Source organism: Nicotiana tabacum, chromosome 22 (assembly GCF_000715075.1).
Source record: "Nicotiana tabacum cultivar K326 chromosome 22, ASM71507v2, whole genome shotgun sequence".
Classification (NCBI taxonomy): Eukaryota; Viridiplantae; Streptophyta; class Magnoliopsida; order Solanales; family Solanaceae; genus Nicotiana; species Nicotiana tabacum.
The window spans coordinates 203,971,955-204,044,043 of record NC_134101.1 but is presented as its reverse complement, the minus strand read 5'-3'; the positions used below and the strand labels follow the sequence as shown (position 1 = coordinate 204,044,043).

The 72,089-nt window shown below is 38.4% G+C and overlaps 1 protein-coding gene across 2 annotated transcripts; it reads right to left on the bottom strand.

Moving 5' to 3' along the window:
* Positions 1 to 16,354: 16,354 nt before the first annotated feature.
* On the bottom strand, positions 16,355 to 52,072 carry LOC107791435 (aladin). 2 transcript variants are annotated; one of them, XM_075243758.1, is made up of 15 exons: positions 51,916 to 52,072; positions 51,713 to 51,768; positions 43,638 to 43,791; positions 39,150 to 39,266; positions 38,856 to 38,955; positions 38,560 to 38,733; positions 36,381 to 36,439; positions 34,725 to 34,812; positions 34,543 to 34,618; positions 33,903 to 34,002; positions 30,449 to 30,500; positions 17,335 to 17,472; positions 17,062 to 17,149; positions 16,796 to 16,863; positions 16,355 to 16,629 (listed from the first exon to the last, which is right to left on the bottom strand). In XM_075243758.1, exons 1-14 carry the CDS (start codon positions 51,971 to 51,973, stop codon positions 16,801 to 16,803), a joined length of 1,323 nt encoding a protein of 440 aa, XP_075099859.1. In that variant the 5' UTR covers positions 51,974 to 52,072; the 3' UTR covers positions 16,355 to 16,629; positions 16,796 to 16,800. The 2 variants fall into 2 exon arrangements, with proteins under 2 accessions (XP_075099859.1, XP_075099860.1); XM_075243759.1 differs by having other exon boundaries at positions 38,856 to 38,952.
* Positions 52,073 to 72,089: the final 20,017 nt, after the last annotated feature.

The following is a 72,089-nucleotide window of genomic DNA, read 5'->3' as shown; positions in this document are numbered from 1 at the left end:
TTTAGACTCAAGATTCCGTCAATTGACCACCAGGAGGAAGTCACTACCCTAGTGCCTTTTTATCATTTAAACAACTCGTAATAGTTTAACCTTAACTTATTTTAGTTTAATTGAGCATTGTAGTTTTATAAAATTAGAATCATAATCAAAACCAAAAATGTGTAGAAGTGCAATTAAGAGAAAATACACAACTCCACTTTAGATAGACACCCGACTCCAATATCTAGCTCTATGTGGAAATCGATCCCGACCTTAATCGGGTAAAAGCTGCTTCGGCCTCTCTCACTACTCAATAGTAGTGCAGGGTTGGCCTCAATCACTTTTTGGCGTCGTTGCCAGGGATGCTAATGCTTTTGGCTATCTATCTAAATAGTTTTGTGTTTTATTCTTCTTTCCTTCTTTGTTACTAATTTGTGTGTGTCAAAACTTCAGGTACAAAATGGCATTAAATGCTAATGACCCTCTTGGAATTGTGATTGCAGGGGAGGAGGTTGATGATAATGGAGAGGATGAGGTGCCTCTTGTACCTCCAGGACAACAAAGAGGCCGCCAGGCCAATGTTAATAAGAATATTCCAGACCCACCTCCGCCACCTCCAAGAGCGGTTCCTCGAGTGCTCCCAAACCAAGGCTATGCAAGTGCAATTGTCTCACCCCGGATCCAGGTGGGCAATTTCCAAATTACTAATGTGATGCTGACATTGCTGGAGCAACGTGGGTACTTCACGGGCGCTGCCACTCAAAATGCTTACAAACATCTCAAGGGGTTCGTGGATACCTGTTGGGGGAGCAAGCAAACTAATCTGTCAGAGGATGCGCTTCGGTTGAGACTATTCCCTTTCTCACTTAGAGGGAAGGCATTGAATTGGCTTGAGCGACTTCCCAACCATTCCATCACTACTTGGGATGAGTTGGTGGATAAGTTCATTGCAAAGTTTTTCTCACCGGGGCACATGGCAGCTTTGCGGGATGAGATCTTAGCTTTTAAGTAGGATCCCACCGAACCATTGCATGAGATTTGGGAGAGATATAGAACTATGGTGAAGGAATGCCCCAATAATAATATGACGGATAATATATTGCAAAAAAATTTCTATCGGGGAATCAACACAACAAATAAATGCATAGTGAATCAACTTGTTGGGGGTAATTTCATGAAATTGACGTATGATGAAGCTTGTGTCATTCTTGACAAGATAGCTGACACATCCTCTGCTGGTCAAAGTAGAGCCAATGTGCCCTAGGATGACCCTACAGTCACTCATTTGCACAAAGAATTACATGATCATGGGCAGGCGATAGTTGAGTTGACAACAACCATGAACCAGCTAGCAAAGACTCAGTTGCAACAAGTCCAAAATCCTCACCAAGTGAATGCCATGGAGGGTGTTAACATGATAGTGAACCAAAAAAGACAAAGAGGTCAACAGAACCAAGGGAATTCGGATCAATTTGACAACGATGGTAGTGGATTTCAAGATGATGGATATGATGGGCAAAATGAAGAGGTACAATATGTGAATAATTATCAAGGCCAAAGAGGCAATTCTTCCAACCAACAGCAACAATGGAGATCCCAAGGCAATTGGGGTATTCAACAACAAGGCAACAATAATTGGAACAATCACCAACAAAGGAACAACAATTGGGGAAACAATAATCAAAATTCGAATTGGGGCAATCAAAACAACAATCGAAGCAATCAAGGAAACTGGGGCAACAACAACAACCAGGGTGGATGGAACAACAACCAGGGAAATCAGGGGAAAGGTTTTCAAAGGCCCCCAATGTACCAACAACCGAGCAATCTACCACTTTTCCATCCCAGGGTCCTAGTTCTTCTAGCAATGATATGGGTAGAATTGAAATGATGTTCGAACAAATGATGAAGAAGAATGCGGATTCAGATGCTCTGTTGTCTTCTCACAATACTTCAGTTAGAAATTTTGAGTTGCAAATAGGCCAAATCTCTCAGTCCTTGAATACATGCCCTAAGGGTGCTCTACCAAGTGATACGGTAGTGAACCCGAAGGTAGGAACAATCATGTTATGGTAGTAACCACTAGGAGTGGACGAGGCGGTGATGTGAATGCCTCCAAACAAAAGCAAGTTTTGGGTGATGAAGTTGAGTTGCAAGAAGATGAATTTCCTTTGGTGGTTGAGAATGTGGTTGATGAAAATGTGAATGAAGAAGTGAGGATTGATATTCAAGATGCCGAGGTGGAAACGCAAAATGACATGAACCCGTCTAGGGAACACGTAATAGACATGCCGGAACCGGTTGTGCCAAAAGCCAAGGCACCCTTGGCTAGGCCACCTCCACCTTATTCTCAAAGACTAGCCAAGCAGAAAACTGAGAATCAATTCAAAAAGTTCATTGACATGATGAAAAGCTTATCCATCAATGTGCCCTTGGTGGAGGCTTTGGAGCAAGTGCCCGGCTATGCTAAATTCATGAAATATTTGGTGACAAAGAAAAGATCCATGGACTGTGAAACTATCAAGATGACCCACCAAGTTACTGCTATATAAATTCAATGGCTCCAAAGTTGGAGGATCCCGGTGCTTTCACTATCCCTTGCACTATTGGAAGTGCAGATTTTGCTAAATCTTTATGTGATTTAGGGGCAAGCATCAACTTGATGCCCTACTCATTTTTCAAGACTTTGGGTATTGGGCCACCGAGGCCAACTTTCATGAGATTGCAAATGCCGGATAGATCAATGAAGCAACCATTGGGTATTGTTGATGATGTACTTGTCCGGGGGGGACAAATTTATTTTACCAGCTGATTTTGTGATCTTGGATTGTGAGGTAGACTATGAAGTTCCGATCATATTGGGGATACATTTCCTTGCTACGGGGAAGGCTCTAGTTGAAATGGAAGCAGGGGAACTCACTTTTTGGGTGGCTGATGAAAAGGTAGTTTTTCATGTATGCAAGTCAATGAAGCAACCCAATTGTACCGAAGTGTGCTAATTTGTGGATCTTGTCACGGCTGTGATAATTGATAATACTAGTACAATGATCAATGTGGAAGACCTCTAAAGGCCGTATTGTTAAATCTTGATGTCAATGATGATGAGGGCCGAGTGGAGTGTGTGAATGCTTTACATGGAATGGGCTCTTATTCTTATGAGCCTAGGAAACTCTCCTTGGATCTTGAAAATAGAAAGACTCCTAAAACAAAACCTTCAATTGAGGAACCTCCGGTGTTGGAGTTGAAGCTATTGCCTCCACACCTCAGGTATGAATTCTTAGGCCCTAGTTCAACGTTACCAGTTATTCTTTCCTCTTGTCTTACTAACATATAGGTAGACACCACATTGGCTGTGCTCAAAAAGCGAAAGAAGGCAATTGGATAGACTTTAGCTGATATTCGGGGAATAAACCTCGCATTTTATATACACAAGATTATTCTTGAAGATGATGCAAAACCCTCCTTGGAACATCAAATGAGGTTGAATGAGGCCATACAAGAAGTTGTGAAAAAGGAGGTGATCAAGTGGTTAGATGTCGGGGTTGTGTACCCTATCTCTGATAGCTCATGGACTTCACCAGTGTAGTGTGTACCGAAGAAGGGCGATATGACCGTGGTGACCAATGATAACAATGAACTAATTCCTACCCAAACAGTTACCGGATGGAGGGTATGCATGGACTACCGCAAGCTGAATAAGGTGACCCGCAAGGATCACTTCCCATTGCCTTTCCTTGACCAGATGCTCGATCGTCTTGCTGGACGTGCCTTCTATTGCTTCTTGGATGGATATTTTGGGTACAATCAAATCCTGATTGCCCTGGAGGATCAGGAGAAGACCACATTTACTTGTCCATATGGCACCTTTGCTTTTTCTCGGATGCCTTTCGGGATGCGTAATGCCCCGGTGACATTCCAACGATGTATGATGGCCATTTTCACCGATATGGTGGAAGATATTTTGGAGGTGTGCATGGATGACTTTAGTGTGGTGGGTGATTCATTTGATGAATATTTGAAAATTTTGTATAGAGTGTTGGCCCGTTGTGAAGACACCAATCTTGTACTCAATTGGGAAAAATGCCACTTCATGGTTGAGGAGGGCATAGTGTTGGCTCATAAAATTTCAAAGTATGGCATAGAAGTTGATAAGGCCAAAATAGAGGTGATTTCAAGGCTTCCTCCCCCCACTTCTGTAAAGGGGGTCAGGAGTTTTCTTGGGCATGCGGGGTTCTACCGGAGGTTTATAAAAGATTTTTCGAAGGTAGTGAACCCTTTGTGCAAGATACTAGAAAAGGATGTCATGTTTGTGTTCGATGAGGGATGTATGCAAGCATTTGAACTTCTCAAGCTTAAGCTGACCACCACCCCGATCATTACCGCACCAAATTGGAGTTTGCCTTTCGAGCTCATGTGTGACGTGAGTGACGTTGCCGTTGGGGCAGTTTTGGGTCAAAAAGTTAGCAAAATGTTTCATCTGGTGTACTACGCGAGCAAGACCATGAATGAGGCTCAAAGAAACTACACGGTAACTGAGAAAGAGTTGTTGGCCATAGTGTTTGCAATGGAAAAGTTTTGACCGTATCTTATGGGAGCCAAGGTCATAGTGCACACCGATCATACAGCCCTTAGGTACTTGATGACAAAGAAAGACTCCAAAACTAGGCTGATGCTATGGGTTTTGTTTCTTCAAGAGTTTGATTTAGAAATTGTGGATAGGAAGGGTAGTGAAAACCAAGTGGTGGACCACTTATCCCGCTTGGAGGAGGAAGGAAGGCCATGTGATGGCCTAGAGATCAATGATGCATTTCCCGATGAGTAGCTACTTTTTGTGTCAATGAGTGATATTTTGTGGTTTGCGGATGTTGCTAATTACCATGTGATTGGCATCATCCCGTGTGAGCTCTCTTCTAACCAAAGGAAGAAGCTCAAACGGGATAGTTTGGATTTCTATTGGGATGAGCCGTATTTCTTCAAGATTTGCACGGATGGTATGATCCGATGATGTGTCCCGGAGGAAGAGCAATTGAGTATCTTGGAAGCTTGTCATTCCTCTCCCTATAGTGGCCATCATGGTGGGGCGAGGACTGCTTCCAAAGTTGTTAGTTGTGGGTTTTATTGGCTAAATTTGTACAAAGATGCAAGTGATCTTGTGAAAAAGTGTGACGAATGTCAAAGAGCGGGTGGAATTTAGAAGAAAGATGATATGACTCTCAATACCATTCTTGAGGTTGATATCTTTGATGTATGGGGCATTGACTTTATGGGCCCATTCGTTAGCTCGTGTGGGAACACCTACATCCTAGTGGCGACTGACTATGTTTCAAAATGGGTCGAGGCTGTGGCTTTGCCAATAATGAATCTAGGAGCATGGTTTCGTTTCTCAAAAAGGGCATTTTTACAAGGTTTAGCACTCCTCATGCAATCATAAGTGATGGGGGTCGCATTTTTGTAATAGAGCTTTTGACACCTTGCTTGCAAAGTATGATGTCAACCACAAAGTGTCTACTCCTTATCATCCTCAGGCGAGTGGCCAAGTTAAAGTCTCAAACAGGGAAATCAAGAATATTCTATCTAAAACGGTTGATGCAAATAGGACCGACTGGTCTAAGAAGTTGGATGATGCTCTATGGGCGTATAGAACTGCTTACAAAACTCCGATTGGTATGTCTCTGTATCGGTTGGTGTTCGGGAAAGCTTGCCATTTACCGGTTGAGTTAGAGCATAAGTCCATGTGGTCCTTGAGGAAGTTGAACCTTGATTGGGATGTAGCTGCTAATCTTCGGGTGGAGAAACTCAATGAACTTGACGAATTTAGATTACATGCCTACTCTAGTTCGTCCCTGTATAAGGATAAAATGAAATACCTTCACGACAAATATACTCGGGGCAAGGAGTTCAAGGTGGGGGATTTGGTGCTCTTATTCAACTCTCGGCTACGGTTGTTCTCGAGAAAGCTCAAGTCAAAATGGAGCGGACCGTTTGAAGTAGTGTGTGTGACTCCGTTTGGTGCTCTTGATTTAAAGAACAAAAGTGGGGAAGTTTTTAGAGTGAATGGGAATAGGGTCAAGCACTACTTGGGAAAAATTGATGACAACCATGTGGTGGCACTTCTTCATCTCAAATGATTTGATGGTAACCTGCATCGTGCCGCGACGTTAAATCAGGGGCTTCTTGGGAGGCAACCCGTGTGTTTTTCTTCTTGTTTTTCTTTGTTTTTCATTGTAGGATAGGATTTTTTTAATTGACTGGTTGTGAGGTGTTACAGGCTTGTGTTGATGCAGTGCAGGACATAGTGGAAAAAGTATTCATGTCTCTGAAGTTTTTAATGCGGCCACACTACATTTAGTATGGACCGCACTGAAGAAGGATGAAAATATCAACTCTCTGAAGTTTGCCACCGCGGCCGCATTCCATTTTGTGCGGACCGCAATGGTTGCCTTCTCAAACTTTGAAAATTACTGTGTGGTGCGGACCGCAGTCCATTTTGTGCGGTCTGCATTGGGTCGGTAAGCTGGGCCCCAGGTCCTTTTCTATAAATAGGGCCTGAGGTCCCCCTTTTACACTTTTCAACCCTTTGCTCTCAGAACTCATAAAAGCACTGTTCATCTTTCCTTTTGCTCGTAATTAACTACTTGAACTCGTTAACCTTCAGTTTATCTCACATCTGGTGCCATTAACTTCTTATTAATTGTTTTAATTTTGTTAATTTCTTTTAATTTTTGTTTTTCTTGTTTTCCTTCTGCTATTCCCGTACTTCTTTTGATTTGGTAAAATTAGTTAGTTAATTTCCCGATTAAAGTAGAATTAGGTAGTTAGAAACACTGGGCAAACACATAGGAACCTTTCTTAGGTGTAAAATAGGACTTAAAATCAAAATACATTGAACCCTAAGTTAGTGTTGCTTCTGGGCACTCAGTACAGGCTGCGGTCGATTCTGTGTGGTCCGCTGTGCTTTAGTGTGATCCGCAATGGCATTTTGTGGGGACCGCATTGCTGAGTCTCTATTATCTGAAGTATAGGGACTGCGGCCGCACTACATTTTGTGCGGTCCGCATTGACTGGATACAGAGATTGGATAGTCTGAACCCCATCTCTGTGCAGACCGTATTGCCATTTTGTGTGGTCCGCATTGGCCTCTGTGTGGCCGCACGCTATTTTGTGCGGTCCGCATTGGCCTCTGTGCGGCCGCACTCTATTTTGTGTGGTCCGCAACTGTCTGCAAACTTTTCTGCAACTCTGATCTTACTTACCTGTACTGATACTAACAAGCCTAATGGATGTTGTTTGCAAACAATGGTGAAACAAAGAGGCAAGGGCTCTAAACAACCGGGCAGAGGAGAATCCTTCCGGGGAGGGAAACAAAAAATGATAAGACTGACTCCTCAAGCCCGGCAAAATATTTAAAACACAAGGAAGCTGATTAGAGCTGCTGATAGAGCCATTGACATGTCTGGGAGTGAGTACGAGCCCTCCCGGGAGATACCTTCAGACTCCGTGCCAGAGTACATCCCTGACTGGCCAGAGAGAAACAGGATAAGAGACACTCATCCACCTTCCCCCACTACCCAATCTTCAGTGAATGTCTCTTCTGGGTCATATAAAGGCTCAGCTGAAGGTAGTGGGGATGAATACTCCACCTCTCCCACAACTTCATTATCCGGAGAGGGTGCAGTAGGAGATGAGGAGGCAGCAAAAGAAGAAGAAGAGGTAGTAGAAGAAGGGGGTGAACCTCAGGTGGGAGGTGTTGCTAGAACTAGAAAGCCGGAGGTGTGAAAAGACCGATTTGTGAATATGGAGCTTATCACAAATTTAGGGAATGGTGGTCGGTGAGGAAGTTGATCCCGGAGAGGAGTTTTGTGGATAGAGACATATTGCCTCACAACCCCAATGTGAGGAGGCAGTTTAGGGAGAGAGTTGTCTAGGAGTATTTCTTGGGGGACTATGCGGATGCGAATGAGCACTTGGTCAAGGAATTCTATACCAATGCTGCCCACATCAAAAAGGGCACCAAAGTGACCAAGGTGCGAAATTTAAAGGTGTTGTTTGATGGAAAGTCAATTAATGACTACTTGGGCTTTGTTGAGGAGGATGAGTCGCTATACTTGGCGAAGATGGAATTAGGTGAAGAAGTTCGTCCTTAGTTGACACAGTATCTGGCAATCCCAGGTACCACCCCCGATTGGCTGAATGCGGGAGTAAAGATTTTGAGAAGAAGTTTGAACTTTGAGGCCAAGGGGTGGGAAACATTTGTGTACAGCAGGTTGGACCCCACTACTCATGACAACTCCCTCCCTCTTCACCGGGCAGTTTTGTTGGCATCGATCATGGCAGGGTACCCGATTAACCGTCGAGAATGTGATGTCGCGAGTGATTACACAAGTGGTAACTAAGGGTGACAAAAACTACCCCTTCCCCAGCTTCTTGACCATGTACCTCCGGGACCTCAAGGTTGAGAAGAGGCCATTTGATATCAAGGTAAATGCAAAGGCCCCGTTCTCCTGGTATAACATGCAGGGTGATGACAACCCGAAGAGCAAGAACTACAAGAGAACAACCACTGCTCTATCAGGCCAGTCTGAAGGCTCCTACTCGAACTGCCTCCACCTCTGTAGACATTCCACCTGGTCCATCCACTTTAGCAGAGCCAGAGATACCCTCTTCCCGAGCCTACCCAGTGACTGCTCACCGACTGAGCCAGGCTCTTCTCAGCATCAAGAACTAGATGCAGACAGCTTCATCCAAGTTGTCTATCCTCACTACTACAGTGGAAGCTCAGTCGGCACCTTCGCCTCCGCTGGTCCCACAATCTATTGAGGATGCCCTCAAGGAGATTCTGGTCAACCAGAAGAAAATCCTTGACAACCAGAAAATGCTCACGAATGTTATTGATTCACACAGCAAGGCTCTTAAGGAGCTTTCTAAGGAGCACAAGAAGTTGAGGAAGATGCAGGATTCTAAGGAGTCCATAAAGAAGCTAAGGGTTGAGGTTGACAGGATGAGGGAAGATCATTTGCCTTTGGACTTATTGTTACAGGACCCGATACCAGCAGCTCATCCCTAGCCTGAGCAGTCCCAGAGGCCTCCCAAGAGGAAGAGGATGACTCCCCGAGCAGACGATGCAGTCATCCAGTTGGCAGACCCACCGGAGACCTCCTCTAGTCAGCCACAGGATGCACCTCAGAAGCTTGTCCAGTCCCGGGTCCCAGCAGCAGAGCAGCAGGCCATAGGGAGCCAGTTTGAGGTTCCCGAGCATATTGAGGACCCAGGGGCCACTCAGGAGCCCATGCAGATAGATGAGCCATAGGGAGTCTCTCTATCCTTTTCCATTTTTTTTTGGTGCTTATTTAGTTTAACTGGCATTGGGGACAATGCCAGCTTTCATTTGAGGGGGTAGGCCCTACTTTTATGGATTTGGATGATTCTATATATTTGACAATTTCTATGCTTTCTTTATTTTTCATCTTTGGTTTGTATATAATTTTAACATTTCGTTACATTTCTCGTACTTTTATTTTACTTTGGGTTTATATATAAAGTTTTGTTACATTGTACATATTCATCCCATCTATTGTATATTCGATTAAATCTCCTCTTGTATATATTCATTTTACTTTCCGCAATTTTTCGTTCTTAGCTTCTTATTTATGTTCGTAGCTTCTTGTTTTGAACATTTGCAATAAGCCTTTGGTATTCTTAATTCCACGGTTCTTTCCAAAGGTGGAGTTTGTGTGAACTGGGTGGCTCCTTCTTAAGGGTTTGAGTCCGTTTTTTTTTTCTTTTTGCTTTTTAGTAGTTAGTGGTTAAGGGTGCCTCAAGCAATGCTTTACTTGGGCCTAGCACATTTGCCTTTGATCTTATGGTCAAAAACAAAGTGTTATGTTTAGGATGGTGAAAGTAGTGACCTTGAGACTCTTGTGTTGATCGATAATCATCAAGTGGTTTTTCGGGACTATTGTGTGCTCAAATCTTATCTAAGGTCTTTGTGGCCACCGACTCTATGTCTTTAGTGACCCCATAGCATGTGTGGTGAGAAATTGCATTGCAAGTCCAAGTCTCGAGCCATTGGTCTAGAACTTGCCCTGAATGTTTGTTGAGGCGAAATCCTAAGTGAATTTTGACTTGAGACATGAGTATAGGCTCTCCTTGATCCAAATGATAGCTTGAACAGTTCCATAGCCTACCAAAGATAAAATCCCCAGTCAACCCTTTTGAGCCTTAAACCTTTTTCCTTCAAGAACCACGATACAAGTCTTTACCCATTCTAAAAGATATCCTCTCTTGGCACCCGATCTTTCCTTAGCACATGGCAAAAGTATAAGTTTGGGGGGGGGGAGACGAGGATTGCAACAAAGTGGTAAAAGGGTACAAAATGAAGAAAAAGGAAATGCAATGAAAAAGAAAGAAAAGCAAAAGGACAAAAAGAATACTCAATGTGGAAATAAATAAAAGGGAGTCAAGAAAAGCAAAGAATGAAAGGTGTGGAAAAGTGAGAAAGGAGAAAAGAGTTGAAATATCTAAGAAAGAGTGACAATGTGTCTCTCTAACCCCTTGAAAGAAGTGAAAAGACTCAAAAAGTCAAGTGAATTTGTGCCAAAATGAAACAAAAGAAGTGCTTAAGGGAAGATGGAACCTACTTAGACCAAACATTGTCTTCCCGGAACCAAAAGCCTTCACTATGTCTCCACAAAAGCCTTATATGATCTCTAGTTGAATGAAGTTTACATTAGTGGTGACTCACATAATGGGCAAGCATATGGTACTTAGAGCCGGACTTGTGACTTTTCTTTTTGAGAGATAAGTGAATTCCCATTAACCTCGTTATGAGTGCAATTATTCTAAAAGTGAGGTTTGCTTAAGGGAAGCTGAGGATGTGTGAGTTTGGGTTCCACAATGACTAAAGTAATAGAAAGAGTTCTTTGATGTGTTGAGTCAATGCGGACCGCACTCCATTTCATGCGGACCACACTAGAAGCCACCACATCCGCATTCGATTCTGTGCGGTCCGCATTGCGCAAGTTCAGAGAGCCATTTAATCAAGTTCATAGCCCTAGTGTGGGCGCACGTGATTTTGTGCGGTCCGCACTAACCCCGTAGGGGTATTTTAGTCCAGATTTTTTAGCTTAGTATAAATAGCTTCTTTTCCATTTTTAGGTGAAGCAGATAGTTAGTACTGAAGGTTGCGCTCGTGGGTTCGAATATTTTAGCTGTTTTGAGTAATTTTAGTTGTATTTCAACATTGAATCTTCAAGTTTAATTTAGCAATTAATTAATATGAGTTTTTCTTCATCTATTTCTTTGTCTTCTTCTCTAATTATGAGTAATTAGACCCATAAGCTAGGGTTGTGGCTCAACCCTAGTGTGGGTAATTGATGGGTCCTGTGTTGTAGGGCTTGATTGACTATGGGTGTTTTATATTTGGACTAATTTCATGTTTAATTGTTGAATTAGTGGTTGCAAACACTAGTTTGTGTTTAGTTGATTTTGGCTCTTCTTAAGAAAGAGAGCCTAAGTCTCTAAAATTGGTGCAACAAGGAATTGGGGCATACTCAAGAGATTGATAGTCCCAATTAAAGGGTTAAACCTAGATATAGTAATACCCGACTTGAACCTTGATTGCTTGTGCAAATTTGCATACTCAATTGGTCTCGAGAAAGTCAATTTGGGCAAAAATCGCTTAAACTACCGAGAGGTATAGAGTGAGTAGAATCGAGCAACGGTTATATCATACTCCCCAAATGTGACAATCTAGCTTTAGACTCAAGATTCCGTCAATTGATCACCTAGGCGGAAGCCACTACCCTAGTGCTTTTTTATCATTTGAATAACTCACAATAGTTTAACCTTAGCTTATTTTAGTATAATTAAGCATTGTAGTTTTATAAAATTAGAATCATAATCAAAACCAAAAATGTGTAGAAGTGCAATTAAGAGCAAATACACAACTCCGATTTAGATAGACATCCGACTCCAATTTCTAGCTCCCTGTGGAAATCGATCCCGACCTTAATCGGGTAAAAGCTGCTTTGACCTCTCTCACTACTCAATAGTAGTGCAGGGTTGGCCTCGATCAGTCATGAGAGGTTACAATGGTTCAAATAGATGGTTAATTCAAATATATGGATAAGGCTTGTAATGTAGTTGCCAAAGAAACAGGATTACAGGCTCAAAGAGGTTAACTACGATACATAACAATTAGGCAGGTAAAATATATATATCTGGCTCAACAAAGAAATGCCGATATCACTTCCAAGACTGAACAAAACTACTATTTCGCTTTGCAAACACACGGGGCAAGTTCTAGGCATCAAATGTGATGCACAGAATAACACCCAAACCTCACACACACATGGCACATAACTCACTCGGGATTGGTTTCATCAAGACACTCTAGTCAAAGCAGTTAAGAAAAGTTACGATCATATAAAATAAAGTACTTATACAAGAGTCAAAAACTGAGCCTAAGCGTCACAACCAGAGTACTTACTATTCTCAAAGCATAACAAAGTTAAGAGATATCGCTGCAATTCAATTCATCTCACACTAGCTCATACTCCTACAAAAATAAAACTAACTACACCGGTTCAAAACAAAACCCTTGGAAAAGAATCGCGGCACAATGAATAACCACTAGGTAATTGCTACACTACCTAACAACAGAAAATCTTTTTGTCTTTTTCTTTAGACGTAAATCCTTCAAGAAAATTGTCTAATAGATCCATCATCGGGAAAAGTCCAATCTTTTTTTTTTGTTTTTCTAAAAAAATAAAAAAAATATTCAATTAAACTAATACAACTAAAATAGCATAGAAAGACACCCAGACAATCTCCTCGCCCCACACTTAAAATTGTGCATTGTCCCAAATGCACACCATAACTAATAAAAGGGTAAAAAAGACTCTCTGGTAGGCCAAATGCCGAAGCACTAACAGCTCATGGGGTAGTCAGACTTCTCCCAAGCTTGGTCCTTCGTGCGGGTACCTCACACGTAGTTCTAACCATTTGTTTTGTTGTTGCATCCTTCCAATAGTTTTGCTTTCCATGTTCCTAGAATATCAAAAATTGACACTACAAAAATAATACAATTAAAAAATAAAATAAAAAAATAGTAAAGTTGGGTTGCCTCCCAATAAGAGCTTGATTTAACGTCGCGGCACGACATGAATTACTTTTTGTCGCCACCTCGAGCTTATGAATTGAACTCCAAGTTTTGCTTCAATCTTATGATTATGCTCTTGGGGCGGTGGAACGAATCTAACTGGCTCGAGGAAATAATGTAGTATTCTGCACTCTTTGGCCTTTGTATGAGGTATGTAATCCTGACTTTCTGGCAAGAAGAATTCCAAAATATATGCATCTTGTTCCTCATTCCTTGACTCTTCAATGGGTTCGGATGACTCTATTTCCATATTATCATCCAAACATAATGTGAAAAAATGCATGGAGTGTGGACCAATACACTCAAACACATGAACTTCAAGATTTTCAACATCCTCAACATCAATAATACTAGAGTCAACAAAATTTATATCCTCAAAATCCATGGCTGGCTCTAGTCTCACTTCTTCAACATTGACATCTTCAAATTGTAGTTGGATAGGTTGTTGATGTTCTACTCTGACCTCCTCAATTAACACCTCAAATTCATGCTCTTCTTGGCTACTATCCTCAATATTGGCTTGTTGAATATTAAAAGCTCCAACCACTTGACTCAATTGAGCCTCCAACTTGCGAATAGTTGCCTCTTGCTTTTCTATCTGCAATTGTTTTTCATTATTTTGTTTCAAAAAGCACTTTAATATATCCTTGATCTCTTTCAGGTCTGCATCCCCAAGTTCTTTGTTCCTGTTAACTTCACAAGAAAAGGTAGAACCATCATAGTAAGGGGTTGGGGAAGATAAGAAATATAAGCACAACCATAAAAGTGACCATTTTTACCACCAAACACATCACACACATTCCACAAATAAGATTGAGTTAGTGCGCATAACTCGCTCTCAGAAACGTTTTAAAAATTTTGCCACGGGTGGTTTCCTTCACAATATGTAAGGAGATCAATAGTAGAATTATCTACACATAAATTCTCATAATTCCAAGATGTCATTTTCTCAAATTAACAGTTATAAAAATACAAAAACAACAAAACACATAAAAGTTTAAACTTGAACCTTAGAAATATATACAACTACAACTACACCGTTAGTTCCCCGGTAACGGCGCTAAAATTTGATCACACCCAACTCTAGTCGTAAAAAGGATAAGCGATCGCTGCAAATATAATCCGGACTATAAGTCCGAAGTCGAATCTCACAGGCTTAGCTGCAGTTGTTCAATATTGCTAAGAACCACAAGTCCAACAATTTCCTAATTATAGAGATTATAATATTTATTTCTAACTAATTAACTAACACTATTGTAAAGTAGTAAAATTATCAACTAACAATGATGAAATTTGAGACAAAACTAAGGAGGTCTAGAGTTATGATTTTCCCAAATGTTGGAATCCTTCCCACTATGTTCCCAACAATTTCGCATATGTATTCTCTACTGATCGTGAGCATTTTAGGTGTCATAATTCTCTCTTGAGCAACTACAATAATTTGCTAGACATATTCTTTCGAACAACGCTAGTTGGCTATATCTAACCGCTCATTATGACCAGTCAAGGCTTTGTTATTTCTAAACCTACCTTTAAACCCGCTATATTGATTTCTCACATACGTTAGGAGTGATGTTGTTCAACAACCACCTAAATATGTATCATTTATCAAGCAACACATAATAAATATGCATAGTCAATCGATGGTCATTCAATCAACAACAATAAACACGTAGTTGAAAAAGTAGAGAAATCCAACAACTTAATTATATAAAAACATAACAAGAATTTTTCCTACAAAAGGTTCCATCAAAATCCTAGATAACAAATTAGATATTCATAATAGTATATAAGACTACAATACTAAGAGTCATAACCAACAATAGGAAAAGGAAGGAAAAACTTGTAGAAAAATTCTCAGCCTTGCTCCTATTGTGTCTCTACCTCCTTAGGTCGAATCTGTGTCAAAACTATGTCCTACCTCTTAAAATATCGTTTTTCCATGTATATATACCAAGTAGGGTCGGGCCCAAACAATTATACCTTCTTCTACGCGAAAAAGGATAATTTTTCAGGTCTGGACGCTCACGGTCGCGGTTCGGGCGCGATATTTTACCAGTGCACTGCCTCAGTCCGCGTCCAGGTCCTCGGTCGCGATTTAAACTGCATTTTTCACCCTGTTATGTTTGGAATTTGGAAAAACGTAAAACATGAAAGTAGTATTCATTTGAGTTAGCTTTCCAACCATAAATTATATATCCCAAATGGAGTTCGGAGCAAAAGGTCACGTCTATTTTACTAGACAGTGCGCAATATGCCTACTCGAGTCTTCGTTTGTTCTTAACTATCAAATTTAACCCTCGAACACGATCCCGACTTAATTACTTGGGCTTTTACTCAGACTTCAAAGCTCCAAATCACTAGAATTCATTCCATAACATCTATATAGCTCGAAATCACTCCTACAAGACATAAAACACACCATTAGTGCAAAACACTAGCGATTAAAGCTCAAACTCAATTAAAGTGCAATAAATTAGAGTGTAATAAGCGACTAAAATACATAATTATAGCCTATCATCATGTGCCAAGTCGTTCCCCTTTACTGTTGTAGTGTAGGTGGTGATGTGCTCCTGTGGATCCATAGTCCCATCGTATTTTGGTATATCTGGCATCTTAAACCTTTTTGGGATCAACTCAGGTGTCGCACATATACTTTTTTGAATCTAGACCCTTTAACACCGGCTACGCGCCCGGTATCTGACCCATTCGAGCATGAACTCCTTTGCATTTTGATCCACCCATTTGTTCATTTCTCTCATGAACCTCATGAGCTAGGTTTTCAAACGATTTTCAAGTTATTGTTACTAGATCCACTACTGGTCCCTCCGGCTTCGTCGAAACCTGCCTTATCCTGAGTTTTGTTTTCACTTCTTTGATTTGTTTGATTTGAAGGACCGCTGGGAGGAACCGGAACCCTTCCATTGGCATAATTGGAAGCACTTCATAACACTTGTTTCAATTTCTTCATCACGCGATTTTGCCTTGAGAGATGATCCCATAATCGTTTTTGCTGTTCTCTGAAGATTTTTACTATTTCAACAACATGCTCATCCTACTTTAGGTACAATTCTATAAAAGGTACGAAATCTCATGATTTGCTAATTAATCAATCTCTCACTGATATGTGCCGAAATTTCCGCCGTGATATATGATTTTGAAGGTAAACACTTCGAAAAAGGAAACTACATCTCTTAGCACATCCAATTCCACAGCTATACGAAATCCTCCAAACATAGGTATATAAAGTAGGAACTTCTCTGTGGAAACATAAAGTCATGACGCATACTTAAAACCTAAACTTCTGTTTGGTGAAGGTAAAGATTTAATTGTCAAATACTCTGCCCTGCAATCTCCTAAGGAGTTGAAGATAATACATCTTGAATTATGAAATCGGATTCTTCAATCTAGCATTTCTAGCTCTGCATTATCGAAATCCTGGATGAAACTGTTTTCCTCGCGTCACAGTTGATAGTAAAATTTTGTTGTATCTGCATAATTCATGTAAAATAATTACATGGCTGAATTAATCAGTGGTTCAAACTTACAATTCTTTCTTTTTACTACCTAGAATTTCCCATCACAGATGGCACTCCCTCTGCAAAATTATACATCCAGATGACAATTTTACATTGGAAAAATTCTGATGTTACATACCTTGACTATGGAAGAACATAAGAGCGGAATATAAGGGGATAGGTGCAGCAAAATCCACTGCTCCAACACTGCACAAAATCCTAATTTAGTTTACAAACCAAAACTTCTGTAAGCTAATGAAGCAAACTGAATCTCCTTTAGAATCATCTGGTTATGGCGTTGAGGAGATCTATAGCAATTACAGTGGTGGAAGGACCACAATGACACTATTGAATATTAAACAAAGAGCAGTATTATAACGAACTCAAGAGTGTGTGGGAACTAACCACAGAAAGCAATGGTCCCTGCTTAAACTTGTCATGAAATGAAAAAGCTATTGGCTTGGGGTCATCTCCAGGACCCCTAACGAACCCACTGGATTTTGTATAAAAATAAAAGTTGTTAGAAACATTAAGGATAAAATTAAGTACATACACAATCCAGTAAAACGTGAAGAGATTTATCTCCATCAGAACCACCACATATGTGAAACCAATAACTAATTAATAGTACAAATTTTAATAGACAAGCATGCATAAACAGAGATAATTCCAACTTACACCAAAGACGCTGAAATCAGTGGACTACTTCTAACATCAAATATTGCTATAAGACCCCTGTACAAGTCATCCCCATCTCGATAAGATAAGGCTAGACGCTCTCCTGAAGCATCCCATGCCATCTTATCAATTCCGTGACTGCATAAAGGAGAAAACTTCAGCGACAAATCATGCATTAGATATAAAAATGGGCATCCTCCTTTTCACATATACAGTCAGTTTCTCCAAGTAGTCCAAAGAGAAAATATACTCAGACTCACGTAAATTAGGTCTATTGGAACCAGCTTTTGCTTCGATAACCAAAGCATCTTACTCTCAATTCATAAGCCAGCGATAAAATTTTCATTTCCATCCTTTCTATTTATATAAAGTTTAATCATTTTTTAGCCTTACACTTCAACTGAAATGAAAACAATATGAAAAAATCGCTTGGAGAGGGAAAAGGGCAAACTGATACAATGTAGAATATCAAAGCAAAGAAGGAAAGAGAATATAAAAGTTGAGACATGCAGGATAGAGAGTCACCCATAAGGCCTAAACTCCCTTGTGATTAAGTCCTTCATGCTTTAGGAGTTGAAGCTCAAAAACAGAGTATACAACTAGCTGCAATTCTTTTCTGCCAAGTTGGACATGCAAATAATTCAATTAGAATATAGAAGAATGAATATTTTTTGATGCTTTATATTTTGGATAAGTTTTTTTTTTGAGAAAGTTTATATAAAGGTGGGAGTGGCCTCCGTGGAGGACAAGATGCAAGAAACGAGGCTGAGATGGTACGATCATGTGAAGAGGAGATGCATAAATGCCCTGATGAGAGGTGTGAGAGACTGACTATGGTGGGGCTAAAAAGTATTGGGGAGAGCATGGCGCGCTTCAGCTTACTAAGGACATGACCCTTCATAGGAGGGTGTGGAGGTCGAGAATTAGGGTAGAAGGTTAGTAGGTAGTCGTGCGTGTCTCCTTTTCACCAACATAGCTTTAGTACTATTCTTGTATTTTCGTTTATCCTTATTTGCAATTTTTCGTTCACTATATGTTGCTTTTTTCTCTTCGGGTATTATCTTCTTCTCTTGTTGCTACTACTTATTGTCTATGCTTCTTTTCATCTTTACTTGTTTTGCAAAAACTATCAAACAAACACAACTGGATCAGAAATTGGAATAGATTTTGGCCGAAAACTTTTTCATTCATTTTTTCCAATAAATGCCATTACTTGAGAAAGAATTGGGCCTCCAAATTTTAAAATATTCAAAGCGAACCAACAAAAGAAATTGCCTCACATAAGCTCTCTAACGGCTTGAACATCAAATATTAAGTAAATTCGTGCACCAAATTAAGAAGCTTCAGTTATACAACACTTATATTTCAATACTATCAGACACTATCACCCTACTATGAGGATTGAGGATCGGGGGCCACAATTGAGGACGACAACATTCCAGAGAATTAGCAACACCATAAAGGAGGCTCTTAAATGCTGTTTTGAAGAGGAAGTTGGACAAGCTGTGAGGAGTTCTTCAGAGAACATAAGAGGAAACAAACACCAATTTTACCATTCTTTTTCTTTTTCCCTTTTTGAAGAACCAATTTAATCATAATAAGCTCAAAATAATTCATTCAAAACCAAATCGACACTCACAAAAAAGAAAAAATAAACAGTACAGAAGTGTTTTCCAGTCCAAACGAGTGCTTTGTTCCATATCTCCATTTCCTTTAAGTTTCTTTTTCCTTTTTTGAAGAACAAATTTAATCATAATATGCTCAAAATAATTCATTCAAAACCAAATCCAGACACTCACAAACAAAGAAGAATTAAAACAATACAAGGGGGATTTTCAGTCCAAACAAGTGCTATATTCCATATCTCCATTTCCTTTCTTAGTTAATAAGGAACTGGAAGAACTGTGTGGGACTCTTATTGGAGATGGAAAAAAAAAAAAGAGAATTCAACTTGGTTAGATGGAAGTCTGATGGTTCCAATCAAAGATGGGGGATTAGGCATCAGAAAACAATCTATTTTTTAAGCAAGTTGTTTTGGGAAAATGGTTATCGAGATTTGCGCGCAAAGAAGATGCTCTATGGGGACAAATATTACAATGAAATATCGTTGTAATCAATATGGATAGTTTTCAAACGAGGTTAGAAACCATATGGAACTAGCTCATGAAAAGGAAGTATGAAAGAGAGAATGAGTTTCTCAAGATTCATTGGGTTTTCGACAACAAATATGAACCAAATACGATTTTTGTTTGATGTATGGAGTAACACCACCTCAAGGATGAATACCTTCAGATGAACATATGGAGACCATGTTTTCTACAACAATGGAGGCTTATCGGGCTCATGAAGGTGCCAATGGATTTGGAGAATTGGGCCACGAATTTAAAATGCTTACACTAATTAGCCTTTAGTCCGATTGAGGCCCAAGAATTTCAAGAAATTGAAGAAGTCCAAGAATCCATTAAATATTAGGATTTCTTTTCCTTAAAGATTAAGATTCTTTAATTCTTGTTTTAGTAGGATTATATTTATAGTTCTAGTCAAACTAGGATTGTTAGTTGGTAGTCCATTTCTACTAGAATTCTTTTTCCTATTTCAGTTAGGACAGGTTTTCTTAGCCTTATTCTTATTCTAGTTTAATTAGGATTAGTTTTCCTTAATCTTATCCATTGTACTCATTGTAAGGCCTATTTAAAAGGCTTAATATCCTGAAAATAAACATTGGTGATTAGTTTTTCTAAGCTTTTGCTTCAAAAAAGTGATTTACTTTTTATTTCATTGTTCTTCACTTATTCAACGCTTCTTGCAATCTTGCGGGATTGAAGAATGTGTTGGTGAGGTTTCTTTTCATCTTACATACGTCTAACGTGAGCTTGAAGAACGCTTTCGCTAGTTTTGTGAAAAACTTTAGCAAGGTGCTTTTGTTTTTCTCCTTTTGTGCTTGAGAGGTGCAAAACCTTGAAAGTACATCAATTTGGTATCAGAGCATAGACTCTAGATTCGAATTCTTGAATTGCTATCTTGTTCATCATGTCACCAGACAAGAAAATTGAAAGTCCAGTATCCTCTTCAATTGATGAACAAATTCAGATTGAAAGATTAAGAACTACAGACCTAGAATGAGACAACGAAGAAATTAAAGTGCAGCTATATGACTTAAAGAAATCAGCGCAGAATCCATCTCAATTGATTGAAGGTTTAGCGATTCAAAATCAGCCATCAAATCTGCCACAACGCCTATAACCTCCACCACCACCAAGACACAACACACCAATGCTATGCGACGTCTTCCACTTCGAGATCCACCAATTCAACCGCGTAGAGTATGACATATTGAGCAAGCGGAATAAGCTATAGCTGACCAAGGCATGAAAGTACCGAGAAGCCATGATCACTATGATAAAAACTCATATTCGAAATACTCTGATAATCAAGGTAGTGAAGAGTATGACTCTGATGAAGTTCAGTATCAACATGATAGAAGGAGATTTCAGATAAGGACGCACAATAATAATCGAGAGAGGTATCAACGTGATGGTATTAAGCTTGAAATTTCAGAGTATGATGGCAAATCTCAAGGCGATGAATTCATTGATTGGCTTATAAATATTGAGTGTGTTTTTTATTATAAAGAATATTCTGATGAGAAGAAGGTCAAACTTGTTATAAAAGCTTAGAGGTTACGCATATGGTGGAAAACCTCAAAAGAAAGCGAGAGCTTGAAGGAAAAAACACGAACTCACACTTGGGAGAGAATGAAACGAGAATTGAGCAAACAGTTCTCGCAAGAGACATATGAAGAAGGTTCTTACTTGAAGTTTCATTCTTTTAGACAAGGAACTTTATCCGTGGATGAGTACACGAGAATTTGAATATCTTAGGCTCAAGAGTAACATTAAAGAAAAACCAGTCCGCTTAATTGCTCGATATTTGGCTGGATTAAATAAGCCTATTAAGAATGTAATATGATTGCAGCCCCATTGGACCTTTAAAGATGTTGTTAAATTAGCCAAGGTCGTAGAGACACAACAGAAGGAAGCCAAAGCCACATTTTCATCAACTACCATAAAAAAGCCGAACACTTTCAACCATGGGAGTGCTAGTTTGAGCTCTACAAAGCCATACCATCTACAACAAAACCAAGTGTCCAGAAAGTTGAAGGGAAGCCCATGACTTCAGAAGCTATTTTTAAAAAAGAGATGCCATAAATGTGGAGGACTTGAGCATATACAAGCTGATTGTCCTAACAAAAACGCATTCACCACCCTTGAAGGTGCAACTGATGAAGAAGATTTTCATGAAGAGCAACACGATGACAACTTGGAAGAAGTAGCTGAATATAGAGATGATGGAGAATACATTATGTACTAACGACTTTTGCATTCAGATTCTAGCAAGGCAGAACCATGGCTGCGACATAATATTTTCCATGCATGTACATCTAATGGAAGGTTTGTACCCTCATAATTTATCCGAGAAGTTGTACCAACGTAGTTTTTGAAGAAATGGTTACTAAATTGGGTTTGAGAGAGAGCCATTGCAGAAGTCATACCGCATGAGGTGGCTAGATGAAGGAAGGAATGTACAAGTTAATAAATGATGCCTTATTCTTCTCTATTGGCAAGAATTATCAAGATCCTAAGAAAGATGGATCTTGGCACATGTGTGTTGACAATCGTGCTATTAACAAGATCACCATTAAGTATAGATTTCCTATTCCTGGGCTTGATGATCATTTTGACCAATTACATGGGGCCAAGATATTTTCTAAAATTGATTTGAAGAGTGGCTATCACCAAATTCAAATGAAGGAGGGTGATGAATGGAAGACTGCATTCAAGACCAGCAAGGGATTGTGCGAATGGCTTGTTATGCCATTTGGGCTTTCTAACGCTCCTAGAACATTTATGAGACTCGTGATCTAAATATTTCAGCCATACATGGGAAAATTTGTCGTCGTTTATTTTGATGATATACTTATTTATAGCAAGGATGACCAACAAATTTGAAGCACATGAGAAAGATTTTTGAAGTTTTAAGAGAGCAAACCCTTTATGCCAACTTGAGGAAGTGCAAGTTCTTTTCTATTATATTGTCTCTAGTGAGGAAATTCATGTCGACTCGGAAAAGACTGAAGCTATTGCTAGTTGGCCCATCCAAAAAGCTTAACATAGATTCGCAGCTTTCATGGTATGGTTTCTTTTTATCGGTGTTTTATAAAATATTTTAGCTCTCTTATTGCTCTTTTCTTTTTGATAATGGTAACAATTATATAAATGGGTAAAAGTATTTACAAGAGATTGTGAAGGCCACAATCAGACCCCAAAGGGTCAGTGAGACTACCAAAGCATATTCTATTCGATTACATTTCTTCTAGCAAATCTAGTAAAGAGTATACATCCACCCTATAGCTCTCTTTGCACCAAAAATGAAATAACAAAAAGCAATTAAGCTTAATTTTCTGGTAAGACCTAGGTCTATCTTCAAAAACTCTGGCATTCCTTTCTTTCCATATGATCCACTAGATACAAGCAGGAACAATTTTCCACCATTTCTTCCATTTAATATTCGCCCCTCCATTGTTCCAGCTACTGAGAAGAGCTGCAGTGTTATTGGGCATTGTCCAAGATATACCAGCCAAATTAAGATAGAAGTGCCAAAGTTGAGTAATGACCGGACAGTGAATAAAGAGGTGGGAAACTGATTCCCCATCTTTGCCACAAAGACTGCACCTAGCTTGTAGCTGGATTCCGCTATTAAGGAGGTTATCCTGAGTTAGGACAGCTTCCCTTGCTACTGACCATGTGAAGCATTGAACTTTTGTAAGTGTCTTGACCCTCCAAATTTGTTTCCATGGCCATCCTTGCGCAGGATTAGGAGTATTGATAATGAAATGATAAGCAGATTTCACTGGAAAGGAACTTGATTTGTGACCCTTCCAGATCAAAGCATCTTCCTCTTCTGTAACACCTTGGAAAACTTCTAAGGTCTCCCAAAAATCTGCCACACTTTGCAACTCTCGGCCATTAAAATTCCTTCTGAAGACAATGTTCCACCCATGTAAGGATTTTGCATCTGCTACTGAAATTCTTTGATTCTCAGCAATGCTATACAAATATGGAAATTGGTCTTTCATAGAAGTGTGCCCAAACCATGTGTCACACCAGAAAAGTACTCTCCTACCATTTCAGCCTTGAAACTAGAGTGGCCAGCAATGAAGCACTATTGCCCCTTGATTGTTTTCCATACCCCCACTCCATGAGGGGATAACACTGGTTTGGTGCACCAATGTCCTTCATGGCCATACTTCTCTTGAATCACCCTTCTCCATAAAGTCGTTTCCTCCAGATTATACCTCCATAACCATTTTGCAAGGAGACTGTTATTCTGAGCCTTGAGATTTCTGATACCTAGGCCCTCTGCCTGCCTAGAGCACAAAAGAGTATCCCATTTGACTAAATGAATAGTCCTTTTCTCACTCTTTCCTTGCCAAATAAAATTCCTTCTCAGGGAATCAATCTTTTTCCTCACCTTACTTGGTATTGGGAATAAGGACATCACATAGGAAGGCAGTGCATCTAAGACACTATTCACCAGAGTCACCCTGCCTCCAAGTGACAAGTATTGACTCTTCCATCTTGAAAGTCTTTTTTCACTCCTTTTGAATCACCCCTTGCCATATATCTTGCGACTTGTTTTTGGAGCCTAGAGGGAGGCCTAGATATTTGGTAGGGAGGTTCTCTAGTCCACATTCCAAGATATTAGCCAGGTCCTGAATGTTTGGGACTTCATTAACCTGAAAAAGCTTACTCTTTCCCCAGTTCACATGCAAACCTGCCACAGCTTCGAAGGTTGTTAGAATAAGTCTGAGGTGCAACATCTCTTCTGGTTGAGTTCCCATGAAAATGATAAAGTCATCTGCATATAGGAGATGTGAGATCTCTAGGATGCAATTCCGTATGTTAGATACCTTGAAACCCTTGATCCAACCATTTGCCATTGCGGTGTTTAACATCTGATTCAGCCCCTCCATTGCCATCAAGAACAAAAAGGGAGATAGAGGATCCCCTTGCCTTAGCCCTCTTTGTGGAGAAAAAGCCTTGGGGTGAGCCATTTATCAGGATAGAGAACTTTACAGTGCTAAGACGGAAACGAATCCAGTTAATCCATTTAGATCCAAAACCCCTATCAGCCATTAGTCTTAGAAGGAAATTCCAGTTGACATGATCGTATGCCTTCTCTATATCCAGCTTGCATAGGACTCCTGGCACTTTGCTTTTGAGCCTAGAATCGACCACCTCATTTGCTATTAGAGAAGCATCCATGATTTGTCTTCCTTTTATGAAGGCCATTTGATGACCACCAATGAGTTTGTTGATGACACACTTCAACCTCTCGGTTAGCACTTTGGCTATAATGTTGTAAACACTTCCAATCAAACTAATTGGCCTGAAATCTTTAAGCTCTCGCTTCATTCTTTTTTGGGATGAGAGCCACATAAGATGCATTAAAACTCTTCTCGAAGAATTCCTTGGAGTAGAAATTGTTCAAAGTTGACATGACATCTTCCTCGACTGTTGGCCAGCATTTCTAGAAAAAAAACCATGGTGAAGCCATTGGGTCATGGTGCTTCGTCTGACGCAAAGGACTTAAGTCATTCCACCACTTCCTGTTCTTCAAACTCTCTTTGTAACCAAGTGTTCTCCTCCTCTGATAAGAAATTCCCCCTAACCAGATTGAAATTTGGCCGCCGTGATTCAGTTTCCGCGTACAGTTTCTAGTAGAAATCTATGATTTCTTTCCTGATTACTTCCAAGTTTGTGGAAGTCTGCCCTTGCACCTCCAGCTTATCAATGTGATTGTATCTCCTATGTGCATTAGCCATTATGTGGAAGAACTTTGTATTCTTGTCCCCTTGTTTCAGCCATAAGGATCTGGACCTTTGTCTCCATGCAGTCTCTTCATGCTTGGCTAACTCCTGAATCTCTAACATGAGGCCAACATTTTCCAATAACTCTCCTTCAGTGAGCCTTCTGCTTTCTTGAATCTAATCAAAGTTTGAGATGCTATTGAGGATTGTCTTCTTCCTTGCCTAAGAATACCATACTCCTCCTTATGCCACTCTTTCAACTTAGATTTGAGAAGCTTTAATTTGGAAGCTAACACAAAATCAGGCCTACCAACAATCTCAAAAAAATTCCACGAAGTCTACACTTTAGCAGGAAACTCTTGAACATCTAACCACCGGTCTTCAAATTTAAAATAGGATTTGTTGAATTCCCATTCCCCGCATTTCAAAGAGATTGGTGAGTGATCAGAAATAACTTTTGGAAGGAGACTTTGTCTGATAAAACTGAATTCTTTATCCCACTCCAAAAGAAGAGAAACATGTCTATTCTAGAAGTAGACTCAGATTTGTCACCTTGGCTCTAGGTGAATTGGCCCCCCAATAGAGGAGGATCAATCAATTCCAGCTCTTCCATAGTTTCTGAAAAGTCTGCCATTGCTCTACTGTATGAGGTCCTATTTTTCCTTTCGTCAGCAAATCTGGTGGTGTTGAAATCACCACATACCACCCAGTTTCTGTTACATAACCCTTTCATCGCACCCAACTCTAGCCAAAGTTCATTTCTTTCCACTCTCTTGCATGGAGCATACGCCCCACTCAAAGCCCAAAGGAAGTTGTCTATCACAGAGCTAAAGTTGCAAGTGATGGAGTATCTTCCCTTTTCAACTAAATCCCCCTTCCATTATCTCTTATCCCACATAATTAAGATCCGTCCTCTTGTACCCTCAGCTTCTAGTTTTATGTGATCAATCCACCTACTGCTGCCCAGTTGTTTTGCAATACCATCACAATCCCCCTCTACCTTCGTTTCTAGCAGTAAATATTTGCCCTCCACTCTTTAAAAGTCGATTTTATCTCCCCCCCCCCCCCCACATTAAGACCCCTAACATTCTGTGAGATTAGGTGTATCTTCATTATCTTTTGATGAGAAGTTGCCTCCCTCTGATCCTTGGGATTCCGTCATTGTATTTCACTCCAATCTTCAAGTTTTTCCTTTCATACGCTCCTTTTAGTTTTGGCGAAGCCCTTGTGCTTTTATTCTTTGATCGCACCATTGCCTTCATCTCCTTTTTCCTATTGTCTATCTTCAAAAATAAAGCCATAGCTTCCCATTCGCACCCTTCGAAGCTCACACCATATGTTTTGCTCATCTTCCCAATGTTTCTTTTGATCCACGCAGGAATATCTAGGGCACAGTTATGAGGGTGTTTCTCTTGTTGCTCTTATTACCGAGCATTTGAAGGTAAACTCATTTAAATGGACGGATGATGCCCAAAAGAGTTTTGAACGGATTAAGACAAAGATGACTCAAGCACATGTGCTTGTTTTGTGCAACTTTGATGTAATCTTTGAAGTTAAATGTGATGCTTCCGAAGTTGGGATTGGAGTTGTTCTTTGTCAAGAAGGTAGACTAATTGCTTATTTTAGCGAAAAGCGGAACGATGCAAAAGTTCAAGTATTCTACTTATGACAAGGAGTTCTACGCCATTGTTAGAGCTCTTTCTCATTGGAGTCGTTATCTTTTACCTTGAGAATTTGTGCTTTATTCTGAATACGAGGCCTTGAAGTATGTGAATAGCCAACAGAAGCTCAACATTAGGCATGCCAAGTGGAAAGAATTTTTGCAAGTTTTTCACTTTGTTATTAAACACAACGCTGGAAAGATCAATTAAGTAGCTGATGCATTAAGTCACAAGCCTTGTTTTGTTTCCGCCATGCAAAACACTTGCGGGTTTTGAACACATTAGGAATTATATGCAACAGATCCAGACTTCGGAGCTATCTAGGGTCAATACTGGGAGGGTTCTCAATGTATGTTTGTGCTTAGGGATGGCTATCTTTATCATGGTAGGCAGCTTTGTGTTCCACAAGGAAGTTTGCATGAATTTATAATCCGTGAGTCCCAAGAGGAAGGGTTAGCTGGCCACTTTGGGCAAACAAAAACTCTACGCCTAGTTCAAGAAAACTTCTAATGGCCTAAGATGATTCGGGATGTCAATAAGGTGATTGCAAAATGTGAAACTTATATAAAGGCAAAAATGCACAAAAGCAATTCGGGTCTTTACATTCCTCTGCCAATTCCTACTCAACCTTGGGAAGACATTACCATAGACTTTGTGTTGGGCCTTCCAAGGACTCAAAAAGGTAAGGATTCCATCTTCGTGGTTGTCGATCGATTTTCGAAGATGGCTCACTTTATTCCTTGCAATAAGACTTCAGATGCAACAAATATTGTTGATCTATTCTTTAATCATATTGTGAAATTGCATCGAATTCCCAAAACTATTGTTTCAGATAGGGATTCGAGGTTCCTAGGTCATTTTTAGAGGACTTAATGGGCTAAACTTGGTACTAAGCTATCACCTAGCACTTCTCATCATACCCAAATTGATGGGCAACCGAAGTTGTCAATGGAAGTTTATGTGCTTTGCTTCGTGGGTTTAAAAGAAAAATCTCAAAGAGTGGGAATCGTTGCTTCCTACTACTGGGTTTGCCTTCAACAACTCAACCAACCGCAATACAGGAAAGAGTCCATTCGAAGTTGTCTATAGTAAGAATCCTCTTAGACCACTTGATCTTTCCCCTCTTCTAGTTACTCATTCTTTTAGTGGAGATGTTGTTGATCGAGTCAAGCAACTCAAGAAACATGAGAAAGTTCGGGCACATATCGAGAAGCAAAATGCTAAATATAATGAAAAGGCTGATACACGTCGGAAACATGTGGTGTTCAAGGAAGGCAACTCGGTTTAGGTTCAATTGAGTAAAGAGAGATTTCTGAACCGCAAGTTTTCTAAATTACAGAAGCGAGTTGATGGACCTTAAAAGGTACTGCAAAAGATTGGTGATACTGCTTATCACTTGGAGCTTCCCAATGGCTTTGAAATATCACTTATCTTCAATGTAGCTGATCTTGCTCCCTAACATTCCGATGACTCGAGGACGAGTCCTTTTAAACCAGGGGGAGAATGATGAACATATAGAGACCACGTTTTTTACAACAATGGAGGCTTATTGGGCTCATGAAGGTGCCAATGGATATGGAAAATTGGGCCACGAATTTAAAATGCTTACACTAATTAGCCTTACTCCAATTAAGGCCCAAAAATTTCAAGAAATTGAAGAATCCAAGAATCCATTCCAAATTAGGATTCTTTTCCTTACAAGATTAGGATTTCTTAATTCTTGTTTTAGTAGGATTATATTTATAGTTCTAGTCAAACTAGGATTGTTAGTTAGTAGTCCAATCCTACTAGACTTCTTTTTCTCATTTCAATTAGGATAGGTTTTCTTAGCCTTATTCTTATTAATTTAATTAACATTAGTTTTCCTTAACCTTATCAATTGTACTCATTGTAAGGCCTATTTAAAGGGCTTAATAAGCTAAAATAAACATTAGTGATTAGTTTTTCAAAGCAGTTGCTTCAAAACCGTGATTTACTTTTTATTCCATTGTTCTTCCTTATTCAACGCTTCTTGCAATCTTGCGGGATTGAAGAATATGTGGGTGAGGTTGCTTTTCATCTTACATTCTTCTAACGAGAGTTTGAAGAACGCTTTCGCCAGTTTTGTGAAAAACTTTAGCGAAGTGCTTTTGTTTTTCTCTCTTCTCTGTGCTTGAGAGGTGCAAAACCTTGAAAGTACACCAATTTCACTTATTACCGAATGCTAAAGATGCCACAATAGCAAAGCTCCTTAAAAGGAGCAAATCCCAGGTAACATCGGAATGTGTCCTTCGGAAGATGTGTGCAGCACTCAAAATGTGAATAAGTAGAAGTACTCTTAAAGATGCCATATAGCTACAAACAATTTGGGGAGGTTAATAAATTGCTCGATTGAAAGATCAATTCGATTACAATCACTTAAAATTGATGGAGAAGACTCAAGGCTATATGGAAGCCCTCGTAGAAAAAGCAAGGCACCCGAGAAAGTGGCTTTTTTGAAATAGTGTGCAACTTGGGGTGCCATATGGATCCCACGTAGTGAAAGAAGATGATGATGCATAAGCTAGAACGTACTGCTTACAAAAGACAATAGTAATTTATTCCCATCTGCCTAAGTCTCGGGGGGCAAAGTTAGTCGATACATGTACTGCTGGGAGGTATAAAGTACCTAATGGAATAGTTGAGGTGCACGCAAACTGATCTGAACATCGCTGTTATAAAAAATATGTAAAAGAGCATGTGGGCTATCTCCTACTACATTTAAGAAGTAGAAAATCTTTCTAAATAAGAAGAAGTTGATCGTAATGTTGCTATGGCCAAAAGGTCAGTTTCATTAATTTGATATATTCCATATTCAACATTCACTGGGTGGTTCCTAGAACAACCGAGAAACAATGGCAAATTCAAAGGAATTGGATGCTCAAAAGAAAAGGACATGGAAGACAACAGCCTAATGTAACTTTTGAGTGATATGGAGAGAAAGGAATAGCAGAATTTTTTAGAGTGTTGAAAATCCAATGTCAAGATTCAAAAGTTATTTCTCATTTCTTTTGTGTTGTTGGTGTGAAGAGGACATACCAATTTGTACAACTAGTCAGATTTTTATATGCCTAAACATGACACTTTTGTATAATATACACAGTTTTACTCATCATCAATGGAATATATTTGATCGATCGCAAAAAATTAAGGTTTGGTTTTAATGAGAAAACTGGTCGAGAACAGGATAACCATTATAGATTTCTTAAATGGAGAAAGAAAAACAAGATAAAAAACCAAGCACAGAATTTGACATATGAGGGCCGATTATGTATGATAGTAGTAACTTCACCTTATGTTATTTAGCGAAATGCTATGTGCATATTAGTTTTCCAAGATAGAGATAACAAGAGCACTAGCACTATATTTCTAAATAATAAAAGATGGAGACAAATTTATCTGCAGAACCATCAACATCGCTAGTTGAGGATACACATCATTCACAATTAAAACATCCAAGATGAGAGTCTAAGCTAAATGTTAACACAACAAGCTGAAACACCATTGACAAATTGAGTAATCATTAGAAGAAATATGCACCATACTGGAAGCTTAGTATCAGTACCTGCCAGTCAAGGTCTGTATCTCTGGCAAATCAACAGGTATAAGATGAGCATCTGCACAGAATAACAAAAAAGACAACAAGAGTCAAGCTTGTGAAAAGCTAATCAGCATCTAACAGATTGGGTAAATTCCTCAAATTACTATTACCCTAAATGTCAAACAAGGGAGAAACAGAAATCCCAAACATCTAACAGGCACCTTGTTTGGCTGATGCTTGCTTAATAAACTACTACTGAGAACCAAAATTCATACAACAAGAACTATCAGAAAAAATTTTAGGAGAGCAACATGGCTTATTCCCTTAGTGAGACACTATATTAGAAGCCAAAAGAGAAGTTGATCACAGCAAGATGTTAGGAATAATATGAAAGACTGAAATAGGAATAGGGCCTAAAGTCCTGAAAAGCGACAGAGACTATATAATGAATAACTTTGTAAGAAAAAAAATGATTCTGCACGCATTCTTCATACCAAGATATGTTTTTCTAATGTTATCAAGCAAACAGAGGAACCACCCGATTTAAACAAAACTGTTGATGCAATTGACACACAGAAGGAGTACTAACAGTTGAGCAATATCCAACCACATGGCAGTTCGCTAGCTTAATTATGATCCTCCAGAACGTCGCACATCTACTTATGATTAGCATGTTTATTCTAGTCTTCCTAGTTTCCAACCTCAGCCTCGATGAACAGTATATTACTAAACAAATTTTTCATACTGATTTTTCTACCCAATTCCTTTTCAGCTTAAGCTACTGACCATACGAATATGTCTTAATTGAGATATCACATCTCTTATCATCTTAAAAGTAATGTTGGACATCCCAAGTTGCTTTGACTTTGGATAAGAAATATTCCAGATTTAAGAAGAAACTTACAGCAGAGTATACATCAAATGAGAAACACAGTAGAAAATCAGCAATAAAGGGAATGAACGATATGTATGAAGAAGATGTGTAATGTCAGCAGAAGAGTCAGCCAGAAACTAACCTTTAACAGTTGAGGCCAAAGTTAATATGGTTAGTAAAATAGATACAATGAAAGGAACTGAATCAGCCAAAGTACATAAAATACAGGACATAATTTAGGCTCTACTTCACATCCTAACCACAAAACAGAGAATATCCTAATTTGGGTGGTACTTTCTAGTATAGCCAGCATGATAACTACCATGTTCCAGCAAGCTATATCCCCAGTATTATTGTTTACTCTGAGACCGTACACACTACCAGATTCTTTTGTAAAACTAAGTACAACACTAGCGAGGTATCTAGAAATATTATGTGAGATGGACAATTTCATCACCTAAAGATCTAAATAATCTCTTCTCAACTTAAAAATTACAATGTTGGTGATGCACAGTTAATTACTACAAGGACGGCAAAGCTGCTTATCAGTATGAACCAGATTCTGTCTGTGAAGTAATAACAAGTGACATTAGTAACCTTCTTTCAATTTACACACAGCATAATAACATTCTTCCGTATTTTTCTGGGATGTTTCCTGGGGGTGGGGGATTTTCCAGTCTCCTATATCCAGCATTGTCACAATGTTAACAATGTTAGTCATCTACATTTATCAGAATATAAAATGGGAAAGCATTTAAAAGGATAAATGAATTCTTATCTTTATTTTCCTCAAATCTCAATTTTCCTTCTTTTCTGTTATTTCTTCTTCGTAAAGCAGATAAATTGAAAAAGTCCCCCATTTACTCTCACTACTATAAACCAAAAGAAACATCCAGTAAGAAAAAATGGAAACAGGAAGAAAACACTAATATTGTCATTGGCCATATAATCAAGTTTCTGGTACATCTCTGAAATTTCCTTTTTGGATAGGCTTAGTTCTTACAGATAAGGAGTTTCTTCAGGGAATATCTCTCCTTAGCTCTATCATTGAGTCTCCACAACTGGCACTCTCTTACATGTTCACGGCAGTCCACTCAAGAAAACAACATCCCATGCCTCCTGATCACACAGCGCTAGTAGCGTAATAATACCCAGAAGGCCAAACACATATGGAAACTTGAACTTGTCAAGATATTTCATCTAGCCACCCAAACTAAACCTATGACCACTGGAACACTTAACCTCTACTCAAATCCTGCCACTTAGAAGTCACATAGTGTGGGCCGCGGGCATCACAAATGTTAGCATGAATGTTAAAAAAGGACTGATATGGATTAACTAATACTCTTTCCGGTCCAAAATAAGTGATTTTTTGGATGTTTTCACACAGATTAAGAAATCCACCTTTTAACATTAATTAGCAATGGAATTGACCGTATTAACCTTTACTATCTCACATAAACACTCCTAACACATATTCCAACACTATTTACTCCAAGGACAATATAGGAAAAAAATAATTAATTCATTCTTGAAATTTGGAAAAATCACTTATTTTGGACCACAAGAAAAAGGCCAAAAAATCACTTATTTTGGACCGGAGAAGTATACAATATCTATCCTTCATCTTCTCTGGTGCCACCACCATTTATCATAGTCACTGCCTCCACCACCGTAGCTCCTCCCACCTACTCATGCGCCTTCAACATATCCATCACCATGTGGTCCCCCTATAGCGGCTCCACCGCCACCACTGCCTCCACCAGATCACCACCATCTCCACCCACATTAACTTAAAACCAGCCAGCATTCGTCCATAAAAATACCACCAAGCCGTCGTCCTCTTCCTCTATACATTAAATTGCCTCTGTTATTCCAGCCATTATTCATCCATCTCTGTGGAATTCCGGAAGAAAAACACGTAACTTTCAGTTGGAAGCTCCAGTCAAAGTGAAATGGAGGTGGGGCGTAATGATGGAAACTGTGGAAATCTTGGAGTTCGATGCTGAGGTGAAATGGTCGAGCTTTTAGGGTCTGTGTCCCATGAAGTTGCTTTTCAGATGGGTTCTTGCCAGAGAGTGGAGAAGTGCTCTGTTTTGGATTTGACGTTTGTGAAGATGTAAGGATGTGGTGATGATGGAGATGAAAAAGGGGAGCTTAGAGGGGTTATCACAACAAATAGGAAGAGAAGGTGGTGTACAGGTTATTGGTGAGTGAAAGTTGGAGGATATGAATAATGATATTTTTTGGATAGGGAAGATGATGAGTTGACAGGTGAAGGAGATGAAATTTTTTTCTGATTCAAAAGATTTTTTAAAATTTATTTGGGATCAAAAGCCGAGGTGTTCTTTAATTGGTGTTTTTGCCAAGTCACCACGTGTGAACTACACTCATTTACTTGGTTAATTGTTTGAGCGAGATGTGTCTAAGTGGCTCAGTTTCAGCAGAGGTCAACTGTTCAAATGTTCAAAGGCTAAACGAAATATCCGGACAATTTAGTCTATCTATTCGGCCTATCGAAAGAATTTCTTTCAGATATAGCTTTGAAAAATTTAAAATAAAACATAGATTAACAGCAAGGAAGCTGGAAAACATGTCACACACCTAGAGATGGTGACCTGGCTGCAAAGTGAATGGAACCCAAGGTTGAAGATTCAGAGAAGGCAACAATTATTCTACTGCCATCAGGATCCCAAGCTGCTCCCTGGTAAAGAAAAACATGATTAAAGTTAAATTGTGTAAACGTATCAATGGACCAGCAATACTATGTAAAACAGTCCACAACACTGTCTAGCAAATCAACATACAATGCGCCAAACCAGGGCCTCTGTAGCCTAATAACAGGGCATAAATTGCAAAACAAGAGCATCAACCAATTAGGTTTCGCATCTTATCCAGAAAAACACCAATCATATCATCTATCCACAGACCATTACTAAGAAACAGAATGATGAGGGGGAAGAGTGCATCTCTAACTATGAAGATTAAACCGAACTTCACTATATTACCATGCCTCTATTCACTCTTTAACCATCATATTTAGCCTTCTGAATAAGCATAATTCAAATGGAGCATCCATGTATATCCATGCACAAAAACACAATGACTTTACCAAATTTCATAGTTATGTCAATGCAAGATCCTAAGACCCAAAATGAGCACAAAACAAAAAAAGCAAAGAGCTCTCTCAATTAACAATATAGTACAAAGTGGAGATAAAAAGATAATATCTGCTTCAACTAACCGTGACAAAGCCATTTGTTGAGGACCATGGTTCTGATGTCCATGTGTTAGTCTCCCAGAGATAGAATGTCCCATCACTGTGAAAAGAGAGGATACCAGGGAGAATAATCAGCAAAAAAGTAATATTTTGTAAGCTTCATTCATGTGCATACGGGATTCAGAAATTTAATAAAGTCGCATTACAATTTTGCAGAGAAGAAATAGTCTCCTGATGGGGACCATCTCAACAAAGATATGCCCCCTAAGCCACGTCGAATAGGCGTCCCCACTCCTGTAGCATACATTAATGCTTATAACAAAATTAGAACTGCAAATTTGCAACATAGTATACTCATAAACACAAACATATATATACATAGATCAGTTAAAACCCTAAACCACAAAACTGTAACAAATACACATAATACATATTAAAACTGTAATACTTTTTATAGACAAACAGTACATCTTAAAAAGAAATGGGATAAGAGAAGTTCGATAAATATGCATAGGCAAACATCTAAGGTAAGACTCGCATAGGCAAACATATATAGACCAGCTAACTTATAAGCTCTTTCATTTTTCCACTTTAACAAGCCCAAGACAAAGTCACTATCCACTAGATCTCGTTCTGGTTTATCTAGGACAATTACAAGCATATTTGCACTGAAGCGAAGTATTCAAAGAAATTTGTTCCTGCAGTGGCAAAAGCTTTATGGAGATACAGGAAATAAGAACAGGAGGCTTATCTTTCCAGTATAAAAGTGGGAAGCCTTCCAAGAAAACAAAACCCTCTTGATAAAACTTCTCATAGTCCCAAGAGAGATTTTAAGTTGTGCAGAATGAAGATTTGTTAGAATGTAACGATGTAAAAAGATATTGTTCCTGCTCTTCTTTCAATACCCAACACGGGAAAAGCGATACTATTCTTTTTTTAGAAAGAAAAAGAAAAGAAAAGAAAAAGTGATACTACTCTCCTTCTCCCCTCATTAATGCAGTTAGTTTCTTTAGATCCAGATATGCCACAAAGTAAGGATAACTTGCTTTAATATTTTTTTTGCACTTCGGGAAGAACATTTTTACATACTGTCAATGTCACAATTACTGGGAGGATGAAGTACCATTGACCTCTTGATTTGGCAATACAATGATTATTGAAGTAAAAAAGAGATTCAAACTTGAAAGAGCATCTCTCATACACTGCTTAATTTTAAGAAAATTCCAATAGAGCAACGCGATCATCCAGAACTCATATTGACATGGCAAACTGTGATGTCCTCAGGTACATTGAATCAGAGTTCCCAAAGGTTATTAGTTTTGGGTTTCCTAGCAGACTACTCCCTAGAAACCTTTTCCCCTTTGCATATCTTCTGGACACTTGTCTAATGTTTATAATATTCAGGAATCTTCAATTCGTCATGGTTTGAATTCCACTGTCAAGAAGATTTTCTTTGAAGTCATAGTATCCCTTGATGTTGTCATCTTGATCATCAAAATTAAAAGATCATTCCGAGCCTCATGAATTTCAGAGAGACCACGAATTTTGAAAGTGGAGCAAAGAAAACTAAAGAATTAAAAAAATCAAAAAAATAAAAAGGCTTGCGTACATTTCACCTGAGAAAGCTGTAAATGCTATCATTAAGCACCATCACTCCAGGCATCAAAGTTAAAGTGATGCCCATAAATGAGGTTGAGAAAAAAGGAACAGAGAGAAAAGGCAGGAAGAATATTTTAATGGTGAAGAAACTAATCATGATGTGCTCTGAGCGAGCTAAGAACTGCACAGAATAAGTTACCAACCTGTTGCAGGTACAAAGGAAACAGTGCCTGGCACTTAAACAAGTAGAAAAAGTAGCATACCTTGAGCAACATCCCATATGATGAATGAAGAGCTCTCAAATGAAGCTGATGCCAAATATGTAAAAAGGTCAAGGAAATTTTCCAATCATCAGAAGTTCCATTCTCAAACAAGTAATTGTCAGGCCCTTTGTTACCCATCTAAAGTAAGCTACATTCTCCAAATACTGTTCTACCAGCTTATATCTATCCGTTTATACGACGGTCATATCACTTTCTCATAATGACAATCAGCGAGAGGAAAACAACTAAATGAAACAGAAATCACATGGTTTATGAGAGAAATTTTAATCACTTCAGAGTTAAAATGCACAAGACCTGAGTTCAAATAAAAAGAATATGGAAGTATCGCGCAATGGAAGCATAATTTGGTTAGATTTGGAAACAAAGTATTAAAAGAATGTGAGCAAAGAAGCTTCATGCTACAAGAGAGCAGATTGGACAATGGCTTTGCTATGACCATGTACTTCACCATACTCATAAACAATATAACAATTTGTCATGAACATAGATCAGCATCACCAGGAACCTATTCTGATGTCAATCACAAGATAATATACAACAACAAACCCAGTGAAATCCCAAAGGTGGGATCTGGGGAAGGTAGAGTGTACGCCAGTGTTTTGGATAGCGTGCGGCGACAAATAGCGACGAGGGTCCGCTTCACTGAGGAGAGAGGCGAGCAGCGAAGCGCTTGCCTTTTTGCTGTGAAGCGACAATTTATACAAAAAAATAAAATATTCTATATACAACTAAGAACTCAAATAGCAATAATAAATATATCAATTTTCAAAAATTAAAAACTCAATATATAGCTATAGTAGATTCATACTAACAAGCAACGTCTATTCTTCTTCAAGCTAATCCCAAGCTATATCATTTCTTTTATTACCATCGGATGATGCCATTTCAATACTGTTTTACAGGAAAAAATTATCAAGTCAATATGCAATTAATTCAAACTCTATTAATTGAAAAAAAGGAGGAAATTTCAGAGCAGAAAAAAGAAAAAAAGAAGAGAAGAAGAACTGAAGAAGCTCTCTAAACTGAAGAAAGGACAGAGCTTTTCTCAGACTAATCTGTTGAGTGCAGTAGCAGTGATAAAAAAACAGAGCCAAAAAAAAAAGAGAAGAAAAAAACAGAGCCCAAAAAAACAGAGCAACACAGACTCTGTTATGTTGCAGCAGCAGCGATAAAAAACAGAGCCCAAAACAAAAAGAAAGAAGAAAAGAAGAAGAAGAAGAAGAAGAAGAAGAAGAAGAAGAAGAAGAAGAAGAAGAAGAAAAAGGAAGAAAAAACAGAGTAACACGGTGTTGCTCTGTTCTGTTGCAGCAGCAACGATTAAAAACAGAGCCCAAAACAAAAAGAAAGAAGAGAGAAGAAAGAAGAAAGAAGGAAAAAAAAAGTTGGATAGAGTCACAGAACTGAAACTCGAAGAAAGAAGAAAGAAGAAAAGAGATGAACAGAAGCATACCTGATGAAGAAAGAAGAAAGGAAATCGCTGGTCTGCTGTAGGTTTGCTGTCAACTTGAAGGAGAAAGAGTAAAGATATCACGAGCCCTAATTTTTTGTTTTAACAGATCGCTGCTACTGCCTTCTTTTCTTTTTTGCAAAAAGCGACGCTACAGCTCGCCACACGCTACAAAGGCAGAGGCGCTCGCCTTTTTGAAAATGCTACGCCACACTGTAAAATAGTGATGGCAGCTCGCATCGCCTCGCCTCACGCTATTAGCGCTGAGGCGAGCGCTATTTACAACACAGGTGTACGCAGACCTTGCACTTACCTTAAGAAGGTAGAGAGGTTGTTTCTGGTAGACCCTCGGCTCAGATAATATGCATTTGAAAAATTAATACAAGGAAGAGATGGGAAAATTTGAGAGATTGAGGCTCGCAAAATACTTCTAGTATATGCAAATGCATCCTAGACCATATGTATAGATTTTAAATTACTTTGGATAAAGGAGTCCTAACTTTTAATTCGCAAAGTTCATCCTATTACTGCCTTATTTATCATCCAAATGAAAATTTATCCGTGCATTCTATTTATGGTGCAATTATTTTACAGGTAGTGGTTACCATAAAATCTACTCATCAAATAAAATCAAATATCCCACTTAGGTCCATGAAGGAGGTAAAATTTGCAAGAATAACAAAATAAATGTTTGGCAACCATTTAGGATATCTTCCATTTGGGCTCCAGGAAAGTGCAGTAATTTGTTCATGTTCAGGACTTTGAAGAAAATCCACAAGAGTCCATTTAGTTCCTGAGCCTCTAGAGAGAGTGCCCGATGTGACTCCTGATCTCACTGAAGCTGAGTTGCCTGGATATGAAGCAGCCCAAATGCAAATGCGACCCCTATACAGAGAAGCAGTTGGAAACAAGCACCAGATAAATGAACACATGAAGTATGTATCAAAGGAATATGAGAGATCTGATAGATTCAGGAAATCTAAGATATGAAAAACTAAGATACTAACTTGCAGGCCACATAGAGTGACCTCCCACCATTTGGCCGCCATGCTAGACTTCTAACATCTTTTTGGGATTCATTGATCAAAGTACAGGGACTCTTTCCTTCTGGCGCAGATAAAAAGGTTTTCAAAACATGAAAAATTTCAAACGTCACTTGAGAACAGCATATAAAGATGAAAGATTAACACTGCCAGACAAAAGCAATAGAGTCCAATAACCAATATGAAGTAGGATATCTTGGCTTGAACTAAAAATAGAACCAAGCAAGTAAATGCACGAAGGGCCATACAAGTACTAACCAGAATCTTCATAGTCATGAATTGTCACCTGATGCAACCCTGAAATAAAGGCTAAAATATGCTTGTGCTGGTTCCAACCAAGGCCATGTAAATCAACATCTTGTAACAATTTGACATACAAAACACATTTTAAGAAAAATGAAAACAGCATTGGCGATTTACTTCCTTTACAGTTTTGAATTAACCACCAGTGTAGGTAAATGCATAAATATATCTAATTGAAAAGGTAAAAATTACTGTATCTATTGTCATTTACCCCCACCCCCACCCCCACTCCCAGGATACTTTAAGGCGGACACTTTTAGTCATAAGCATAAAGTTTTGCACAAGATAAAATCAGAGACCATCTAAATCACTAGGTTAGTGGGTTTAGTGCAATGCTGAGAAATCTTCAAGGAGTACAAGTTCATGATTTAGAATAGTCTAATGGGCTATATTCAGCTAACTTCTTTTGTTTCTATGAATTAATGTTCTTTTAATCAAGAGAATTTCATCAATAACAGGCATACTCATATAATAAAGGAGCACCAGAAAGGAAGGGGAAGAAACATTATGGAAATTCTATAACAGGATGGTTGAAGTTGCTAACTCTGTGTAAACGTGCTCACGTTCTTGGTCCTAAACCGGGATAAAGGAGGACGATTGCGGTAGTCAATTTATGATAATCTTCACAATACTTATGTCGTTGGAACGTGCTCACCTAGGCATAAATTACATCGGCACCCTAATGTGATAAAAACTAGGCTAGGGGTTCCATCACCTTGTCACCTGGCTGTGAGGGAATATGAGCTAGAGTTCCTACATCTTCATAGAAGTTAGTCCTGCCAGATCAGTGCCCACATGTGGAGCTAAATTAGAAAGGGTTCCCACATAATGGACGACTATGAGTAAAGAAGTCAGTTTCGCCACATTAAACATCTGTACGTAGTGCAAAATAAGAAAGGTTTCCTGCATTATAGATGATTGGGGAAAAACTAGTCCAAGAGAATCGGATTTGGGCAGAATTTTAGCTCTTTAACTGGAAAATCGATTGGATTGATGGATACCTTAAAAAAGAGAGATTTGATATTGCATGCCCACAAGAAACCAAATGGGTAGGGCCAAAGGCTGGAGAGATGGGCAACACGAGTTATAAATTAGAGTTTAGCCTTACCCGACGGCGTGATAGAATTATAGAACCAAGGGATTGTAAGATTATATTAAGAGAATCAATGAACACCCAACATAGGTTGGTGGTCTTGGATGTATAGTCTAAGAGTAGAGCGAGAACACCTGTAAGTAACTAAAAATTCGGTGGTGAGCATTAAAAGGAACAAACCAGTTAGCTTTTCAAGAAAAACTATGCGATGAGGGAGCATGGGACTGCGAACGGGATGAAGACACCCTGCAAAAGGAAATGTTAGGTAGCATTAAGAAACTAGCAAGTGAGTGTTAGGTGTCTCTAAAGGCTTAGGATCTTGTTGACCATAAGAATCTTGGCAGTGGAATGAGTTATTAAAGCAAAAGAGTGTTGTAAGATATTATCAAAAACAAAAGGCGGAGAAGTCTTTGAAGACTATAAGAGAGATAAGATAGAAGCTAAACAAGACTATTAGTAGTGCCCGTAGGAGAAGCCACAAATGGTTTGTACCAAAGGTTAGAGACACAAGAAGACGAAAAAGAAATGTGTAAACAAGCAGTGCAGGAGAGAGAACAGGAGTAAGAATTTAAACCAAGTGAAATATATTAAAGACGATTTTCAACAAGTGTTGACATGAGATGATGAGATCAAGAAGAAATGGAGAGTCTACTTTGACCAAATGTTCAACTCAAACCACGAGATAACCTTTTAGGTCTCCATACATCTGTGCGATGGAAACTTTAGATACACTAATAGAATTCGGCCGGCAGAAATAGAGGATGTAATGAAAAATATAAGGCTTAGAAAAGACTGGTAAGATAGTATCCTCATAGAAGTCTGGAATATCATGGAGACATTGTATTAGGATGGCTTATTAAGCTATTTTGATGATATACTAATAAATGGTAGGATGCCCGACGAGTGGAGAGAGTACCATGATTCTAATAGTAATATATAAGAACAAAGGAATTCAAAGTGTGAAATTATGAGTCATAGATAAAATTTAGGGAAAAAGTGATACAGCGTGAACTTAGGGGCACTATGAAAGTGACGAGAACCCATTAGGATTTATGCCCAGTAAATTAACAAAGGAGACTATATTCTTGATAAAAAGATTAATGAAAATTTATTGCAAAAGGAAGAAAGAGCACACATGGTGTTCATTCAAGAAAGGTCGTTTGGTGGGTGTTTGAGAAAAAAGAATTCATATTAATGAAATATATAAATACCATAAAGGATATGTATGGAGGAGTCATCACAAGTGTAAGAATAGTCCAAGGAGATACAATAGGAGTTTCCCATAATCGTGTGTTTACATTAAAGAACGATACTGAGCTCATACTTCATTACCGTAATCTTGCATGAGCTAACTAACATAATACAAGATTAAGTCACATGGTGTATGTTATTTGGTAACAATATTGTGCTAATTGAAGTAACCAACAAGGGTATCAACCAAAAGCTTTCACTATGGAGAAGCACGGTAGAAAGTAAGAGTTTTAGGATAAGATTAGTCAACATATGAAGCATGAAATTGAGGTGAGAATAGATGGGATTACGGTACGTATATGCAAACAATTCAAATATCCACACTCGATATTTTAGGAGAATGGTATGACGGATGAATATGTTACACCTAGAATCAAAATACGATGGTTGAAATGGATACTAAAGTCCAACACATCCACAGGATAAATGTCGCACACATGTAGATGCTAAGGTGAATGAGTGGCCTTATAAGATTAGACAAGATTAAAAATGACTACATTCGACAAAGGTGCAAATAGCACAAAAAGATAAAATGAGATAAGATCACTTGAGATGGTTTAGTCACGTCCGGTGCATTGGTCTATATGCATGAAATCATGATAAGTGATGATGTTAAAAGAGGAGTTAGACCCAAAATCACATAGAAGGAAATTGTCTTGAAAGACCTACAATATTTTAGACTCCATGTAGGTTCAGATAAAAGTGGAGTACAATGGAAGAAAATGATCTATGCAAGTGACACCAATTAGTTTGGGATGTGTTTTAGTCATGTTAGTATGGTTACTTCATGTCCTATGCTGTCTAGAAGTATTTTTGTCATGACAAAGATTTATATACTTTTCCAAAATATATTAAGCTTCTACTTTTATTTTTATTTTTAGATTGTATAATATGGGTCTGAGATGAGCTTAAATAGAGCGTCATGGCAAATGAGAATTTTTAAAGTTGATCCCAACTTTGGGATTGATGCATAGTTGTAGTTGTAGAGCGTCATGGCAAATGAGAATTCTTAAAGTTGATCCCAAATTTGGGATTGATGCATAGTTGTAGTTGTAGTGTAGTTGAGTTTGCTAGGGTGCTATGGAAAAGAAGATACACACTAAAGTAAAAGGTGAGTTCTATAATATGGATGTGATAACATTAATATGTGGGCGTGAATGCGTAGCCACTATGGCCCAATAGATCCACATGATGATGTCTTAAAAAATAAAGACATTAAGATCGTTGTACGGCCATATAATATAAGCAAACATTATAAATGATCTTAGATAGAGTGTGCAATTAACATAGAAAGGATAATATAAAACAAGGTCGCCTGAAATGATTTGTCATGTCTAGGTAATTCTAGTCAATGAATGCAATATTATGAAAATTGAAGGTGAAAGGAATGAGGTAAACCTAAAATCACATGAAAGTATATTCTTTTAAATGACCTACAACCTCTCAAAACTAATGGACCAAAATACCAATTAGTTGTGTTTGGTTTTACTTTTACCTTTTGTTTCCCTCTTCTTGAATTAATTTTTTTTTAAACAACTCGAATTAATTTCTATTTATTTGTGTGTAAGTCAAAGCATACCCATATTGAGCAGTATTATCTATGTGAATACCTTTTGTAAAGCAACTTCCATTTCAAAAAGGATCGTATGAAGTCATATACAAAAGGCAGCTCAAACTAGTGGTAGCAATTAACAGTAATCCCTTTTTTCCCTCTTCTGATTAGTCTATCTTTTTAGAAATTTGTTCCAATTGAGTTGTTATGTGGACCTACGCAATATAGTTGAAACACTACTAATCCAATGTTGTTGATGTCATTTATCGACTATAGGCTTCTCAGTCAAAATAACTTCTTTATAACACTCTAGACACAACATCCTCCATCAAGCATCTCAAGCTTAATCATATTTACCTGTATGTTTCCAAAGAAAGTTTTAGAAAATTAAAACTGTAAATTGTTTACAAAGTTGTAAAAGATGTTCACAACATTGAAAAGTTTTTGCATGGACTCGTACATGCAACGAGAAGCTGCTTTATATTGATTAAGAAATCAATTGTTCCTTTTTCTATTTGAATAAAGATTAAGAAATGGATGTTTACATCAACGGGGCGAAAAAAGCGGCTTGGTGAACCAGTAGAGACTGCCTGCAATGCTGCCCAAAGTAAACCACTCTTCCTCTGGTCGGGACCTTGTTCATGGCTCAGTGCACTCGACAAATTTTCTGATTGAAAAGGAACGGGACTGAATACAATTCCCTGCAATTACAAACGGAACCACAGTTAATATGGACCATGACCACCAAAAAATTCTACAGTCACCCTATAAACTATAACTAAAAGACATAACATTGGTGTAAGTTCAAGTAAGAACCTCTTATACGAAGAGTCAATAAATGTACACAACAAATCTAGAGAATATCGCAGACGATTTGATACGATATGCTATTGCTACAAGTTTGGAAGATGATAATCTTGTGAAGTTGATGATATTATTAATTACACCATAGTTCTTTTTATTCCACATTAGTCTAATTAATTATGTTATTTACATTTTAGCTTGTAAGTTATGTTTTATTAGTATTAGTCCCTCCATTACCTATGCGTTATTTAACTTATAAATCAGCAGAAGAAAGTTATGAATGAAAATCTTTACCTTATTTTTGCCCTAGTTTTCTTCTCTTTTTAGCTTTAGCTTAGACCTAGTTAGCTTATTCTTCCTCTAAAATTCAGTATCAAAGCGTCGAACATCTGACCTCTTTTGTAATGGACATCGAAAGATTTTTCTCACCACGTTGTTACTATAGTGACCTACGTGCTACACAGTTATGGTTGAACGTTGTATTAAATGCTTTAGCACCCCCAAGGACAAGACCTTACCGTACCATCGTTCACCAAAGTCACTATAATCTAGATAGTGTTTTGGATAGCGTGAGGCGACAAATAGTGATGAGGGCCCGCTTTACTGAGGCGAGAGGCGAGAGGCGAGAAGCAAAGCGCTCGCCTTTTTTATGTGAAGCGACAATATATACTAAAAATTAAAATATTAAATTTAAGGAGAAAATTTCAGGTTTGAAGAAGCTCTCTGCCTCTGCCCGTGAAGGAATTGAAAAAATAAAAAACACTGACCTATACTTATAACTCAGGCGCGTGTTCATGATCGCTGCCAACATGTAAAGCTAACGAATTATTTACTGCCACTTGGATTTATTATCCACGTAATTCCCTACCAAAAAATATGAACCCGCACCTATGCCCATGAAAAATAACCCGCACCCGGTAAAATTAAATTGTTTTGCATGTGCTCGTCGTTTGGCTTTGCCGGATTTTACCATTGATTAGCCATTATTTTACTATATGAGTCTTTGATTTTTTTTGATTCTCTCTATGCTATATTTATCATTTCTGTTGTTGGGGATACATGTTTGGTGTTGTTTTGTTTTCGATTTTTGGTGATCTCTTTTCCTTTCTACGTTGAGGCTAGGTTGAAATCTCTTTGAAGCTCCTTTTCGGAGTCCAGTCGCTTATGTGACTTCGTCAAATATTAATCTGGCTGCGTTTGGTACAAAACCACAACAACAGATATCCAATCCCTTTTGAGAACTCTCTGTCTGACATGGTTATAATGGTTATGCAGTTAGAGTTAAAAATGGGGGAAGAAGAAGAAGCAACTAACAAATTAGGGCTATGGGGTTCGAATTAAAAATCAGGGAAGAAGAAGAAGAAGCAACTAACAAATTAGGGCAATAGGGTTCACTTTCCTATTAATTTCGACTAAAGCTTCGACAAATTGCAAAAAAGAAAGCTTGAATATTCATGGAGATGGAGCCTTTGAGAATTAGGACTTTTTTTTACATATGATAATGGAGAAAGGGTAGGGGAAGTTGGGTATAAATGGGGTAAAATTTAATACCATTAAAAGGTGAGTGATTTTACCCTCCTAGAGGCCTCACGCGCGAGCTGGGTGACGAGGCTAACTCAATGTGACAGGTCAGTGTTTTGTGTTTAAATGGCACATGAGATAAAGGGGTTGGAGTGTCAAAATGGAAAAGGTCTAAGTAGAGGTGTCAAAATGAAAAGCGGAGCCAACTTAAAGGGGCCGCTTATGGGTTTGGCCAATGGAAAAACAGAGCCAAAAAAGGAAGAGAAGAAGAAAGGGAAGGAAGGAAGAAAGAAATAATGAAAGAAAGAAAAAGTTCTCTGTTGCTCGATCAAAAACAACAGAGCAAAAAAGATAAAGAAGAATGAGAAGAAGAAGAAGAAAGTAAAAAAAGGGCGGAAACGCGAAGAAGACGAAGAAAGGAGAAAAAGAAAGAAGAAAAGAGATGAAGAGAAGCATACCTGATGAAGAAGCTTGAAGAAGAAAGAAGAATCGCTCATGTGACTAGGTCGACTTGAAGGAGAAAGAAGAAGAAATCGCTGAAGCCCTAAATTTTTTCTTTTAATCGTCGGTCTACTGCCTTTTTCTTTTCTTTTTTCAAATAGCAACGCTACAGGGCGCCTCTCGCTAGACAGGCAGAGACGTTTGCCTGTTTGAAATCGCCACGCAACAGAGGCAAATAGCGTTGGAAGATCGCATCGCATCGCCTCATGCTATTAGCGCTGAGGCGAGCGCTATTTACAACACTGCTCTATACACTTCTAATTTCAGTCCTAGACATTTGTGGCAAGCCTCAAGTTTCCAAGCTTCCCCCTATCTCTACTGATCGTCAGCGTTCGCTAGGGCATCCTTGAATTTCTGGACCGCCAGCGTGGTTCCAGAAGGTGCGGCTACTATGAGTTTTATCTCTTACAACAACACAACTTCCTTCTCTAGCACAAGGATGGTGGGAACAAACCATAGCACTGAACATCTCCATCCGCCTTTGCCATTTTTTTTATGAAATAAAAAGGCATCAAGAAGATGCAAGAGTACAAGAAGCAGATATACAAAAATAACAAAAGTGAGTTGCTAGCCCCAATACAGTCTCAATCTAGGACAAGAGAGCTAATTGCCATTTTAACATCAACAACCTCCAATTAAGGGTACTGTCTATTATGGTCATCAAGTAAATGCCTCTTCTCCTATCCATGGACTTGAGACTGATTCTATATCTTCTCGCGAGGTTCATACTTTTGAAACTCTATTTCTCAATGATGTTATTGCACATAATGAATTTATAATCCATACGGAGTTGGATTTGGCACTTGGTGCTTGTTCAACAAGGGAAGGAAAAACCCTTCTGTTGAATGATGTAAAAGAAATAGGGTCGCTTCCCCTAAATGACAGCCTTGCTATTGAAGAGAATATAATCAGAACCGAGGAATGCTTCACTGGCACATGTTCCACTATTAAGGAGTGCAGGAGGCTTAATTCAATTCAGCTAGAGAAAAAACAAGGGATAAGACGTGCATTTCAAATTCTTTCAAAATTAGCATTGATGAAGTAGTGGAGTCTTTTGATGGATTAATGCACGTCTCTTAAGATCTAGGAAAAGTAAGAAGCACAGGGGTGACGGCACATGTTTCGATGCTTATGAGGTCAAGCAAAAGATGGATGAACCATGGAGAGAACATGTTGAGGGTGGAAAAAAATAAGTCCTCTAATTTGCCTTCTTTTATTGGTACTGATTGGAGCACTTAAGTTGTTGTTGCAGCAAGTCCTAGTGCAATTGCTCCAGATGCAATCATTTATGCTAATTTCAAAGAATGTGCATCTATGCTAATTTCAAAGAATTCTCTCCTCAAACTAAGGTTGTTGCGGAATTGGCCTATGAGCAAGATGACGGTCTTGTGCTTGACATGGGAATGTTGTCCACTACGTGAAGACAAGTGTCTTATTCTTGCAAAGTTAGAAATGTATGAGAATTCTTTAAAAGTTTTCATAAGGCAAGAGATAAGTTTCCCTCAAAGCTTGCAATCTGGATCACGATGCCAATATTGCAACACACCAAGGCATTGAAAGAGAAGAGGTGAGCTGCTCTTAAGCTATTGCTGGAGCTAATGCAGGCTGGGAGAGGTTGTGCATTTTCTATGCTGGATCACCCTCTAAAGCAATGTTCCAAAAACATGCTTTTTAAGATGGCCCACATCAAAACTGCTCGGGCTCTACTCCAGGAAGAAGTTTCGGTTATTGTTTTCCCAATTATACAAAGAAATGTTGTCGCTCGCGATATAATTTTTTATTGGTGGCATGTTAATCCTAGCATCTTGTTGCAAAATCTACTAGATGCTTTGAGCGTTGACCTCCACAACAAGCACACAGTTTTGGATTTCTGTCAAAAGCTAAAGAGTTTATCAACCATACTGGATATGATTCTTTATGATTTCGGCATTAGACTTCTTGTCATTGCCGCTCACCAAGAGCTCATGGATTTGGAGAAATGGTTGAGCAATATCTTAAACACATCTAAATATGTCTTGTATGAGGAATGCTTTGAGTTCTTGAAAGAGGTCCTTAAATCTCCTCTTGGCCTAGTTTCTCCACACCACTTATGAGGAGCTAAAGAAGTTTTCACTTGTTGAAGCTTGCATGCCAATACTATGGGAAACTTTGTTCCTTATTTGGTGTTGATACATTTTTGAATGGAAAAGATGTGCCAGAAATAGCAGGTGTAGAATTGTTTGCATTGGAGAAGGGTGACAAGTACACATTTTAGCCAATATGGTATTGTTGACGAATACATGAAGCAAGTGCTTTCACTAAGGGAATTGCTGACTAATAATACTAGTTTTTCTCGTGTTAGTAAGGAATCATATAATTGGGGATTTCTATCAACTTGTTTGATCCAGAGTGTTGTTATTTCTTCATTTCCACATATCACCTTTGATGATAAGGGTGACTTGATAGAGAAGCGGGTTGCCGACTTTTGTCGGCTTCATGTGAATGACCAAGTAGTTTATTCGTGCTCGTCGGCTGGAATTTCAAAAGATGGTTCATGCAATGGCCTAGACTACTATGTAGCTCTGGAAAGAGATTTTATGGAGGCAGCAACTGTCAACTTAGTGGTTGGAGAGCAGCCAGCAGATGTTTATATTGGAAATGCTCTAAGTGTTAGTAGAAAGGACTATGCAACGGACTCCAATTCTTTATTAGCCGAACTATTAATTGATCAAATTGAGAAGACATTGGTGAAGCACGTAGTGGTAACCTCAGTGAATATGGTTATCTATGTCATGCTGCGTGAACAATACAAAAGAAGATTGGAGGAAAAAGGTCTTATCAATGATGATAGGCTGCTATTCTGTGCATCTTGCTATGCGGCTAAATTTTATCATGGTGCATCTGATTCTTTTGTCCAAATGGACAGTCTAAGTACCATGGTTAACAAAGTTGTGTACTCAACTCTTTTGCTCACCCGCAATTCTTTATAATGGCGAGCACACTTTTATGCTAATTGCCATTCCAACGGAAGGTTTATATTCCAGTTACTCAACACAGAAGTTTCTTGGTGTATTAATCACTCATGTGGGCTTATGGATAAGTCATACAATGAGTTCTAAAGTGGGGCATGATGATCCTCATAGCTACTTATCATCCAAAGATAATTGGTATTGCAGATTACTTGGAGGCAATGGTTGGTGAAAATCTGCACCAAGAGTATGAAGTATTTGCTGTTCAATTGAGTAAAAGGCCCTTTGTATCTTTTTTCATAAATGAACTTGTAGACATCGAAATTTTAACGGATCAACCTAAATCCTAAATTCAAGATACTACAAGACGTCTCTTGAAATTCTAGGAGTCTACTGGGGTTGCTTGGAGGCCACTCTACCAAAACTCTAACTTAGAGGCTACTCTACCCTAACCCTAGGTCATTCCTATAAAAAGGGTTGCATATTCCCTTAAAAGGGATCTCAAAAAGTGGAGATAATCTCGAATATCCCATAAACTCGCGGGATACTCACAAAGAGATCAAGACGTGGCCGGATAATTCTTGATAATCAAACAATTAAAGATCCACAACATACTTTCATGGATATCAGATACATCCAAGTAAGTGCATCATCCTACATTCAAGAAACACGCTGCTCTAACCCCCGAATCACGGAGATAATCATGAGAAGAATCAAGGGAGAAATAGAATTGTACTCACAATTGATTAATAAAATTACTTTACTCTTTTGTGATTGCAATTATTTTTATTGTTGAAAACTTGTTGCAAACAAATTAGCACGCCCAGTGGGACCAATTCTGCCCTTCATCTCTTCCTCCTGCAAATCGAAAACTACAAGTTTCAAAAATATTTGTTACGGTGACGGGGTACTTCAAGTCTTGTCTTCAAGTTTCAGCAAACCTGCACACCGCCAAACCTTGAAGTAGGGGGCATTTGTAGACATCAAAATTTTAACGGATCAACCTAAATCCTAAATTCAAGATACTACAAGACGTCTCTTGAAATTTTAGGAGTCTTAGAGTTGCTTGGAGGCTACACTACCAAAACCCTAACTTGGAGGCTACTCTACCCTAAACCTAGGTCATTTTTATAAAAAGAGTTACATATTCCCTTAAAAGGGGATCTCAAAAAGTGGAGATCATCTAGAATATCCCATGAAATCGCGGGATACTCACAAAGAGATCAAAATGTGGCCGAATAATTTTTGATAATCAAACACTTCAAGAAGATCCACAACATACTTTCATGAATATCAGATACATCCAAGTAAGTGCATCATCTTACATTCGAGAAACACGCTGCTCCAACCCTTGAATCACGGAGATAATCCAGAAAGAAGAATTAAAGGAGAAACAGAATTGTACTCACAATTGAATAATAAAATTATTCTATTGTTTTGTGATTGCAATTATATTTCGTATTGTTGAAAATTTGTTGCAAACAGAACTATTGATGACTATGAAAGAACAGAGTGATGATATCCACTCAGTGAAGAAAGATGAAGATGGTATTCTCTGTTTGCTTGCTCTACATTGGGTCAGAAAAGAAGATCGACTTTGCAAGCACTTCTATGTAGTCAAGCTTCCTCTAATTTTGTTTGTGTTGTATGGGGTTATAAACATGAAAATTCTTAAATGTCTCCACACACTTCTATGTGTTGGAGACATCAAATGGAGTAATTTTAATGTTCAGTTAACACATTCAGAGGTACAAGCTAATGCGAAGGAAGAGTATTAATGGTTGGAAAGGGATTAGTTTTTGACAATGGTGGATATAAAATCAAGATTGGACCTGGTTGTTTGCATGAGCTAATGAAGTTTGACATGGGAGAAGCTGCAGCTGTTTGAGAAGCAGCAAACGCTCTTGAACAAGTAGGAACTGTGGGAATGGAGGTGCATTTCATCGTAGCCTGAGAATATGAAATTTCAGTTTCTTGGACTTCATCACTATCAAAAGCACCAGCCTACAATTGTTTTGATCAATACTGAAGTTATAGGTAATCTTGCTGAGCTGTTTCATGACAATAACACTGAAATTAAAATTGATAACGCTAGTACCAAGACGTTGAGGTTGCTTCTCTCGTTGCTGAAGCATGTCAAAATTATGAGAAATCTTGTACTCCAGCTGGTATTGAAACATTGCTGAAGAGGAATTAAACACAATTTTGCCAACTTGCCACTAGTGCCTTTTGAAGGACTGTTGTGGTCTATTGCAGCTAAGGATCAAAGTCTTCCAGTTTTTTATGATTCGTCAAAATTTCCATTTGATTCTGGTGGAATTACCACCCTTGAGGACAAGGGTTATTTTAAGGGGAGGGATCTGACAGATATGCTACTGCTACAAGTTTGGAAGATGCTAATATTGTGAAGTTGATGATATTATTAAATACACCATAGTTCTTTTTATTCCACATTAGTCTAATTACTTATGTTGTTTACATTTTAGCTTCTCAGTTTTCTTTTAGTTTTAGTCCCTCCACTACCTATGCGAGGAAAGTATCTTATTGTTGCCCTAGTTTTCTTCTCTTCTTAGCTTTAACTGAGAGACTTAGTTAGCTTCTTTTTCCTCTGAAATTCAGTATCTGCACCACTTCACAACTATTTCTTGTACCAACTATAGGAATATACTCATAATATGAGCACCACCAAATAGAGAGAATAAGCACTGTCTGGCATAAACAATAGCAGGAAATCAGTCCAATACCAATTCTACGGAAAATAAACAAAACCCAAAGAAAAAAAGAACTGAAAACCAACCCTAATTGGATGAATTTTTAACAATATTCTTTTACAAGTTCAAGAACTTACCAGAACCTTGCCGTAGGTTTCCTTAGCTCCATCATCAGAGAGTTCATCCGCAGTGACTGAAATTTAATCAAAAGCAAACTCAAATGCAAAGTTGAAGAACCATTGAATTTCTAAAGCAAAATAGAGCAATTGGGCCATGTATGTTTGTTTGAAATAAATAGGAAAAACAAGCCAAATAACCGAACGTGAAAGGGGTTCCATACTGAGGTCTCGGTTGATCTCGCAGATGGTAACTGAACCTGCTCGAGGAAATGACGGCATTTTTCTTTATTGGGAGAGGGACAGAGAGAAATAGGGTTATGGTTTCTGTTTTGTGGTATATTCCCTTTTCCGCTAGCGTTATCATTTGTTTACGTTTGATGCAATTTTAAATCTTAATTATTCAAATCTTATTAAGTGTGTTTGCTTTTAAAGTGTGAATCTTAATTGTTCAAATATTATATATTAAGTGCATTTGTTTTTTTACTTAATAACCACTTAATGAGTCTTATGATTAAAATCTATAACAGCGACTTAATTTCATTAAGATGCTATCACATATTCATTATTAATTTCTGTCACCGCCTACCATTATCAACTACCATCGTGCCACCATGTAAGGCCCTGGAAAATTTCGCTAAGTAATTTAGGATTTCGTGGTGCCAGGTAGGCTAATTATAATATTTTATGTGCTATTAACATGATGGGCTTCAATTGGATTGGGTAAATAAGTGTATAAGTCGTATAATAAGTAATGTGGGGTCCAAGGAGGGGCCTAAGTCTAAGTCAAATCGGAAAAATTCATAATAGGCTAAAATTCCAAATGAGTTTGCACAAGTCCACACTTTGAACAAGCATATCTAAATATATATAAGGTTTTATGTGATTAACAGCATATCTTATGAAATTTTTTCGAGTCTAGTTTCCAACGCTTCAAACCGTTCATCATTTGGAAATACCTACACAAAGTTATGCTCAAATTAGCAAAGGCTAGGAAAAATGTGATCATGTGTCAGTTCTGCGATCGCAAAACCATTATGGGGTCCGCATAATTGATCTGCGATCACAAATCTGGTCGCAAACTGGACCAGTGTAGCCCAGTTTTGGGCACCAGTTCCGCGATGAATTTTGCGACCCACATTCTTGTTTTGCGGTCCATTATGCGACCGCAGACCCGATTTCGGGGGCTTATTTTTTTCTATTTTTATAACTCGACCCCATTTTAATATATAGGCTTTGGGGCTTTATTTGGGGTAATTTTCTACTGATTTTAGAGAGAGTTAAGAGCATATATAGAGAGAGAGAAGGAGCCTAGCTTCATAATCACCCAAATATTGCTCAAGTTTTCAAGAATCAAGGAAGATAACCACTTGATTGTCCTTCATCCGGGTAAGTTCTTCTTCCAAGATTTTATGTAAGAGGTTAAGGGTTCAAATATGTTGCGGGGATTAGAAATAGGTCATGCATGTGGGACTAAATTGTAGTATGTGATATTAAAGAACTAATTTGGTTAGTTCCTGTTAAATTTGGTTGAGGGAAAAAAGAATTTCCATTTTCAGACCTTGTAGACTACTTCACATGTTAGGTATTTGATGAAATTCCTAAGAGAGTCACACCATGGGTAATCTTCCTAATTATTGATCGATTCCCGCTATCTCTTTATAGATTGTTATTGCTAGAGGTGCCGGTGGATTGTAGAAACTTAAGGAAAAGCTCTTTGAGGTATGTATGGCTAAAACCCTCTCTTCTTAGAAATTGAGCTCACATGGTGTCCCCGCATATGTTGTAAGTCCGGAATCTGATTTATGTAGTATTTGTTATTTCAAAGGATTTAGTGTTGCCAGAATATATGTGAAAGGTGTGTCTCAATGTGTTCAATATGCTATTCTTGGTAAATTGGGGATATGTGAAGAATGTGAATTATATGCTAAATTGCCTAGATTTCAAGTCAAGTTTAAATTGTGATTATCATACCGAATCATGAGAATTCCTCTCTATGCTTATAACTTGAATTGCTCTTGTATGTGCCCATTATCTTAAATTGCAAGCTTGATGTTGAAAATGAAGGTGATGTGGAATGTGAGTTATGAAATGTGACCTAGTGCCAAGTATGATGTGATAATTATGGCCCTAAGTGCCTATGAATTGATATATGCGAAGTAAAGATTGAAATGAGACGATTAATGAGAAAGGAACAATGCCTTGGTAAGGCGGCCTAGCCGATCAGGCCGTGATCGGATGCTATGCCGCACACATGGTGGTATTGTGCTGATATTGAATTTCGGAAAGTGAGAATGAGATTGTGATTGAGGTACATGTCTCAAATGAGGCAAACTAGCCTATCGGGTCGTGAACTCCGCTCAAGAAAGCAGTGGTATTGTGAATAATGATGAACTGTATTAAATGCCCCAAACTAAAGCTATGGCAATTATGTGAAAGTTATGTGATTCCTTTTATTTGATGATGTAGTGATTGTTTAAAGCTTTTATTGAATCCTTATGATTTCTTTGTTCTTGTATGGTTGTTCTTTCTAATGAGATAGTGTTTAGTTATACATACTAGTGCTATTCGATGGTACTAATGTCTCTTTTGCCGGGGGCGCTACGTCTTTAAATGGATGTAGGTGGTTCCATAGCAGATAGTGTTGGTCGCAACTAGTGACGCATCTCCCTTTCAGCTGACTTGGTGAGCCCCACTTCATTTCGGGGTCATGTATCGTTGTTTATCATGTACTTTGTACTTTGAGGTATAGCCGGAGCCTTGTTGCCGGCATTTCTATATTACTCTTCAATTGTATTTAGAGGCTCCGTAGACAGATTGTGGGTGGTGTCGGGTATTAAAAATTTGAACTAGATATGTTGTTATTTGGCAGAATGTTACTTTTGTATCTATTAATTGTAATAATTTGGTTGGTATGGTTGAACTGTTAATGAAAGACAAAGACAACAATTGTCAATGTAATGCTCATAAAGTAGGATTTATAGAGTTTATCTCCTTGTTATTCATAAATTAATTTTGGGTAGAATGAAACTTAATAAGCTTGCTAAGTCGGGCTTGCTTGGTTGAGCGTCGGTCGCGCCCCTCGGTTTTGGGGTATGACAAACTTGGTATCAGAGCCTAAGATTTTAAAGTGTCCTAGAATGTCTCGAAGTCGTGTCTAGTAGAGTCCTTCTTATCAGTGTGTTGTCGACCACATCTATAAGTTTGAGGCTATTCAGACATTTAGGAATTTCACCCTTCTTTGATACTCCAGATCGTGCGGTAGAACCCAAGATAGGGAGCTGATTTCCTCGTTATGTCTTATTCTCCAGATGCGTAATCTCGATACCATAATCCACGAGTTTGAAGCATTAAGGAGGGAATGACCACACCATTAAATCTGAGGAAGATTGCCCAAGCGTTTGTTAGGAGAATGTATCGAGCCATGGAGGGATTGGTAGAACTTGTTGCTAAGGGGAATACCCTTGTTCCTATTAATATCACTGCACCACCAGATAATGTAGTATATTAGTATGTTACCAACGTGCGTTAGGGATGTAGAGTCGAGGGGCATCGATTAAGTTATTGCCCTATCAACCTAAAGTCACCAAGTAAGTCACTCCCTAGTACATCATTATGAACAACAAAAATTTTACTCATTGTATGTCTACATCCATATTGAAGAGTCCTCATAAACATGGTCTTAATAAGATGTGAGTCACAAAAACTTGTGTGTACCTACTCCTTGAAGGATATGTATTGTTCGTGAATCCACTCTATCACAAATTCTCTTATTTACATTCTCTTGTAGAATTAAGTTCTATAAATACACCCTTGAATGGAGTTATAACTCTAGGAATAATACTTCCCACTTTCTTTCCTAAATTCTCAACAGGGGACTACATCCGATGAATTTGTTACAAAATCTTTTTTTATGGACAACGTCTGCTCATTTGTGCCTATGCATGCACCATTGTAAAGTTTACCTATGTGGTGTCAAGTTCCATGTAAAGCATCCTATTGTTGCGATCCTTCTCGAGTCACTCTTTTACTCACTTGTGCATATGGCTTATATGGTTTGAACAATCACTCTACTCTCTTACGAGTATCATCATGAAAGCTTCTCAATGTCTAGTAACATTAGAGCATAACTTAACACCTATCACATGAGTGCATATCAATCGAAATGGTCACCATGTGCATAAAGTCTCTCTGAAAATTTAGATCCTCACATCCCCGTCATAGGAAGATCTTGTGTCGCCATCTTAGTATAACTTTCGTGTCCACTTGGGACATCCCGCAGTAAGTAGCTCACTTTGTTCCTAGTATCGTGGTTGCCCGTGGCGTGGTCGTGTATTGCAGTTGGGAGTTAATATAACAGAAGCATGTCCAGCTCATAACAAATGTTTATTTTCTCTTTACACCTCCACAACGTGTGATGATTGTGTTCCTTAGTTAGTGAATTCATTGTGCTAGTTTCCCCACACTTGTTTGATAACCATGAGAGAACATCTCCTTCTATGTGCCATTGTAACACTTTATAACGACCCGGATTTCCCACTCTCAAGAGTCGTGATGGCGTCTACTAATGAGAGCTAGGCAAACCAATCCTTAACTGCTTACTTCATTATCCAATTACTTCTTTTTAACAAATATAAGGCGATAACATGAAAACAACGGAACTTTAAATAATTAAGCGAAAGATAACAATTAAATATCTGAAAATTGCATCTATTACAAATACTTAAGTCTTAACCACCCAAAATCTGGTGTCACAGACGGTCTAAGATTTACTATATACAAAGTCTGAAGAAATAATAATACATTATTTCTGAATATAAGGAAAACGAAACAGGAAAATAGGGATAGAGGGAGATGTCAGGGCCAGCGGATGCCTGCAGGTCTACCTTGGATCTCCGCGCGGAATGAAGGTAGCCTCTACACTACGGTCCAAAAGCTGCTCGAGGATCTGCACATAGTGCAGAGTGTAGTATCAGCACAACCGACCCCATGTGTTGGTAAGTGTCTAGCCTAACCTCGACGATGTAGTGACGAGGCTAGGACCAAACTACCAAATAAACTTGTGCAGTTCAAATATATATACAGCGAAAAGAAATACAGAAATAACCAGTCAATATGGGAGGGGGAGCATGTTGTGGGGGATATAACAGTTCCGAATAGAAAAACTTCAAGTAAACACAAGAAACAACATAACTCGGATATCAACAAAGAATCAGAATCAATAAATGCACGGCATCACCCTTCGTACTTTTACTCTCGTCCTCACCAAAGCAATTATATAATAAAAATATGCACGGCATCACCCTTCGTGCTTTTACTCTCTTTCCTCACCATATAATCAATAAAATCGACACGGAATGGTACATCGTGCGGCACGACATCACCCTTCGTACTTTACACTCTTTCCTCACTATCATACACGATATCACCCTTCACGCTTTACACTCTTTCCTCACAAAACAAATAATACACGGCATCACCCTTAGTGCTTTAACACTCTTACTCACCCAAACAACAATCACAATCAATGGGGCAAGGGAATAAATAAAATTATAATAGGAATCCCGGCAAGGGAATAGCAGGTCAATAATTAAATCCCGGCAAGGGAACAACATCAATAATATCAACATCCTGGTAAGGGAGATAACCAATAAAGCAACAATATCCCAGCAAGGGAATAATTTAATGACTTCTTTCTCTCTTTTTTTACTTTTACTTCACAACTCACTTTACCACTTGAGCCAATGCTCCAAAGGGTTCAATCAACTCTTATACTTTCACAATTCGTAATATAGCTTGAGCCAACGCTCCTCAATGTTCATAGATCACAATTCCTTCCACAAACTTTATACAACAAATAGAAGTTTCCACTAAGCCATGAAAGATACAACGAAGCCATGATAATCACAATATAAAGACTCACGTGCATGCTAGATACCAACATATAGATACTCGTCACCATGCCTATACGTCGTACTCAACAACTACTACATAGCAAATAAGACTCGACTCATAATCCCTCAAGCTAAGGTTAGAACAAACACTTACCTCGATGCCACGAACGCAATTCACGATTCAATTATAGCTTTACCCCTTGATTCCACCACCAATTCGCTCGTATCTAGTCAGAAGTTACTTAATTACATCAATAAACGCCAAATGAATCAATTTGAATGCATAAAAATGAGTTTTCTAAAGTTTTGCCCAAAATGTCAAAAATCGCCCCCGGGACCACATGGTCAAAATCCGAGGTTCGAACCAAAATCCGATTACCCATTTCCCCACAACCCAAATATATAATTTGTTTTGAAATCGGACCTCTAATCAAGGTCCAAATTCCCAATTTTTGAAAAACCTAGGTTCTACCCGAAACACCCAATTTCCCCCATAAAAATCATTAATTTGAAGTTGAAATCATGTTAAAGGATGTTAATAATTGAAGAAAACTAGTGAAAAACGACTTACAATTGATTTAGAGAAGAAGAAGTCTTTGAAAAATCGCCCTAATGTGTTTATGTTTTGAGAGGATATGAAAAATGGGTTTAAAATTGACTAAGTATAAAAGTTGCAGGTTGCAAGTATGGGAATTGAGAACAGGGGTTCACAATTGCGAACTCCGACCTCTGAAGGGTTGAGAAATGCGAAGAAGGAGTCGAAATTGCGAAGTCGCATTTGCGACTGGGGGACTCGCATTTGCGAACATAGAGGATCTAAACAGGTGTCGCATTTGCGACGGATACTTCGCATTTGCGAAGAAAGCTGCCCAGGCCACCTCTCGCATTTGCGATGCATGGTTCGCATTTGCGAGACTGGATTCGCATGCGAAGCCTGGAGGTCTGAAACACACCAGCAATTTTCTTAGTTTAAAATGCATCCCGTGGCCTATCCATAACTCACCCGAGCTCTCGGGGCTCCAAACCAAATATACACACAACCGCAAAAACATCCTACGGACTTATTCGTGTACTCAAATCACCAAAATAACATCATAAACATTGAACTAAACCTCAAGATCAATGAAATTTCTTAAAACTTATTTAAACATCAAATTTGCATTTAAGGTCCGAATCACGTCAAACGGATTCCGTTTTTACCAAACTTCACAGAATTATCTTAAATCATATATAAAACCTGTACCAGACGCCAGAACCAAAATACGGGCCTGATACCAACATGTTCTAATCAAAATTAATTTCAAAACCTTATAAACAATTTTAGAAAACAATTTTCTTCAAAAATTCATTTCTCGGGCTTGGGACCTCAGAATTCAATTCCGGGCATACGCCCAAGTCCCATATTTTCCTACGGACCCTCCGAAATCGTCAAATCATGGTCCGAGTCTATTTACCCAAAACGTTGACCAAAGTCAAATTAATTCATTTTATAGTCAAAATTTATCATTTTCATAGATTTTTTACATATAGGCTTTTCGGCTACGCGTCCAGACTGTGCACGCAAATCGAGGTGATACTAAGAGAGGTTTTTAAGGCCTTAGAACGTAGAATTTCATTTTAAAACTCACACACTTCCTTTCTCGTAAGGACCCTTACTAGGCTCTCCGTCAAGACCAAGCGCACCTTTGGGGGTTATCATAGCACAACGCCTGTTTCTTCTGTTTTTTGTCTTTCATTAGCATATGGGGTATTTCTCAAGTCAAAATCCATAGAGAACTCATTATGATTATCTGCAAACCTTCTATGGCTATTTTATACTATCTCATTGGGTCCCTCACCTCACTTCAAGTTCATCAAGGGTTGATAATATGCCTCAATTGCTGAGATTGAATGATCTCCTTTCGATAATGGATTACCTACACATGTGCTAATCCAATGATATGCTTATCAGTATAACTCTCGCCTTTTGGTTTTGGGTTGACCAAGGAGCAATACACCTAGTAACACATTCATATGTCAAAGCCTTTCTCTCAGTCAAGTCTTATAGCATCTTCCAATGTGGCTTGTAATAGCTGATTGTGTAGAAGTATGTTGTAGTGCTTCATTATGAAGTAGACTTGCTAAACATAATTGGATTTTTGAACTCTGGAGCTATACATCACGTGACTTCATACAGAGATCTTCTTTCAGAAATTTAGCTTCTCGTAATCCCTTTATATTACCACCCTTCCTAGTGGTTACAATGTAAAGGTTACTTCCATAGGCTCTCTCACTTTCTTTTCATTTATCTACTTTGCTTGTCCCTGTGACTAGATAACCTAGGTTACTTTTCCCCGATAAATACATTATGACGTCTCATTACTTCAAACTTATCCATGTGGGCAATTTGAGGCCTTGTTCTATACCAACTCATAATGGTTTTAAGTACTTTCTCGCCATTGTTAACAATTTTCTAGGACTACGTGGGCTTGTCTCATGGGCTCCAAAAGTAATGATTTCCCCTAAAATAAAGCTTGTATTGCCATGATTTCAAACCAAAGTGTGTCCCCTTTTCAAAAGTCTTAAATGGGTCGGATTGGATGGGTTACATGGCCTTCTACTCACTCAGCTTCTAGGATTATTGACAACGTCATTGTCATGTGAAGGAAATTTTGCTACCCCTGGCATTCCACCTCCTTAAGGAGGATAGGAGTTTTAATTGTCTTTCTTCCCGGAGCGTTACGTCAACCATTAGAACCCCTCTAACCAATACATGATTTCACCCCTATGGTAGGATGTCCTAGCTTTGTAGTTTCACTCGTGAAAGGTTGAGATTAGATGCCTTCAAATTTTTGCACATATCATGAGCATATTGATTTGGAAGACAAGTTGTCGTATCTTTAGTTCTCTCATATAGGGTCAATTATCAGGAAGGGTTAAGCTTTTTGAAATATGATAATCTCATAAGTGTTCAACTTCTTCTCATCCTCATGGGCTTGTGGCATAGATTCCTTGTGTCAGTTAATGTTAAGAGTGTAATTCAACTTCATGTATTTTGAAACCTATACCGCATTCAAGGTGCTAGAGTATTCTTATTCTTGATTAACTGACTTTCCCTACACTCCAGGAGACTAATGGGTCACGTACTTGAATATTCCTCCTTAATGGTTCCTATTGCCAATGTGTGAGTTACCCATATGCCTCATTTGTCTAATAATTGATTTCGTCACAATGATTAACCATGTCCATATTATTAATAGTAATCTTTATGTCTCTTAGTATATAACCTCATGAAATACTCTACTCCGTACATTAATAGGTTCTTGAATAATTCCAGCCAGATCTTGAACTCCGTTGCTCCTTATTGTATTAAATCTATTGGGTATTGAAGGTTCAAACATGTCAAAGAGGAAGCACCCTCGTGTGATCACATATATTCGATAGGTAATTTTTATGGTCAGTTCAGGATAACACATCTTGGTGTAATCATTGAAGGTCATCAAAGGCTTAGTGTGGGTGTTCGCGTAGAGATTTAGAATTTAGGAGGGCGAACAGGTTGTTAGGAATATTTTCCCATGAAGATGTTATGTGATTTGATAATGAAGGTTGCATAAGTGTGTGCTACATTAGACCGCACTAGAAGTACGAAGTTTCCCCATAGTTGTTCCACATATATTTTGTATTTTCACATGTCTATGTCTAAGAAGGTAGTTGGAGAACCTTTGTGTATCATCCCGGTGGAAACTATTGAAGGTGAAGTTAATGGATAGTTAGTTGATGCAAGGTATCTAGTTGTCATCCTTATTAGATAAGTTTGGAGGTTGGGATTGTTTTCGTGAATGTGTTATGGTAAAGCCTGTAAGTCGAGGAGGCCACCTTGAAGGCCGAAAGTGTCGTGGAAAGAAAATATTTTCGCTTGATTGTGTAACAATGAGTTTCGACTTGAAAGGTACCTTATAGGTGTTATGATTTAAAAATGTGCTATCCATATTCAAGTATCATTATGATAATGTAGCGCTTGTATGGTAAGATTAGTGTTATGGAAATATACATTGTGGTGCTTTGTCGAGTTGTGGATGAGTTGTTAGGATGTTTTGATAGTTCTCTAGAAGGTGGATAGGCCTAGTTACAAAGGAGATGCTATCGAAATTTCTGAAAAATTTAGGAGTTAGTCAAAATTTAGGCACTTGAGGTAGGTGAGAAAAGAGATATATTATGTTAAGCATTTAGGGAGGACTCTATCCCTCATTCGAGGACGAATGATCCTAAGCGGGGGAGAATATAAGGCCCCGAAAAATTTCGCTAAGTAATTTAGGATTTCGTGGTGCCAGGTAAGCTAACTATAATATTTTATGTGCTATTAACATGATGGGCATCAATTGGATTTGGTAAATAAGTGTATAGGTCGTATAATAAGTAATGTGGGGTCCAAGGAGGGGCCTAAGTCTAAGTCAAATCGAAAATTTCATAATGGGCTAAAATTCCAAATGCGTTTGCACAAGTCCACACTTTGAACGAGCATATCTAAATATATATATATAAGGTATGAAAACCCTATTATATGAGAGGTCTTCTAGTCTAGTTTCCAACGCTTCAAACTGTTCGTCATTTGGGCATTCCTATACAAAGTTATATTCAAATTACCAAAGGCTGAAAAATGCGATCATGTGTCAGTTCTGCGATCGCAAAACCATTATGCTGTCCGCATAATTGATCTGCGATCGCAAATCTGGTCGCAAACTGGACTAGTGTAGCCCAATTTTGCACACTAGTTCTGCTATGCATTTTGCGACCCACAATTTTACGGTCCATTATGCGACCGCAGACCCGATTTCGGAGGCTTATTTTTCTTATTTTTATAACCCGACCCCATTTTAATATATAGGCTTTGGGGCTTCATTTGAGGTCATTTTCTACTGATTTTAGAGAGAGTTGAGAGCATATAGAGATATAAGGACAGAGAAGGAGCCTAGCTTCATAATCACCCAAATCTTGCTCTAGTTTTCAAGAATTAAAGAAGATAACCACTTGATTGTCCTCCATCCGGGTAAGTCCTTCTTCCAAAATTTCATGTAAGAGGTTAAGGGTTCGAATATGTTGCAGGATTAGAAATAGGCCATGCATGTGGGACTAAGTTGTAGTATGTGATATTAAAGAACTAATTTGGGTAGTTCTTGTTAAAATTGGTTGAGGGAGGAAGGAATTTCCATTTTCAGACCTTGTAGACTACTTCACATGTTAGGTGTTTGATGAAATTCCTAAGAGAGTTACACCATGGGTAATCTTCTTAATTATTAATCGATTCCCGCTATGTCCTCATATTATTATTGCTAGAGGTGTCGATGGATTGTAGAAACTTAAGAAAAAGCTCTTTGAGTTATGTATGGCTAAAAACCCCTCTTGTTAGAAATGGAGCTCCCATGATATCCCCGCATATGTTGTAAGTCCTGAATCTGATTTATGTAGTATTTGTTATTTCAAAGGATTTGGTATTGCAAGAATATATGTGAAATATGTGTCTCAATATGTTTAATATGTTATTCTTGGTAAATTTGGGATATGTGAGAATGTGAACTATATGCTAAATTGCCTAGATTTCAAGTCAAATTTAAATTGTGATTATTATACCGAATCATGAGAATTTCCCTCTATGCTTATAACTTGAATTGCTCTTGTATGTGCCCATTATCTTAAATTGCAAGCTTGATGTTGAAAGTGAAAGTCATGTGGAATGTGAGTTATGAAATGTGGCCTAGTGCCAAGTATGATGTGATAATTGTGGCCCTAAGTGCCTATGAATTGATATATTTGAAGTAAAGATTGAAATGAGATGATTAATGAGAAAGGAACAACACCTTGGTAAGGTGGCATAACCGATCAGGCCGTGATCAGACGTCATGCCGCACACATGGTGGTATTATGCTGATATTGAGTTCCGGAAAGTGAGAATGAGATTGTGATTGAGGTACATGTCTCAAATGAGGCAACCTAGCCGATCGGGTCGTGAACGGACTCCGCTCAAGAAAGCGGTGGTATTGTGAATGGCGATGAACTGTGTTAAATGCCCCAAACTAAAGCTATGGAAATTATGTAAAAGCTATGTGATTCCTTTTATTTGATGATGTAGTGATTGTTTAAAGCTTTTGTTGAATCCTTATGACTTCTTTGTTCTTGTATGGTTGTATTTTCTAATGAGATGGTGTTTAGTTATACATACTAGTGCTATTCGATGGAACTAACGTCCCTTTTGGTGGGGGCGCTACGTCTTTATATGGATGTAGGTGGTTCCATAGCAGGCAGTGTTGGTTGTAGCTAGTGACGCATCTCCCTTTTAGCTGACTTGGTGAGCCCCACTTCATTTTGGGGTCCTGTATCGTTGTTTATCATGTGCTTTATATTTTGAGGTATAACCGGAGCCTTGTTGCCGGCATTTCATATTACTCTTCAGTTGTATTTAGAGGCTCCTTAGACAGATTGTAGGTGGTGTTGGGTATTAAAAATTTGAGCTAGATATGTTGTTATTTGGTGAATGTTTCCTTCGTATCTATTAATTGTAATAATTTGGTTGGTATGGTTGAACTGTTAATGAAAGACAATGATAAAAATTGTCAATGTAATGCTCATAAAGTAGGATTTATGGAGTTCATCTCCTTGTTATTCATAAATTAATTTTGGATAGAATGAAACCTAATAGGCTTGCTCAGTTGGGCTTGCTCGGTTGAGCGCTGGTCATGCCCCTCGGTTTTAGGGTGTGACATACCACCGCCACCACCATACTCAACCACCGACACCACCCCCACCACCATGCCACAATCATCCTCAATCATAGCTGCCACCATTATCAACCAACTCCACCCACTATCCCCACCACTCCGGCCACCATCATTCTTACCCACAATCAACACTTATCTACCTCAACTACCACAACTGACCACCCCATCACCATCAACAATCACAACCGGTACTGCCCATCTTATAACCTACCACCACCCACCCACCACCTTCATCAGTCACAACTATTACCATCACCCGCCATTATTAACTATCACCACCCACTACCACCATCCTCAATCATATTCACCACCATTACTAATCACTACTAGCTACTAGCATGAACCACCACCATCAACCAAAATTACCACCAACCATCGTCTCTAGTCGACATTCACCCATTAGCTATCACCACTAATAACAATCATATTTTAAAAAACTATATATATTGGTAGAATATTAGATTAGTTAGTATTTCATTTGAATTTTATGTTTATTAATTTTCAAATAAAAATAAGTTTTATACATTCAGATGTTAAAAATCAAATAGTCTTAATTATTTCTATTCAGATCTTAATACACATCTTAATATATTCAGATGTGTATTCAGATTCAGATGTCTTAATCTTAATACACATCTTGATATTCAGATGTGTATTCAGATTCAGACGTCTTAATTTTTTTAAAAAACAAATAAGACCTTAGTAGGCGTTATCCTACTTTAAATAAACAATCAAAATGATATTGTTTAACTGTTATCATATTCTCTTTTACAGCAATACACGGAAGATGCAAAATCGATATCATATTTTTTAATTCTACTAACACACAGAGAATGTGCAAAAACAGGCATAGCCACATATTTCTTATAACCATACAATCAAACTTCCAATAGGCAGAGTTCAAGTATTAACTAGGACGGATGTTCCACCATCAATCGCCAAAGATGTATTTGAAAAAGATGAAAAACTGATGGGGTCATTTTATAAATTTAGAAATATAGGGTAAATTTATAAAACTAAAAACTAGCAAATTCCAATTTTCAATTGAAAAACTGGTGAGAATCAGTTTTTCAAATTTGAAAATAGATTTTCAATTAAAAAGGAAAAATTGGTAAGAATAGGATAACCAAACATTGTTTTCAAAATAAAATTGAAAAAAATGGAAAAATTTTGTATGTCCAAACGGGCTCTTAACCTTGCCAATGGGAAGATAGAAGGGGTACGCCACACATCAAACATTTACTTTTTTTTTAATTCCCTTTTGTTTGGTGACTCGAACCCACGATCCCGGGTTGTAGGTGGGAGTGCTGAACATCTGAGCGACTCCTTTTGTCCAAACATTTACATTATATTTACTATTCGTACCTATACGTTCAACAAATTTACCATTCATAGCTATATTTGAATCTTATAGAAAATCCATGAAATAAGAGTGTATAGGGTAAAATATGCTATATTAAGTGGTTGCATAAGAGAGTGACATGTGGAGCCGAAGGTAGAGGATCGTTAAAATCGAAGACAATTGTTCCATTTGTCACCGGAAAGAATGACGCTCATAAAGATGCAATAACTACTTGTGACCCGGTAGCATTTAATGGGGAATATTTTATAACATTTAGTACACTGCCCGTTATAAAGAATTTGTCATTTATGCTCATCGTTACGCATTCTTCAATGTGCCTCATAATTGACATTAAAGAAGGGCATGATCCTAAGACCTTGTTCCCTAGGTGCAACTATAAATAGTGAGCTCTATTATTATTGTAAAGGACACGAATTTTTTCTGGCAAACCTACGCTATAATCTATTCAAAACTCTATACAGTTTTATCTTCTTACTTTTTCATTTCATTATTGTTGTGCCTGGAAGCCTTGCTCCCGAATTTACTTTTTCTGCTATTTCATCTTCATCCCACGGCTAAGAATTGCGTATTTCTCCAATTATTTTATTATTTCAGGATCGAATTAATTTTCTTGTCTAGAAACCACGTATAAATTCAATTGTACCATTTTATGGGTAAACAGTTTGGTACCCACCGTGGGGCATAGATGGACATATAATTAAGTTGATCCTTGCCTCTTTTACTAACGTGTTTTGATTCTTAGAAAAAAATCACAAAAGGAAGATAATGGTGTTAACAACACACACAATATCGAGGCCTAAGGAGACCATCCTCATCACGAGGATTCAGTTAGTGACACTCGTAATTTGGGAAATGATGCTACGCGGATCCACGATACGTTGTACTCGCGACATCTTCGGGAGGCGACTCCTAATGATAATGAAGAGGAGCATGTTGTTGAAGTGGTAAAGGTCCTGCAAGAGCAACAAGCAGTCATTCTAGGCCATCTCACATGCCAGGATAAGGTTATGACGGAGTTGAAGCAAGCATGGTCGGGGTCTTCTAATAACGCAAATGGACGAGGTCAAGTTCCTCCCGGTGCTCTTGCGAATCAAACAATGCATAGGGTCCACAACAACACCCCGAGGGGTGAGGTTGGCTCCTATGGGGCTGGGGGAGCGGATCCGTCCCCAACAATGAGAACAATCCCTTCAAGAGCGAACTCTTACGATTTATGAGGGAAGTGAACGCTCGCATGGACCAAATCCCGGGTGCACCACCAGTGTTGAAAGGGCTAGACTCAAAGAAGTATACTCAGTTGCCGTATAAACCAAGTGCGACACCAGAATTAATCCCGAAGCAGTTTAAAATGCCTGACATGCCGAAGTATGATGGAACTTCAGATCCTTAGGAGCATATTACCACCTATACAACGGCGGTGAAGGGGGACGATTTAGCTCCCCACGAGATTGAATTTGCTTTGCTGAAGAAATTCAAAGAGACTCTCACGAAAGGAGCCTTGACGTGGTATTCGTTGTTACCCGAGCATTCCATAGATTCCTTTGAATTGCTTGTGGACTCTTTTATTAAGGCCCATACCGGGCCCAGAAATGTCACGACCCAAACCGATGGGCCACACTGGGCGCCCGGTACCTTACTTACCGAGTACCAACGTAACGTATCTTCTTTATTACATCATCATATACACGTGACATACGACCCTAATAGGCCAACATGATCATTTATAAACTCAAAACATAGCCCGACAAGGCCGTACAATCTTTCACGTACACGACATATGTCTACAAGCCTCTAAGAGTACATAAATATCATAAAAGTCGGGATAGAGTCCCGCCATACCAAACAATATACGTCTAAATCATACTAACCAAACAAGCAATTCCGAAGCAAATGGAGCGCACCAACAACTTCCGATGAGCTGATAGCCTACTTGGAGGGCTCTCGACTTGTTCATCGGGACCTGTGGGGATGAAACGCAGTGTCCCCAAGCAAAATGGACGTCAATACGAAATAATGTACTAAGCATGTAAGGCAATATACTGAAAGCTGAAACTGAACTAATAATATAATAACTGCAAGTAGCTGGAAGTCAAAGAAAATCTGAAGATATGCTTACCTGCTGGTGCTGACTCAATTATCTCAATATAGTAAGTAAAATAGTTGTCCGGCCCTATAAGGCTCGGTATATATATACATATAAAACTGCTTTGTCATAGTAGGCTTGCTCGTATGCGCTCGGGCATACTAGGCTGTGTATTTTGACCAACTGGGCTCACTCATCAGTGCTCGGCCACAATAGGCTTAGTATATAACTTATCATCTAATCAGAGGTTGCCCAATAGGGGCCTGCCCATCAATTATAGCTCGATGGTAATGAAATACTTTAATACTGTATATATAAATTCTCTGCTCTCTTGACTGGAAGAAGGAAATACTCAATTAAATATGAAGTCCCAATAAGGAGAATATTGTAACTAACAAAACTAAGAAAATATACTTAATTTTCCAGACTAGCAAAATATACCTAAATTTCGGGATATGAATTTTTATTTATGCCTCGTTATCAAACTTGTATAATGACGAGATCATGCCAAAATGAAGGAAGAGCTTAGCCTTAATATACCTGGAGTAGGAACAACTCTGTATAATTATCCCGTTGTATAGCGTAGCGTAAGGACGGGATAGGAAAGAGAAATGCTCAATAAAGCGCTCAAGAGAAGGGTGTAGGGAGTTGAGCAGGGCTAGTCAGCGCCCCAAAGAAACCTTCGTGGATTGAATTTTGAACCAAAAAATTGGATTTAAGCTTCTGCTCCTTTGAACTTGATGAACAAAATTGGTGGATTCTGTTCCTACATTCTTGGTTTGAAATTTTAAAAGCAAAATGTTTCTGATTCTTGAAGTTTTGGAAAGATGTTCCTATGTTCTTGGTTTGAAATCTCACTTGACATCTTGGCAAAATTTGGACAAAAATTGCTTCAATTGAAGCTTTTGCTTGAAATTAAAAAGCTTTTGTTTTCACCGTTCTTGGCTTTTAAAGCCAAATGCAGATTGGTTGGCCTTTTACAAGGAATTACAAGAAGCAATTTCATTAAAAATTTGAAATGCTTTTGCTTAATGAAGCATCTAAACTTGGAATGAATTAACCAAGCATTTGTTTTAGTTGTTTGGTCAGAAACGTTTCTTGTCTTTGTCCAAGAATGAAATGGATAAGACTTGAAAATTAAGTCTTTTCCTATATAATTCCAAGTGTCCTTAGGTAGACACCTAAGCAAATAAGATCCTTAGTCATTTCTTGAATTGTGGCTTCTTGCCACGTGTAATTCCTATCCACTTATTGGTTAACTGGGTAATGCCTTGTTACCCGATAATTAATCAATTACCCCTATAATTTAAAAGTTATCTCAACTTAATTAAATATTACTCTATTTTAACATACCTTGTACACCTTACTATCATGACCATGTAGTACCTTGTATGACACTAGTCCATAAATACCAGGTATTTTAGCCCGGGCCGTATTTTATCCCAAAATGCCAAACTTTGGCAAAATTCATTTTCTTCGATTTTACTTACCCTCTTACCTTCACGAATTTACTCATCACTTATGATCCTTATAATCCCCAAATAATCTTTTCCTTGGATTGATGTCAATTTCCTTACGACAAATTCAACGTACAATACTACAGGGTGCAACATCGTCGTAATATAATACTGCTGAACGTAATATCGATGATCACGCCCAACTATGCCTTATGAAAAGGACTAAGCGGACGTTGCAAATATAATCTGAGTATTTAGCCTAGAGTCGAACCCACAAGGAATTAACCTATCAATTACTCTCGTTAGACTTATCTAATTCTACGTAGTCAACTTCCCAAACGTTCTGAATAAAAATTGAGGATGTTTGTACTAACTAAGACTGAATGTAAGTACTCAAATAAAGACTAACTATGATTAAGGTGTAAACAGTTAAGAGAAAGATCTAAGGTTATGATTTCCTCTATTGATGGAATCCCTTCCGGTAATGTTTCACATAGAATTGCCTAATCGTCTCTATCAATCACGAGCACTCTTATTACCGTAAATCTCTCCCGAGTAATCACGACAATTTACTAGACGCACTCTCCCGAGTTACGCTAGCTGGCTTTGTTTATTACAGCTCACTTTAGAATGCACCCAAGGCTTCGTTATCCCTAATCCCGCCTTTAAACCCTCGGTTATTGATCCCTCATATACTTTGGGAGTGGTGGTGTTCAACAATTATCTAAATATGCACTCTCTCCCGAGTAATACATACTAAATAGGCACAACTAATTGAGGATCATATCAATTAACTACAACAAGAACATAGTTGAACAAATAGAGATTAAACCAGGCAAACTATATTAACATAACAAGAAGTTCATCCTTCAATAGGTTCCATCAAAGCCATAGACTAAATATTTAGCTACTCATACTAGTGTTCATCATAACAATAATCAAATTCATCACAATTGGTAAAACACAAAAGGAAGAAAGGAAGAACTCGATGTTGAATTATCCTTTTTGCCTCTTGCCTCTCCTTGCCTTGAACTAAGCTATAAAAACCTTGATAATCTTCCCTTGGGCGAGCTGGACCTTCTATAGGTTAAGTGGATTTACGCCCGAACTTCCAAGTTTACCCCTAAACTTTATTTTTCCGGAACTGGGCTAGCGCGGTCGCGCTAATGGGTGCGCTAATGACCGCACATATGGCCTATCATTCTGCCTCGAACTCCTGGGCTAGCGCGGTCGCGCTAGTGGGCGCGCTAGTCTGGGTCACCATTTCAGCTCTTCTTTCTCTCTTCTTTACCACGTACTCAGCTCCGAGGGGCTTCCCTTGCTTCAATTTATCTCCAATCACAGTTCTAAGTTCTCATGCATGCAACTCGCTCCTGCAAATCACGAAATTCACAATTAGAGCCAATTTATCATCATTTAACTATCCTATAACAGTGAAACATAGCCAAGCTGGGGCATAAACAGTCGCCAAATTACATAAATCTAGCCTATTATCAACACCCCACACTTAAATCATTGCTAGTCCTCGAGCAATCCACCGCACTCTATAGAGGTTCCTTCATTAAGTATTTTTCCCTAACGTATCACACCAAGAACAAATCACCAAAGTTACGCCTAGTAGTGAACAATCTTTGACTCAAAAGTCGACTCTCACGTGCTGTGCAACATTCATACTTACTCAAATTACTCTATACAAAAGTCAAGACTTGCCTTTCCTTCATGAATCATATGCCCTCACATCACACAAGAGAGTAGTTCCACAAATATTAAGTTTAAGAACAATTAGAAACGTAGATAAACAAAATTTGCTCACTCTCACAAAGAACATTCACATGCCACAAAGACGCACCATAGGCTTGCCTGTAGTGTACTACTCTACTAATCGAGCCCACCCAGTCTAAGATCAATTAGGACTTCACTTGGTTGTAATGTAGGCTAAGGGACCAGTAGGATATATTTGGATATAGTGACTAACCTCCCTAAGAACTTTTAATACAATCACATCAACCTTCAACCATACTTATGTCAACGAGACATTCCACCCCATTTTTATTTATAATATCTCACCCCATTAGGTGCAATTGTAACAAACCACAACTTATCGACTACTACATTTGCTAAAAAAAATTCTTCTTTTTTTTTCTTTTTCTTTTAAGTGGTGCTTATTCTTTTACTTTTCCAAACACTGCACCTTTCCTCTATTTCATCGGTTCCACTGAAAAACCAAACCACCACCCCACACTTTTGCTTTTGCATAATTTCAATACCATTCAAGTGCTTATGGGAGGTAAAGGGGTTCAAACAGATGTCCATTCAAACAATTGGGTAAGGTTCTCAATGTGGTTGCCAAAGAAACATGCTTATAGGCTCAACAGGGTTGACTACGATGCATTACATTTAGGTAGGTCTACTTTATATATCTGGCTCAACAAAGAAATGCCTATATCACTTCTAAGACTGAATGAAACTACTATTTCGCTTTGCAAACACACGGGGCAAGTTCTAGGCATCAAATATAAATCATAGAATATAGTACAACTCATACACACATGGCACATGACTCACTCTAGGTTGGCTTATCACGTTTGAGTATTCAAGTCAGTGACAAACATACAATTTAAGGCACTTTAGCAAGAATCAACCACTAAGACTAAGCGTTATACTCTAGTGTCTATTGTGTTCAAGTGTATCAACGCCAGGGTTTCTCTTTCGATTTCAGCTCGTAGCCTATCAATACTAACTAAAAACTAAAAAACAAAATAAACAAAAACTACCTACACCCGGTTCAAGCTAAACTCCTGAAAAAGAACTGTGACCCAAAGAAAAACCAAGGGGGAGTTACTACACTA

What these genes read in the sequence shown, in the direction of transcription:
- LOC107791435 (XM_075243758.1), bottom strand. Translation starts at nt 51,973, where the DNA reads ATGCCGTCATTTCCTCGAGCAGGTTCAGTTACCATCTGCGAGATCAAC. An exon ending in AAACCTACGGCAAGGTTCTG is followed by an intron (nt 43,792 to 51,712) that starts GTAAGTTCTTGA and finishes TTGTAATTGCAG; the next exon opens with GGAATTGTATTCAGTCCCGT. An exon ending in TCATGACTATGAAGATTCTG is followed by an intron (nt 38,956 to 39,149) that starts GTTAGTACTTGT and finishes TATCTGCGCCAG; the next exon opens with AAGGAAAGAGTCCCTGTACT.